A 58,135-nucleotide genomic window follows, 5' to 3' on the forward strand; every position below is an offset into this window, starting at 1 on the left:
GTCAGCTTCAGACTTCTGTCATTCCGTCCCGCTAAATAGGGAGAAATCCCTACAATGCGGGTCGATTGTGGTCTCGTTTGTATCTCAGTGGCTCTAGCCAGCTTCAGTCCAGGGCACATTTTGCTCTGGGCTGACAATTTCCATTCCATGTAATAATAACCAACACAGCTATTAAGTAACGGGATTGATGCCATTGTTCTCATCAATACCTGCCAGGATGGGTTTTATTGTCACCATCCTACAGGAGAAAAGACTGACGAGGGCTCAGAGAAGTCAAAGAAACTACCCACAAGTACACAGCAATATGTGACAAAGGCAGAATTCTCACTGGCCATGACTGGTCCTAAGCCCATGCTGTGTCCACCATTACTTTAACTGTATAAATTATTTTACCAGTGTGAAACACACAGGGGCTAACTATGCTAATTAGCCAACACAACTACTTTCCTGTTCTTCGTTTTTCAGTTTGGAACAAAAAGGTACCAAAAGAAAAGTAAGCTTTTAGTCCTCCCAAGAAGGATGTAAAACTAAGAAATCATAACTATAAATGGCAAGTTTTGTTTACTAGGCAGAATACACACTCTAGCAATGTTTTTAAGACCTTTTTTGATAAAATATTAGGACTTTTTTCCTTATTTGTGTATTTTGTTTTTAAGTGAAAAATCTCACTGCCAGCAATGATACTTGATCAAATAATTAGGTTCCTAAAACAATTATATACATGTATCTCTAATAAAATATACATTACAGAAAGTTGAAGTGTGTTTCTAAAAAAAAATCTATGTGCTACAGTCAGATTTTGTCCCACACATATTCCTAAACTTTAAGTTCAAGGTTACACAAAACACTTGAGAGCTTATTTTAATAGGATTAGGTATCTAAAATCTCAGAAATGCATACAACTCCTTTTGAACATTTGCCAGTTTCCTGAGGACCGAGCGTGGCCCAAGCACTGTGTTCCCTGGCTGCCTATGCCAGGTCTGGCAGGCTTCAAGACCAGAATAAGTTTGGGAAAAACACCTAGAAAACGAACACATACAAGACAGGGTTCTGGGGCTCCCCACCAGCTCAGACCAGTCCCCCTGGATCCTTCCTTCTCTCCAGTTTGTAGCAGACTGTCCCAGCCTTCTCTAGAGTCTTCTGTCTCTACAAGGGCAGCTGCGTGGTCAGTGCATGGGTGTGCCAGGCAGATGCATCCTATGGGTGCCTCCTTGTCTCCTTGTTGGCTCTGATCTTCTTGCCAGGACCTGGTCCAAAATGGCCCAGCTGGTGGGGATGGTGAGGTCTTGAATTCCCTTTCATCAGTCTTTCCACTTGCTCTGACGTGGCCACCCCCTGTGCCTTCAGAGAAAACGACTTCATTTTGTTCTATCATACCCAACGCAGAAGTGGCATCAAGGGAGCTAACTATGGAGAATTGTATCCTAGGAAGATACAACTCAGGTCACGTGAGGGGCAGTGTCCCCTGTGTCCCCTGTCTTATTACCTTCTTTTTTTTCCCAAGCAAGCTGACTCCCAGGTCCTGTGCCTTCAAACATTCTTTTGCTCTGTTTGGTAGAATCGTCCCAGTCTGACTATGTGATTGCCAATCACTTCGCCTCTCTAAGGCCAGTTGTCTTATTTACATAACATATCTTGCGTTACTCTGTGAAATATTACATGGGCAGTGCTGAACCTGGTGCTGAGATTTTGGCTGAACCATCTCCTATTATATCCTTTTTTAACTTTTAAGATGTCCACGTTTGTTCTTCCCGATGATCACCTATGCATGGCCATACCTGCCTTCACCTGAACATGAGTGCTAGCATCATCCATTTTGACCGAAGTCATCACATGAAAACCGCTATGATTTTAACCCTCAGAAGGTAATGTTAAAGAGTTGATAAATACAGATACACCTACTCATTCAGGTTGTTTCAAAAATGTAGAAAATACTTTCATAAAATAGCCTGTTTTTATTGACTTGATAGCATTTGACCATCTTTGTATTTGTGTGTGGAGGGGGGCACATGTGTATGTGTGTTTGTAAACAGGGGTAAACCTCAAGGGTCATTCTTCAGATGCTGTTTACCTTGATTTCCGAGACAGAATCTCTTCTAACCTGAAGCTCCCAGGTAGGCCAGGCTTCCCAGTGGATTCATTTTGGGGAATTTGCTTCCTGCTGATTGCTGCTATGGTTTCCATGGAAACATAAGCCAAAATAAATTCCTTAGTCTATAAGTTGGTTTTGGTCGTGTGTTTTATCAGCGCCATAGAAATGCAATGAACACATAGCGCGAGTTGATTCGTACTAATATCATAAAGGCCATCTTCAAATCTCAGTGGGCTCTGATTTGTACTAATATAAAGGCCATCTTCAAATCTCAGTGGGCTGCATGTGGTTCAGTGCTAGAGCACTTGTCTAGCTGATGTAGGGGGGCTGGGTCATAATTCCAGTACTACTGAAATAAGTGGACACACACACACACACACATAGCCATACCATTCTTCTAGGAATAAGATGCTTCCACACAATGAGGCATGTGATAACCTACAGATTCTCGCAGGAATTTTCTTTTTACTTTACAGCATACTTCTTTACTACTTTTAGAAAAACCAACCAGTGGGTTTTTTTTTTTCATCTTCTTTTCAGCTGTGGCTCTGGGAATTGTGATGCTCTGGCATCTGGGAAGAGATTTTGCTTATGAGTTTGGAAGAGCACTGTGCAGGATCAAACAGAGGGAAATCAGCACGAGATCAGCGAAGATCTCCAGTTAAAAGGTGTCTCTCATCACACGCAGTAGGAAAGGCTGCGTCTGCCGACGACCTACCTACTCTGTGACTCAGAAAGTCAGATGATCAGGCTGCATTTTTGTTAAATGGGCTCACCGTGTCCTCAAACTGTGACACGACACTTTTCACCCCATCTGTACTTTCCATGGACATCCCATTCCAGGTAAATGCCAGCAATGGTTTAAGTGTTTCACCACCAGCTGGCAAAGATTACTGTTACCCCATTGTTTAGTGGGAAGTAGATCTTCAACTTCTCTCAAAACTTTGCTGTCAATCTGGATTCGGTTACAGATAGCAGAAAATAAAACATTTTAGGCAGAAAATTATTTAAATCAAAGAATAAGATCCTTACAAGAGACACTAAAAGACATGCAGGCCTAGAGTCTAGCTTATACCCCAGAATAATTATAGAGAGATTCTATAATGTTGGCCCACAGTGGAAGTTGCTATTTTAACCACAGTTAGGCAAGTGTGGAATCTGAGAGCTGTCTTTAGGACGGTTGACCTTGCTCTGTGTGTTTAACTGTAGCCCAAGTCATGGCAGATGCATCCTAGAGCTCCAGAGTCAGTCTCAACAGACTTTGTTCTATGCTTTAGACGCACCACACTACCAAATATCTCCTGAGACCACTCCTACATTGGAAACCCCAGCTCCTCCAGTGTAGCAATAAAGTCAGCAGAAACTGGCGGGCAGCCTCTCTCTTACTTCATTTGCGAATTGTGTGTACTTGATATAATTACAGTGCCCAGTTCTTGATATGTTAGTGTCAGGCAAGCCCAAGAGGACTAGATCGTAGCATTCCCTGCTTGCCTGTGCTTCAAGAATGTTCGCATGGGTGCCACATCCGCCCTAAGGTTTCAAGACAAAATCCAAACAAGCTTGAAGCAAATGATCTCACTTATCCTTGGACTTGTACGAAATGTGGTTTTTGGAAACTGCCTGCTTACAAAATTTGGTCCTGATTTTAAATGATATAGATGTAACAAATATCTGTTTGACTAATGTTTTAAATTTTGATTCGTTCGCATAAGTATTTTTAATTTGTATTAGTTGAAAAAGAAAGCATTTTGGTTTGATACAATGATTCTCCAAAATAAGAAATACTAAAGTGTCTTAATATGTGCAAGAGGAAAATAGAGGAATGAGATTCTAGACATCTGTGACCTATTTACAAATGGGTCAACATCACTACAGATGTTGGATCAGATCTTTACAGTCTCCTGTGACAGCTGATCAATATTTAGATGCGGAAAGGCATAGTTTTAAACTACTTTTGCTGATGTTTTTGGTTGGAAAAGAAAACACAAGTATCCAATGGATTGTAATTAACAAGAGAGGAGAAACTAAATCTTTGGTGATTGGACTTAGAATCTAATGAATGTACAATATAAAGGTTTAGTTAAAAATTCTTTGCTGTAGGATAACCCCTCTCTATGTTGTGAGTATATGTTGCTCTCATTGGGTGTTAATAAAAGCTGCTTTGGCCTATAGCAAGGCAGAATATAGCTAGGTAGGAAAGCGAAATTCAAAACAAAGGAAAAGAAGGGCAGAGTCGACAGAGATGCAAGCCAGCAGCCTAAGAAACAAGATGTCAGCAGACCAGTAAAAACCACGGCCATGTGGCAATATATAGATTAATAGAAATGGGATAGTTTAAATGTAAGAGTTAGTTAGCAGTAAGCCTGAACTATAGGCCAAACAGTTCGTAATTAATATAAGCTTCTGGGTGATTATTTAGTAGCAGCTGCAGGATGGTGCAGAAGAGAAAAGCCTCCATTTGCAATTATTCTTCTTAATAATTTCTCCTCTTTGCATTTGGGCATGTGCACACTAACACTTTAGAGTTAAAACAAATCATCCAAAAACAACTATTTAATTTACTTATTTGGGTTTAAAAAAAATGGTTTAGTGATCAAGAGTGCCTACTACTTTACAGAGTACCAGCCCCCTCTGGCCTCTTCCAGAACCTGCACACAAACGGCACACACATACACAAACATATACACAGAGACACAGACACGCACACCTAGACACACACACAAATAAGAATAATATACCTACAATTAACTCTTGCACTTAGAACATCCCCATAACTGATTGGTTTATATCCATATTCTACATGTCGAAGTACAGTGATGTCTTAGAAAACACAGAGAGGAAAGTCAGTTGCAACTCAAATTTCATGAAAGAGGAGTTTTGAAGCCAACAACTTGGGACTGTGGGCTCAGAGCTGTGCCTGTCCATGCTGCTCAGTTGAGCTCTGGTCCTGTGACCCTCCCGTCTCTAACCTTAACCCCGTTCCTCAGAGCTTTGTGGTTGTTTTCAGAGAAGTGTATCTCTAGGGAGCACACTCCCTTTCACACTCCTTAGCATACTCTGAGTGTGATCCTGGCACATAACTCAGATCATAATTAAGTGTTGTCACTGAGATTAAAACAGGAAAAATGAAGCTAGAGAAAAATAGTTACAAGAAAGAGTACAAGCATCAAACGCGAAGGGAATTCAGCGTTCAATTTAAACCAAACACACCCTGTGTGTTTTGGATCTGCCAAGTGGATCTATCAATAAATCTCTTGCAGTATATGGAGCTGAACTATCACCAGTTTTCCAACAGACTGGTGTCTCCACCCAGATACTCATTCCAGAACTATAGTTATTGAGTCAAAGCCTTGGCCATTGTAAGGAAATTCCACAAGTAACAATTGCCGTTCTTGGAAAAAAAAAACTGTTCATACTAAGTTAAAGCCTAGGATTCTTTTTGTTGTTGACTTAAAAATACGTTTCTAATACACTTTTTAGGTCTATTGCTCCCTGGGACAGCATATTATTAAATATAAAGTGAAGAGGGAGCTAAAATAAGTAAGGCGAGTGAAAACACTATAGGTCAAGACACTATAGAACTATAATTTAAATGTGAGTGGGTGGCTGTCCCCATGTGAACTATTCTCAAATAGTGAAACCATTTGGAGCTTTGAAAGGTCTCCTGATAGTGGAAAATGCCTGAAGACACATAGTGTACCTTGAATACAAGCCACATGACTTAGTATTCTTTTTTGCATACTGTTCTTATTCTTCATCTCTTTATAATAGCTAACACAGTCCTTTCAAATGATCCCTCCACAATTTCTTCATGCCTCATCCTCTTGTGTCTAGACCTGCCTTCTAGCGGAAACCCACCCTTTGTGGGCTATGCTCGTGAAGCACATAACACTCTTGTAAAAGACCCAAGCTCAGTTCCCATCACCCACGTTTTTTGGTTCACGGAAGCCTGTAATTACAGGTCACTAGGGGTTGTCACACTCTTCTAAACTCTGCAGAAACCTCCACACATGGGCATACACGCACACAGACACTTGTAAAAAGAACCCCTTCCCAGCCACCGAGACTTTCCTTCTCGCATGCAGCGCTTTTCAAGTTCATTCTCATCCTCTGCTTTGATTTTTACAGAAATATTATCCCATCTGTCAAAGTCTATCTGGAAAATCCAACCAGAAAAATCTCTTTTTCTTGGAAGGAAACAGGTTAAAAAAAAAAGATTGTGGCCATTTGGAAAATTAATACTACTCTTTCTGTTACCCTTTGTTCTCCTAGATTGTTTTACATTTTTTCCTAGGAATATGCTGTATGTCTTTGTGCAACCTACAGGCACATCCACTACTCTTCCTCTCCCTCCTCCTCCCCTTTCTTCTCCTCCTCCTCCTCCTCCTCCTCCTCCTCCTCCTCCTCCTCCTCCTCCATCCATGCCAGGCAGGTTTCTCAGCAGCTACCTGGGCAGTACACTATGCTTATGTCTGTCTCATTTTCTCCTAGGACATCAGGAAGGTAAGACACCAGCATGAGAATCCCACTCACCCAGGATCCTTATTTCCATAGCAAGGAGGCAGAGAAAATTTGCAGAACTCTCTCTATTACATGGGGGAGGGAGTGACCACTAGACAACCTTTCTATAGCAACACAGACCAGGAAGTATGATATAATTCAAAGCACTAAAGTTTGAGAAACTTGGGAGCAGCTCACAAAATGTATCCACCCGTCCCAGGTATGGCAAATGAGGAGATTGAACTCTAGAAGATGGTAGTGGAGGTCAATACGGAATAGGGTTTAACATACGCTCCAGGAAAGGGAGAAGAAAATTCCACTATGAAGGGCTTCAATCGGCTTTGCCTCACACTTACTCCTCAAGGCCTATGCAGATATGAGGCTTGGAGTCTGTTCAACTGCCCCTGAAGAGCAGCTACTGGTCTTTTTGTCCATTTCAGTCTCGTTTACTACAGAACACTAGATATTCTTAAGGACAGGACTACAGTGGAAGCTTGCCTACTGTTTTCTTGGGTTTCAGACTTGCAGAATTCTTTTATTTTATTTTTTTTTGCTTTATAAATAATATCATTCAAAATTTCCACCCCCTCTCCTCCTCCCATTTCCTTCCCACTCCCCCACTCACGCCTCCCTCCCCCTCCAGTCCTAATAGAGGGCAGGGTACCCTGCCCTGTGGGAAATCCAAGATCCTCCCCTCTCCATCTAGGAAGGTGTGCATCCAAGCAGACTAGGATCCCAAAAAGCCAGTACATGCAATAGAATCAAATCCCAGAACCATTATCATTGGCTTCTCAGTCAGCCCCCATTGTCAGCCACATTCAGAGAGTCCGGTTTGATCACATGCTCGTTCAGTCCCAGTCCAGCTTGCTTTGGTGAGCTCCCCTTAGATCAGTCCCACCGTCTCAGTGGGTGGACGAACCCCTCGTGGTCCTGACTTCCTTGCTCATCTTCTCCCTTTCTGCTCTTCAACTGGACCAGAATTCTTTAGGGTCAATCCTTCCCTGACTCCCACGATTCTGAGCCTGAGTCACGGTCTGTTGCCCCCTAGAGGATGACTCATCTGGGTGGTTTTCTGTGGAAATCCTTAAGCAGGGCTTCACCTACTCACTGTTAAAAACTAGACAGCTGAACCCCAGGGAGCCCACGTCCAGCCACGTACTCACTCTGACGGACCAAGGAACGGCAACCATGGAAAGGAAAGTGTTTTGTGTCTTTCGTTCCACTAGACCTACAGAGAACATTTTTCTGTCTGCAAGTCATTGACTAACCACTCCCAGAACAGCGTTTCTTGGGCTCCCTCCTCATGAGGCACCTACCACAGATTGATCTCCCAGTGGCAAGGAGCCTGAACCAGAAAAATATCCAAAACTGGTTCGATTCCAAGTCTCTCAGTAAGAGCTATGCTCCGAAGGCATTAAACTTTTCAATGGGAAACAAAATACTGCCTTGCAGGAACACACAGTACACTGTCCTTTCTCTCGGGAGCTACACTCTAAGTTATGGTGGAAAAATTCAAAGAAATAGAAGCCTGGTGAATGGGTTAAAAATCAAGCCCATCACTCAGCATCATCAGTAAATGTTTTAGAGTTCTTGGACAGGCAGAACCTCACACCATACTGTGTAAATCAAGGCCTCCATGGAAGAAACTCTGTTCTCCAAATTGATGCTCTGCCTTAGTGTATTTCTATAATACTCAATATATATTGAGAATTGTCTCCTCAAAGTATTGCCTTTTGTGTTGGGTCATTTTCCCCTTGAAAACTATTATAGTAATAATCTTGAAGGTATGGTCTATTTAGTTCTAGACATTATTATACTTTTGACTCCCAAAATCTTAAAAACGCAGTCCCTGGCAGGGAACCCAACTATAACTTTCAGGCTCAGATGAGACAACTCAATAAACTCATATCAGAGATAATTTATTGACAGAAATGATGTGCTCTCCAGGAGTAATGTCAAAAACAGAGAGCACATACTTAGCACATAATTATTCTAACTATGGCTAGGACTGAACTTTGGTATCAGCCTCCAGCTAATATGAAATAAACTTGGAATGTTTAGAAGAGACTTCCATTTTCTTAAAGTAGGATGGCCTAGCTTCTCAGAAGCTATGCTAAAGTATCACATGGAAAACGTATTTTTTAATGAAGGACGACAGTGTAATATATACATGTTTATCAACAGTTTATTCTTTCTATTTTATGTGTATCGGTGTTTTGCCTGCATTTATGCCTGTGTACCATGTGCATGTACTACCTGTAAATGCCAAAAGAGGGTGCCAGTTCCAGGCGGAACTGGAGTTACAGACAGTTCTTAGCTACCATGTAGGTGCTGGGAACTTAACCTGGGTCTTCTGGACGAGCAACTAATATTCTTAACTACTAAGTGATGTCTCCAGCCCCTTAAAGTAGTATTTTATTTCATAATCCCTTAGTATCTCCAGGATATATTATTTATTTCTTGTAATAATCAACTTGGTAGTGTCAACTTTGATAATATCCACGACTAATCAAGAAATGAGTAAATTGTGCCAATATCTTTTTCACTTATTTACTTCTTTGATCATTGATATAGGGTAATAATAAAAACACATGAATTCCCCCCCCCCCTTTTTTTTGGATTTTCGAGACAGGGTTTCTCCGTAGCTTTTGGTTCCTGGAACTAGCTCTTGTAGACCAGGCTAGCCTCGAACTCACAGAGATCCGCCTGCCTCTGCCTCCCGAGTGCTAGGATTAGCCTGCCTCTGCCTCCCGAGTGCTAGGATTAAAGGCGGGCAACACCACCGCCTGGCTATGAATTCACTTTTTTTAAAAGTTGTTTTAGATTTATTTTGTGTGTATGAATGTTTTGCCTGCATGTATGTTTGTGCACTATATGCATGCCTGGGACTGGCAGATGTCAGAAGAGAGTGTTAGATCCCTTAGGACTAGAGTTTGGATGGTTGAGAGCCAGTATATGGGCCCTGGGAATTGACCCAGGTCTTCTGCAAGGGCAGAGCCATCTTTCCAGTCTCAGTAATTGACTTTCTGGGTTTTTATAGTTTCTACAGCTAGTGATTGGAGTTTCTTTAACTTTTTCTTTGGAATGCTTTAATGAGCACACATTGGAAAAATCCTTATTCGATCGAGGAAACAATTGTCAAAGTAAACAAAGTCTGAAGCAGTAACTTTCGGACTTCCTCTGTGGTTTGCTTGGAAAAACAATAAATGACCACTTAGCGTTTTACAAATGAAAATATCATCATGTAGACTACAGCTGGTGTTGTTCTTAACATGGCTCTGCTACTTTGCAGAATGGACCCCAGAACTTTTAAGAGCCATTTCTCAGTGCTCACGAATTCCTTCTGTTTGGAGGCCTTATATTTTAGTGTTAATTCACCTCCAATTATCTCCTTTCAGTTCACCAGTCAATGCTCGGTATCCCCAAACAATATTCTAATTCAGTCCATGCAGTAACCAGGGTCCTATAAATATGAAAAAATATACTTAGTTAAAGGGTTGTTTAATTCACAAATAAAATTGAAGTAGCATAGCTATGGATCTATTTACCATAAAAAAAAACCTGTCTATAATAAGTTGCATTTGCCTTCTTCTTTCAAATTAAGAAACATATAGATTGTGGTATATGTAAGTAAATGTCAGGGGACAACAAAAGCCAGATCATTGTGGCCAAACATTGGACAAGATTGCCCACTTACCTCTGCCAAGACCTTGTCATTTTAATGAGATTCATGTTCAAGTTGCTCCAGATCTCTCTGAAGTAGGCACTCACTCTGCCATTGTGGTTAAATCATGTGTATTTACTCCAGAGTGATTAATCCTTCTGTTTCCATGCTGAGACCGCTGAAGGGACTTTGCATTTGGCACACTAATGCCAAGGACATAATAAATGTTCATTAAAACTATGCTGGGCCAGAACAAATGCTTTATGATTACTCCTTATAAACACGTATTAAGAACAGATATTATACTTGGTGCACAGACTCTGTGCAAAGGCAGCCATAGTTCTCACAGATGGAAATAAATCGCTGGGTAAGTATATTATTGATAAAGTGTTAATTCTCATAGAGATCACACTTGTGTGGGGAAGATAAGACTTTAAACACATGATTGCAAATAGGAAGATGAGAGCAACAGTGAGTGAGCCTGACGATGTAGGTAAGAATAGAATCCATCAGATTAATGTGTGGATTTTACACCAACAGCAATAGAGTACCCCTAAGTTGTCTCTAAACAGAGAAAGACAGATTTTTACTCCATAGCTGGATTAGTCTCACCATGTAGCCCAGGCTAGAAACTGCAGAACTGAAGGGGTCATGGAGAGCAGCTGAAGCTTATTACTGTGAGAGGCCAATTTAGGCCACTGGTGAAGATACAGCATCCATTGGAGTGAAGACTCAGGATTTAAGGGATCAGAAAGAAGAAGCTGTAACAGGCAGATTCTATAAATAGAAGCCAGAAAAGGCTACTGGCAAAGGAACAGCCTTGCCTGCAGTAGAGATCCCAGCATACTGGAGACACTGGGGCCATGAGACATTCATCAAGGACAGAGTGGGTATGGAATAGAGCTGGCTGAGCCTCTAAGGCAAGCCGTATGTGCTGCTGATGGCAGAGCCAGAGAAATGCAACTGCTTAAGTTCTTTGGAACCCAGAAGATCATGAGTAAGTCCAAGATATTGAATACTGAGTTATTTACACTGTTAGAGTTTGGTTTTGCTTTGATCTGATTGTGAATGAGACCAAGTTGTTTGTTGGAGTAAGAAAGTACTTCAGTTGTTTTTGATTTTACAAGACCCTACAGTTAAAAGACATTGGACTTAAAATGAGACATTGGGCATTTTAAAGAGACTTAACTTTTAGAGTGTTTGAATTTTTAAAAGTATCGTCACATTTACAGTTATACTGTACTTCATGTTATGATATTAACAAGAAATCTTGGGAACAAACAGAAAAGGGAGGTCATGGTTTTAATATAGTAATATATTCGTGTGTCGAATTGACAAAAGGCCAATTATAATGCTTAGTTTTGTATCAACATGGTGCAAGGTAGAGTCATCTGGGAAGAGAGAATCCCAATTGAAAAAATGCCTCTATCAGACTGACCTGTAGGCTACTTTGTGGGTATTTTCTTAAGTAGTGATTGATGTGAGAGGGTCAGGCTACTGTGAGCAGTGCCACCTCTAGGAAGGAGAAGGAGTCATGGAGAGAAAGTCAGTAAACAGCATTCTTCCATGGCCTGCTTCAGTTTCGGCCTCTAGGTTCCTGCTTTAGTTCCTATATTTGCTACTCTCAGTGATGGACTATGATTGAAATATGAAAAGCAAATGAACTCCTTTCTCGTCAAGTTGATTTTGGTATATATATATATATATATATATATATATATATATATATATATATATTTAAGTCTATATGTTTTGTACATATAAAGTACTCAGGAATATCACTAGTAAGAAATATGTAAGCATTTTATATTGAGTACTCAAACATGACTGAGAGGAGTTTAAGAAGACCTTGAATAAATGGAATCTTTGCTCCTGAACTGACATATTTATATTGCTTAAATGCAAATTTTCAAAATTCTCCCATAGATTCAAGTCAGTCTCAGTCAGAATTCTAGTGGCTTTTTAAAATGAAAATTATCAGACTTGTGTGTGTGTGTGTGTGTGTTACTATATGATTTGAAAAATTACAACAAGCTGCAAAAAGTAGGACAGTGTGGCTTCGGTTTAAGAATAAGTGAACATATTTGGAAACAGAGTATAGGAACCAGAAATAAATCTTGTAAATGGAGTTTCTGTCCCACCCAGTTCTGCAGCCATTCAATTTCAAAGAAATACACAGAGGCTTATGTTAATTATAAACTATTTAAATGTTTGGACTATTAGCTCTGGCATATTATTAACTAGCTCTTACAACTTAAATTAACCTATAATTCTTGACGATGTTTAGTCACGTGGCTTGGTACCTTTTATTAGTGAGGCGCTCTCATCCTGCTTCCTCTGCATCTGGCTGGTGACTGCATCTCTCTGCCTTTTCTCTTCCCAGAATTCTCCTAGTCTGGCTGCCCTGCTTACACTTTCTGCTTGGTTACTGGCCATTCAGCATTTTATTAAACCAATATGAGTGACAAATTTTTACAGTGTACAAGAGCATTATCCCATAGCAAGATCTAAATAATAAGTCATTATCCTGTTGGTTTTATTGTCAGCTTGATATAACCCCAAATCATCTGGAGAATGGGGGACCTAAAATTAAGGAATTGTCTAGATCAGATTGGCTTATGGCATGTGGCAAAACTAGTTGTTTTTCTATTGTAATAAAATACCAGAACAAGGAAACTTGTGTAAGGAATACTTTATTTGGAGTTGAAGAGGACACAAGCCCATGATGGCAGCATGGATGAATGGAGACAGGATCAGGAAGCTGAGGGCTCACATCTTCAAACTACAGACATGGACTAGAGAAGGAGCTGGGAATGGTGAGAGGCTTTGAAACCTCAAAATGTGCCCCAAGTAGCATACTTCTTACAAGGCTATACCTCTTAAAACTACTTGTCTTAGCCATGATTCTAAGACAGAAGAAACACCATAACCAATGTAACTTACAAATGAAGCAGTCTTGCTCAGTTTCAGAGAATTAGTCCAAGACTACTATGGCAGAAAGCATGATAGCAGACAGGTATGTCTGGTACTGGAGCAGCAGCTGAGAGCTCTGATCTGCAGAAAAGATGAAGAAGTGATAGATAGATAGATAGATAGATAGATAGATAGATAGATAGATAGATAGATAGATAGATAGATATAGATAGATAGATAGATATACATAGAGACTGGTCTTAGTGTGGGCTTTTGAGTCCACCCCCAGTTATACATTTCCTCTGACAAGGCCACACCTCCTAATCCTTCCTAAACCATCCACACTAGAAACCAAGCATATGAGTTTATGGGGTTCATTCTCATTCAAAGCACAACACTACTCAAACAGAGCCAGCAAATTGTGACAAAGTAAACAGCAGAGCTTGTAGAGTGCATTCTCATTCAAACCACCCAAGTGGGAGATTGCCTTGATTGCTAATCCTAAGCTATGTGAGAAAGTTATCTAAGCATGAGCTGATGAGTAAGGGAGCCAGAGAGAGTGAGACAGCAAGCAGCATTCTTCCATAATTTCTGTACTAAGTTCCTGCTTTGGCTTCCTGCCCTGACTTCCCTCAAATATTGTGGACCTGCCATTATAAGCCAAATAAATCCCTTTTTTCTCCTTAAGTAGTTTTGGTCAGTGTTTTGTCACAGCAACAGAATGAAACTAGAGGAGATATACTGACTTTTGACAAAATGTGTCTAGAAAAAGAGCAATCTTCACAACAAATAACATTGGCCCAACTATGTTCATGTAGGGACGATAAGCTTTAACTCTTACCTCTTATTATACATAAAAATGTTTTATAAGGGTTATAAACCTAACTATGAAATTAAATTAGAAAACTCTCAGACAAAAACATGAACAACACTCTTTGTGACCTTGAACTGGAACAAAATTTCTTAGAATTTTATTTTTTAAAAAAATACTTGATGTGGGATTCCCCTATCTATGCTGTGAATACCATTGGTTGATAAAGAAACTGTCTTGGGTCTGTACTGGGAATAGAGGTAGGTGAGGAAAACTGAATGCTGGGAGGAAGAAGCCTGAGTCAGAGAGAAGCCATATAGCCCTGCGGGAGACAGATGGCCGGAACTTTATCAGGTAAGCCACAGCCATGTGGCAATATACAGATTAATAGAGATGGGTTAAGTTAAGATATAAGAGTTAGCCAATAAGAAGCTAGAACTAATGGGCCAAGCAGTGATTTGAATAATATAGTTTCTGTGTGTTTATTTCAGGTCTGACCTGCCAGGAACCAAGAAGAGGCTTCCTCCAACAAACACTAGTCACAAAAGAAAATAAAGTTGACAACTGAGCTTTATCAAAATTATAAGCATATATTTTTAAAAGATGTCATCTAAAAAAGGAAATGGTTAATCTCACATACACAATTAGTACTCACAATATATGTCTCACGAGACCTGTAGCCAGAACCCATTTTAAGAGCCTTTCCACAATCCAAGAAAATCCACATGCTATAATTTGCATAAAGGAAATTTTTATAGATAAATCACAAACATGTAGCATATGTAAAGCAGCACATCGAAAATACTCAAAATGATTAAGGAAATTGAGATTAAATGACAATAAGAGAGGCTGGAAAAAGGCCTCAGTGAGTAAAAGCACTTGCCTGATGAACTCACAAGGTCAGAGAGAACCAAACCCTGGAGGTCAGCTGTCTTCTGACCTCCACGTATACAGCATAACATATACATGTGCCCACAAATACACACTCACAAAATAAAAGCATCAATGTGGAAATGATACCAAGGAAGTACAAGGACTGCCACTGAACTCTTGGCATCAATGAAGAATAAAGAAGTACTTAAAACATTTGACACATCCTCACGAAGTTCAATATGTAAATGCTCTAAGGATGCAGAAATTCTGTTTCTTAATGTTCACCCTAAAAGATGCGCATGTCCATGCACAGAGTAATTTGTAGGTGAATCACCACAGCAGCGTCATCCGCAAGCCCAGCATAAAAAGACTGAAATGATGACACATTCGCCGCATGAACTGCTGTGTAGAAAACGGATGAGCTGCAGATGGAACAACAGTATGGATGACTCTTACAGACATCCTCCTGAGCAAAAGAGCAGCCGACACAAAAGGGATCTTTGTGTAATTTCCACTTAGGAAAACATCCAGAGTAGATAAAACTAATACTGGTTGAAAAAAATATCAGAGCTGTGGTTTAGTAGGTTGGACTGGAGTGAGTTCAGGGGGAGTTTATGGGAATATTCAATGTCTTGATTCCTGCACTGGATTTATTGACATACATATTGCTAAAATCCACCAAGTCATATACTTGAAGATTGTGCATCTTATTTTGTGTGAAGTACATATTAGCATAATGTTAACTAATAATTAACATTTCTTTATATCTTAATTTTCTTTCCAGGTAGCAAAACAGACTGCCTTCAACCGCCTTCAGAAGGGCTTCTTTTTGCCAAGAGATACAATTGGTCAAAGTGATGAGAAAAAGCGGCATAGGTGTACTTATCCCTATGGACATCTATTTATCCCCTAAGTTTCAGAGAGGGCACAGACAAGGAAGCAGAAAGATGTATGAGTCAGAGACTGGGGAAAAGGGCTGTGAAGCGATGTCTTCTGGATATGGCATGGCCATTACATTCCAGAACTCACTGCAGCTGTCATGAACTACACAAGATTGGGCCTGTTACTCTTTAATCACCCATGAGGAAGGGACTCACAAGGTCTCCTTACTGAGGGACCATGGTCAGATAATTGGTCCTAGGGGAGGGGGTGTTCTTTTCTTTAGTGGTGCAGCCAATGATAACTTGCCCATGTTCTAGGAGATAATCCCACTCATGCTCATAGAAGCAACCATAATTAAACTCAGTGGGACACATACTCATGAAAACACAGACACACACACGCCAAGTAGGAGGAACATTGAGCCTATTGGGAAAAAGAAGGGCTTCAGTGGGAGAAAGAGGAGGACTAAATGAGGGTATTGAGAAAGATTGAAAATTACCAAAAATCAAAATATACACATATAAAATTGTCAATAAAAACAAAATAAGGATAAAAATATTTGGATAAAACAAATAATTGCTTCTCTCTCCATGTTTATAGAAAACGTCTTTCATCATGATTGTTTGTGTACAAAGAATCTTTGTCTCCATTTAAATTCTACCATTCAAATACCAAGCGGTAATGCCAATTACCCTCTACTTGGCGCCTAATTGGAGCTAGATTCTCTGTCGTTCACTTACGAACATTTCGTGCTAGCAACAGCCCTTCAAGATTGGTTTTATTATCCTTATTTTTTTTTTGTGGAGAAATTTAAGACTAAGAATAGTTAAGTAATTTGTTCAAGGACTCGCTGTTACACATGCAGGGACTGCCTGTCTCCTTCACCCATGTTATTTCTTCTCTTAGTCACTTTTCAACTAATTTGCATATCAGGCTGATCCCAAAGCCATAGGCATGAGGGTGATAGTCATTGCCAGCCTTGTAATTTAACTGGCCTGGCCACAATCTCACTGCCACGTAGTCTTTAGTGAATCATTTAGCTTATTTCTTCCAACAATTAAACAAAAAGAAATAAAATGAAAGAAGTAATTGTTTCCCTTCTTTCTACATAGACTTGGATTCAAAAGTTAGTGGTGCCAATATTTGGTAAGCATGTTGCTTAATCTTACTAAAGCTTGGGGTTCTTTTTATTCATAAGACAAAAATTATAAATAACCATTGTCACAAGATTGCTATGAGAATAAAATGAGGCAATGCATTTAAAGCACATTGCATGGTGCCATTACTGTAATAAATAGCAACTAGAAATGATTATTATTAATGAAAGCACAGAAGTACAGTGGCATATGTAGAAAATTAAGTTGCTAAGTTCTCTTATTATTGCTTGTTTTATAATTGTTTTCTTCTTCTACTAAAAGACCACAGCTCAATTGTATGGGTCTGATGGTTTGAAAGAAAATGACCCCCAAAGGGAATGGACTATTGGGAGGAATGGCCTTGCTTAAATAGGTGTGGTCTTTTTGGAGGAAGTGTATCACTGTGGAGGCAAGCTCTGAGTTCTCATATATGTTCAAGTTATTGCCCAGTGCCCAGAGTACTTCCTGTTGCCTATGAATCAAGATATAAGGACTCTAACTTCCGGCACCATGTCTGCCTTCATGCTGCCTTGCTTTCTGCCATATGATAATGGACTAAACCTCTGAACTGTAAGCAAGTCCCCCTAATTAAATGTTTTCCTTTCGTAAGTGTTGCCATGGTCATGGTGTCTCTTCAAAGCAATAGAAACCCTAGCTAAGACAATGGGGATCAGAGATTTCTTAGACACAAATCATTTTGAGTCTGAATAGATTAAAACTTCATTCCATATTAATTTATAATGAATGTATTCAGTAGTTTCTAATATGCCATTATGTTATAGGCCCTTGTGATTCAATTAACTCCAAAATACACATAAAGCATTGAAAATGAAGATTAAATGATATGTCTTATTCCCATAACTGGCCTAGAATAGTGACTGAGGTCTACAATTTTGTTTTGATTCTTGTTTTCCCTGGACCTTCTAGAAGAGGTAACCACAATTCATGAAAACAACTGAAATGTAGAAGAAACACTAGGCAGAGGCCACAGAAACCAATGCTTACAACAATAGATACAGTGTTCATTGCTCTTCTTTGAAAGATCTTCATGGACTGACTGTTTGGCTCAGAATATGCAGGGTTCTGAGTTCAGCCTGAAACTAAGATCTTATGGCTTCTCTCGAGCACAATTAGGAAGCAGGTTTTCTCTTCCATAGCCACACCATATCTTCTTTCCACTCTGTCTCCACCCCAAACACACAGATCACTTTCAAATGTTCTTAGAGCATCATTGCATAGGACAAGATCCATGTATTATCCAATGCAGTGTGAGCAATTTGTTATCTCATGCTCCTCTTGGGCTTCCAAGGAGAGCTGTGCATAACAGATAAATTTAAAGCAGAGATATGCCTGTTGGGGGAAATCACAGATGACAGAGATGCCTGGAATAAACATAAATGTCTTCACAATGTCCCTTCTTGCATAGGAGAAGACCATGACTGGATAGTATGAGAATAAATAAATAAAACTTTTAGGGTGATGGGCAGTGGGTGTGGAGAACTGTAGGGAGAGTTGAGAGGCGAGTAAGCCAGGATTTGGACCTCACCGCACACCCTTTCCTATCACCAATAGAAACAACCCTGACACACCCCCATAGCACCTACAATTGCGCTTTTTATCACTGGACTGCCGACCAGCCCAATCAAACTACTTGGACTCCACTTATGAATGATTTTGCCAACTGGCTGACACTTTGTTTTTGTGGTCAATATAAACAAATTACTTTGACTGATTCATTGGTTTCAAAGGTCTATTATCCTCTCAGATCCTCTCTTCCCATTTTTCCGTGTTGCTAGACTAACATTCTCTATGTACGTAGGGAGATCCGTTAAAGACAGCAGAATAAAATACTTTTCTATTCCCCACACTTAAATTCCACTTTTCCCTTCCTTAGGTGGCCAAAGGGGCTAGGTAAGCAAGCCAGATATATTTAAAATTCATTATTTCTGGGCTATTTCTAGACAGTTTGTTTACTTATTTTCTTTTTTTAGTTTGGTCTTAACACACAGACAAATGTGTACCAACTGTCTACGTTTTATATTTGGGTGAATACCTGGAAGTGGCATGTGGCAGAAAGCAAGGCTGGAGAGCAAGGCCTGTAAAGTCGCCGTTAGCTTTCAAGTCCACTCGCTGGTCTCCTTCTGCTCCAGCTAGAAAAAGTTGGGGATCTGTATCTCCCTGTGCCACTTTTCCGATGATCTTTTCTGATAATCAATACCTTCACTACACACTCAGTTCACCCCTCTTCTGTAAGATGTCATAATTGCTTCTTTTCTTTAATGTGCTTTTGCACTTTGATTTTCCACTTCTTTTTGGTGATTTCCTTTGCTGTGTTAAAACTACAGGGTGTCAGCAAACTCGACACAAGCTGCGAACTTTACTGAAGAACAAGATTCACATGTGCTTTCTGTGCTACATACTTTTCCATTTTTATTTGTGTGTGGGGGGATGTGGGGTTGTGTGTGATTGTGTGCAGTTGTCCACAGAGGCCCGATGATACAGGCGCTTATGAGCAGCCTGATTGGTGCAGGAAAACCAGTCTGGGTTCTCTAGAAGAGTAGGAAGCACACTAAAGCTCCGAGCCATCTCTCTAGCCCCCAAACCAAAGAGTCAATGCTCACACACTGGTTCTCTGGTTATGGAGTTATTGTTCTGGTTCTGATAATTCAAAGGTCCCGCTTTGTATTTTTAACTTTCTCAATAATTCTATATCCTGTGAATATAAACTTCTCTAGCAAGTTCTGGAGACTTGGTGTTTTAATTTCTCGTTCTTTCTTTTTCGCAAACAGGACTTTTTATTTGTCACTATTGGAAGTCTGGAATTTAAAACAGTTTTTTGGTTCATATCCATCAGTTCGTTCAACTTTAGCCCCTGACACGTCATCAGTAGAGCTCCATGAGTATTCACAATTCAAACTTGGGTTTTTCCACATTTTAATTTTTCTAAGGAAAACATTGTGAAGAGGATAACTGGACTTGCAGGTCTTATCTACGTTTTCCCCAATGCTGTCTGCAATCAATATATTATCCAGTTCCTCCAAGACAATTGTCTGGCCTTCTCAGGTCATGATTTTCATCATCTTCCAGATCTGGAGAACCTGCTGGTGCTGTACACAGGACCTATCTGGTTGTTGTGTTTTTAGAGAAACTAACACAGGACAGAAGAAGCAAAGAACTATCAGTTATCTTGACAGCAACATAAACTTCAATCATGGTCTGGTCTGCCACTTTTTGACCATGGAACACATTTTGTCCTGGGTAAGATCCATGCCATGGAAGTTAATCAGATGTTTTTTTGTTTTGTTTTGTTTTGTTTTGTGTAGTAATATGGGCGGCGGGGCTGCGTCCCCAGCACCCCAGCCGCCCGCACAGCTAGCTTTACTCGAAATAATTACACGGACACTGTATTCTTTTAATGACTGCTTGATCCTTTACCTCTAGCCCTTACTGGCTAATTCTGATATCCCGATCAACCCATCTCTAATAATCTGTGAGCACCGGTCTTACCGGGAAGATTCTAGCCCACGTCTGACCTGGTGGCTTGCTTCATCGCGTGCCTCTTCCCAGGAGCAGGGAGCATGGCGTCTCTCTCTGAGGCGTCTGCTCCCGAGAGGAGAGCTGTCGAGTCTGAGCTCACTTCCTCTTCCTCCCGGCATTCTGTTCTGTTTACTCCACCTACCTATGTCCTAACCAATAAAATGGGCCAAGGCAGTTCCTTTATTAGCCAATGACCTTCCTCCATCATTTCCCCTTTTTCGGTTTAAACAAAAAAAAGAGGAAGGCTTTAACTTTAACATAGCAAAATTACATATAATGAAACAGTTATCAAGTAAAAGTTAAAATAATCTTTATCATAACTAAAGAAAACTATAACTATAACTAACTATTCTTAACTCCATCAAAGACTCCAGAAAGATACAATACTACCTAAACAAACAAGAAAAAAGCAACTTTTAAACTCTAAAAATGACAGAGACATCTCGCTGCCTGGACAGTCACCCAAAGTTCCTCTGTACCGTTGGGGCATCCATCTTCAGCCTTCAGGCCCATGGTATCCAGCAGACATTTCCATAAAGCAGGAAAATACAAAGTCAGTTCAGTCACTATCTGTTGTGTCCTGCAGAATGTCTCGCAGACTCTTTCATGAATCAGGAACCCCGAAAGATCATCTCACCTTAGGCAAGTTCAGTAGTCCTCTCTCTGTGGGTTCTCTGTGTCCAGTTTATGCAATAGTTCAGGCAAGAGCAGTTTCTTGCCCAAATGGCTATCAAACTCCATAACGAGCCTCTTCGATGCCCATCTTCCTCTTGAAGTAGATTGGTGCTGCCAGGAGCAGAGTGTCTCATTGTCATGAAAAGTCCTAAGTTATTAAAACATTTAAAATGCCATATTCTATAATCTTTGAAAAATATGAAGAATGCCTATCTAAAATATATCTATGCACATCTAGAAAATATTAACTAACATGACTACAAACTTGACTATTATTTATGATTATCCATCAACAACCTATATTTCCTAATTATACATTACATTTTAGTAATGAACTACACAATCACAATACCTTAATCAATATCAGAAATACATATACATATAACAAAATTGACCTTAAATCTCTATAAATAAAGCAAAATCTATACTAATGCAAATTATTCATACCTATATCATATCCCCCTTTAAATGTAAAAGAACATTTATAAACATCTTTTGGGAATATAGGCGCAGTTATTTCTCTCCAAACTGCTTCCTGCTGAATGGGGGCATCGTTAATTATGTCTTTCATGGTATAACCTGTGTGTTAGTTTCATCTCAGTTGGCAGTTGAGCAAAGAAGGAGAACCCAAAGAAAAATATATAGGCATCCTCCTGAATATTAACCTTCATCAGGCGATGAAAGGAGACAGAGACAGAGACCCACATTGGAGCACCGGACAGAGATCTCAAGGTCCAAATCAGGAGCAGAAGGAGAGAGAGCACGAGCAAGGAACTCAGGACCACGAGAGGTGCACCCACACACTGAGACAATGGGGATATTCTATTGGGAACTCACCAAGGCCAGCTGGCCTGGGTCTGAAAAAGCCTGGGATAAAACTGGACTCGCTGAACATTGTAGTAATAAGGGCGCGGCGGCGGGGCTGCGTCCCCAATACCCCAGCCGCCTGCCCGGCTAGCTTATGCCCTGAAATAATTACATGGACACTGTATTCTTTTAAACACTGCTTTGGCCCATTTCTACCTAGCCTCTTCTAGGCTAACTCTCGCACCTGGACTAGCCCATTTCTTATCATCTGTATAGCACCGGTCTTACCGGGAAGATTCTAGCCTAAGTCCATCCTGGGTCGGAGCTTCATCACATGCGTCTGCCTGGGAGCTGGGCATGGCGTCTCTCTGAGGTGTGTGTTCCCGAGAGGAGAGCTGTTGAGTCTGCCCTCACTTCCTCTTCCTCCCGGCATTCTGTTCTGTTTACTCCACCCACCTAAGGGTGGCCTATCCAATGGGCCTAGCAGTTTCTTTATTGCTTAGCCAATGAAATCAACAGATTGATATGTGACACTCCCACATCAGAACATAGCTGACAATGAGGACTACTGAGAACTCAAGAACAATGGCAATGGGTTTTTTGATCCTACTGCACGTACTGGCTTTGTGGGAGCCTAGGCAGTTTGGATGCTCACCTTACTAGACCTGGATGGAGGTGGGTGGTCCTTGGACTTCCCACAGGGCAGGGAACCCTGATTGCTCTTTGGGCTGACAAGGGAGAGTGACTTGATCAGGGGAGGGGGAGGGAAATGGGAGGCGGTGGCGGGGAAGAGACAGAAATCTTTAATAAATAAATAAAATAAAAAATAAAAGATGGGGGTGGAAGGGATGATTTCCTTGTTTTTTATATAAGCCACAGATCTGTCCACAAACATAAAAACAACAACAAAAAAACCTGGCTTCAAATTGGGATCAATTGTGCATCTTACCAAAGTTAAGGAGCTGGGGGCATCTTGACACAGCTAGTTACTATCATCATTATTATTTTTTTATTAACTTGGGCATTGAGTGCAAAGAAACTAGTTTGTCTAATTTTGAAAACAGTCATTTTGCCTCTAAGAAAGGAGCACACGCACGGGTGCACGGTATCACTCCAGGGTGGCAAACACTTTCCATTGTCCTCAATGTGGTGGCCACATGTTATCTTTTTCTCCCAGAGAGCTAAGTCTAAAGCAAGAGAGTTTGGAGGAAATGAAAGAGGAAGAAAATGAGCTTTTCTTTTTCTTTTATGGCATTTAGAGTCTGTGCCAATGAACCCATTGGCATATCCCACAACCCCTGAAATTGTGAGTATATGATCAAATGTGTGTGTTTAGTAAAGAGAATTAACAAGGCACATTGTGACTGTTCTGAGTAGTTATTTCTGTTTTCACAAAATGGTTGTAAATCTTTTGAAGCAAACTGGGAGAAAACGATGAGCCTCGTGCACTGTGAATGTTTAGTGATCCTGTGTACAAATCATCTATATATTACACTACTCTGCAAAGCACAAATGTGCTTATGAGATTCTGTAAAATAAATGTGCAATAGAGTTTGGCTAATGGAAAAGACTTAAAAGGTGAAAATTATCTCTATCCTATGTATACATAAAAGTACCCAATATTTTAAAGTCACTCAAGGAATTATTTTTGCAATATTAATGGCCATAATGTAACTAATGTAATTAATGGCCATAATTCATTTATAATGCAGTGAATGAATTGAAAATAGAATAAATGGATATTCAAGAAAATCAGAGATTTTGAAACTTGGAAAAATACTTTTAAGAGGATTTGGCTTGTTTAATCTGACAAAGAACTAAGAACCAGAAAAAAAAATAAAACACATATACAGAGAAGCATTTTCTTCTCCTCCCTTCTCCTCCTTTCCCTTTTCCCACTTCCTCCCTCCCAAAATACCAGAACTGGAAACAAAGGCAAGTTAACTGACATACTTTCTACTCTCCCAATAGGAGCTGCTTTGTTCTTGTGATCCAACTTGACCTCCACAGCAAAGGTCTTCCCTCAGAAACCTGTGGTCACGTAATAACCATCCCCAAGCTTTCTTCTGGAGATGAACTGTTCACTGGCAGAAGTAGAGACTTTTTCAGATGAAAGATAATTATAGTCAGTCTCTTCCACTTCTCCTTATAATTTCATCTGTCCATCCAAATTACAGATGCCTCTTTCTTTCTTCCTTCCTTTCTTCCTTTCTTTCTTTCTTTCTTTCTTTCTTTCTTTCTTTCTTTCTTTCTTTCTTTCTTTTTTAAACTCTATCTCCCTTACCAGGTCTAGAGAAATCCAGTAGTTATTAAATCTTTCAGCCAGCCAGCCAGAAAAATGACAACTAGCGCTATCTTAGAGATGGTTCAGAGAAGGATTCGCGGCTGACTGGCTGGAGTATTTTTGTTCCTAAAGTTTATTTTTATCATAATGCAATATATTTACCACATGTGGGCAAAATTCTGTGTCATATCCCTTGGTGACCAAGAAAGGTATGTGGTCATGTATGGGCTCCATCTAACTTGACTCAAAAAGTCAGACGCATTACCCTGGACTCTCTATCCTGTGGTTTAACTAGCTGAGAGAAGCAGCCCCACCTCCCCTGTCAGTCAGGATGCTCCAGTGGCAGATGACAGAAGCCGACTATGTCAATCCACAGTAGAACACACGAGAAAATCTGAAGAAAACGCTGGAGAGCCAGAAGTCACTTTTTCTAGCAGTGGGAGGAGGAACATTTTTGGCCATGTGACCAACTTGACATTCAGATTCTAGGAAGGCAGATTAATTAGGACAAACTCAGATCTCATGACCACTTCTTGAAGTGATGAAGTCTCCTGAATGCCTTCCCAGTCCAACCTCACTACAGGGGTGGGGAAATGGGGTGACTGTGGCGGGGGAGGTGGGGTCAGAGGTTCCTGCAGAGTTTCCCAAAGAACAGTAAGAAAGGGGAAATAGCTGTGGAGCAGACAAACTAGCAGATATCCACCAACCGCCTCGTGGGGTGATCAGTTATGGAAAGCCAGAGACTAAGAGGTGAGAGTGAAGTGTGTCTAGACAACAGCTCAATGATGGGACCAATAAAATGGATGCTAAACTCTGGTTTTGCCTAGCAGTTTAAACAGGGCCACTGAGTAGCAATTTTCCTTTGAATTGGGTCCAGAGCTTCCCGGACCCTGAGTGGGATGTGAATAGCTGGTCTATTAGGCATCTCTCCCCAGTCGCAGATTGTCCTCCCACTCCTTCTCCTGGCCACACCTACTGCCTTCTTTGTACCAAACTCTGAACTCCAAGGCTGTTGCTCTTGTAACACCTCTGTTTAGAGCGCAAAAGGAATCAAAAGCTGCTACTGGACACTTTATTGAATTTCAACATTTAATATTGGTAATTTGAGTTTAAAGTGTGACGTCAAACCTTATTAGACACAGAAGAGAACGAGCAAGAACAAGAAGTCAAATCAATGTCTGTCTACCTCAAGACGTCTTTGAGCACTCTCCGGTACACAGTAGGCATGAAAGAGCTTCATTGTCTCTTAAAGTGCTAATTGGTCTGGCTATCTGGAGAGAGAGAGAGAGAGAGAGAGAGAGAGAGAGAGAGAGAGAGAGAGAGATTTATTCACTGCTTCAACGTAGCAAACTTTGTTCTCTGTAAATTTTCACTTTGGTTATTAAAATACTCACTGTAGGAAACAGATTTGTAACCCATTTCTCATATTACCTACAGCCAGAAAAACAAAATTTGATATCCTGGGGTTTATTTGCTGAGGAGGGCGCTTCCCATAAAAGCGGGGTGAGTGTGCATTGGGAAATTCGTCTGGTTTAACTTCTTTATGGATAAACGTTAGTCACAACCTCCCCCATCCCAACATGCACACTTTGGCCCCAATGCTCTCCCCACCTCTTGACTTCCCGCCTCTCCAGGGCTGGTGACCTAATAGCATTTTTCTTCATGCATATTTTGGCTTGGACCCATGGCCTGGCTGCCTTCGCCTGTCTGAGTCTTTTGAAATTCCTGCATGTTCGGCCCAGATTAAGCCGAGTGTGTCTCAGAATGTGTGTTCCGTTTTGTTCTTTCCCCTTAACTCTCCCTGTGCAACGTGTCTGGGGAGGAGGGGAGTGGAGCGGGAAGGGGAGGAGGGGCAGAGTGGAGGAGCTGTCCGCCTTGCACGTTTCCAATCGCATTACGTGAACAAATAGCGGAGGGGCAGCGAGGCCAGAACGGCTTGTGTAACTGCAAACTTGTCAGAAAGTTTAAAATCTCTCCCCCTTCTTTTACTCCAGACACTGTGCGCTCTCCGGGACAATCGCGCGCCGCTCCCTGTCGCCTTCCAGGACTGGGAAAGGGGAGAGAGAGACGGTGCCACGTCCGACGGCCGCCTGGGCTGGGGGCAGGGTCTGCCGTCCGCCCTTGGCACGACTCACTGCGACCCATCCCCGCGCCTCTCCCTCCTCCCGGCCCGAAGAGGTCTCGTTCCTTCGCGGGATCTGAGCCCCGTCTGCATTCTCTCCCAGCCACGTCCTCCCCGAGAAGGGACTAGCCGGGAGAGCCATGCGTTTCGCCTGGACCGTGCTTCTGCTGGGGCCGCTGCAGCTCTGTCCCCTTCTACGATGCGCTCCGCAGGCCCCGCGCGAGCCACCCGCGGCCCCGGGCGCCTGGCGCCAGACAATCCAATGGGAGAACAACGGGCAGGTGTTTAGTCTGCTGAGCTTGGGGGCGCAGTATCAACCGCAGCGTCGCCGCGACCCCAGTGTCACTGCACCGGGACCCGACGGCAACGCCGCCCCGCAGCCACGCACGCCTATTCTGTTGCTGCGTGACAACCGCACGGCCTCTGCTCGCGCGCGGACACCAAGCCCATCTGGGGTCGCCGCCAGCCGTCCCCGGCCCGCCGCCCGCCACTGGTTCCAAGCTGGCTTCTCGCCGTCGGGGGTTCGCGATGGAGCCTCAAGGCGCACAGGGAACCGGACTGAGTCGCCACAGCCCCCGCAGCTCAGTAACCTGAGACCTCCCAGCCACGTAGACCGCATGGTGGGCGACGACCCCTACAATCCCTACAAGTACTCCGACGACAATCCCTATTATAACTACTATGACACATATGAGAGGCCCCGGCCTGGGAGCAGGTACCGACCCGGATATGGCACTGGTTACTTCCAGTATGGTAAGCACCCCCAGGTGAACCTAACACACCTGGGCACCCTGGCCGCAAGTCGGTGCTGTCTAGACGGCTGAGCATGGCGGGCTCTGGTCCCCGCAGACTCAACCCCCCCCCCCACTTCCCCCTCGCCTGACCTGCCAACTCTGGAATCTGATGGAAACAGCGTTCCTGGCTCCAGCAGCTTCCTCTTCCCTTTCCTTCCTAGCCTTGGCGCTCCCTGTTCTTCCACACACTCAGCCCCACCCGGCTGACTTGGTGGGCAAAGGGTGATAAAGAGGGGACCTGGACTCAGAGGTCATCTGCTTGTCTTATTTTTAGGTCTGCCGGATCTGGTGCCGGACCCCTACTACATCCAGGCATCCACATATGTCCAGAAGATGTCTATGTACAACCTGAGATGCGCTGCGGAAGAAAACTGCCTGGCCAGGTATGGATTTCCACAGCCCGGCTTTTTGATCCTGGGATCGCCAGGCACCTAGTTCTGCGGCTGTTCAGTGCAGACAAGGGCTGGGAAGTGGGACAAGGACTGGGAAGTGGGACGTGACCTCCTGGGCAGGCTGACTTGGAGAGAGAGTTAATTTGGAATGTTCTTATGGGTACCGCCTCATTGAGAGGCGCAAATCGGGTGTGCGTGTGGCGCGGGGGCGGGGAATCCTTATTCTGGAGACTGGGCCTCAGGTTCTTTACCAAGATTCCTATTAGGCATTGGGGCAAATTACTTCCAACAGCTTTCTACAATACAGGACTCAGCGATCAACAACATGGGGGAAGAGGGCTAGAAAGGAATCTCTGGTTATTATTCCCTAATGGTCTAGGGCTGTGTTTGCCACGGTGGCGCCCCCCATTGGTAAAGACCGCATTCCACATTTATTTCAGGCGGTGATTAACTGGGTTGTTTTGGTATAAGACTGTGAGCAAGAGTTTTGTTTTCCCGTCTGTCCCAAAATAAAATGGCTATTCTAGACTTGGAATTATCCGATTTTGCTGCTGGCAGCCAGCAGAGGGAGCAGAAGATGCTTGCATAGTTCTGGTGGTACTTTAGTAAAATGGGTCACTCATGGTATTCCGACCCAGACCATTAAAACGTAGTAGCGTCCCAGAAGTGCTATATGAACCTTTTTTTCCTCGTTGACGTTTTTATGATCGTAGGGATAAGGGAAGAACTTCCAGCTGAATTTCACTCCCGAGAACTCTGGAAGATAGTAGAGAACAGCCCCCTGTCTGATGATAGTGAAGTATAAAGCTGTCTGTCTCAAGCTAGCTGTCTTATTTTAGAGTGCTTCCCCACTTTATCTCTTAGAACTACCAATTTATGAATAGATATCTTGGATCTTTTTAGGCACGTGATCATTACTATAGCTATTTCATAGTTTTTAGAAGCAGAGTCCCTTGTCAATCATTTTTTTTAGTGTAAATACTAATTTTAAGCTCTGTAGGTTTTTCCTATCGTCCTTCATTTACTCATCCACCAGATAGGTTTTTATTCTTCCAGGACTGGACAGGAGCTCAGGACTCTCTTTGCCCTGAGAGGCTAGTTGGGGAAGGGGAGATGACACTCCCTTCTAACAGTGAGCTCTTCTTTGTAGTTTTGTTTTTCATAGCTATTCACTGGCTCTAATATTTCTTCTCTAAAATCGCAGTTCAGCATATAGGGCGGATGTCAGAGATTATGATCACAGGGTACTGCTACGATTTCCCCAAAGAGTGAAAAACCAAGGGACATCTGACTTCCTACCAAGCCGCCCTCGATACTCCTGGGAGTGGCACAGCTGTCACCAGTAAGTAGATGGCCTCTCAGACTCCGGGGCCCTTTACAGCTCTCAGATAACTATTCACCAGTAAGTAGATGGCCTCTCAGACTCCGGGGCCTTTTACAGCTCTCAGATAACTATTCACCAGTAAGTAGATGGCCTCTCAGACTCCGGGGCCTTTTACAGCTCTCAGATAACTATTCACCAGTAAGTAGAGAGCCTCTCAGACTCCGGGGCCCTTTACAGCTCTCAGATAACTATTCACCAGTAAGTAGATGGGCCTCTCAGACTCCGGGGCCCTTTCAGTAAGTAGATGGCCTCTCAGACTCCGGGCTTTTACAGCTCTCAGATAACTATTCACATGTCTTGCCTGAAGCCAGAGATTTGCTATTGTTTATACTTAGAACTTTTACTATACAGTTTGATTCACTGAACGATGTTACACCTTAAAAATAGGCCCTTCACCACTAAATCCCATTATCTTTTGAATTGGAAACTTAAGTCAGGTTCGTTAAAACTGTTGAAAGGACGCCATAATGGCTAACAGTAGAACTGACTCGTCTGTAAAAGTGTCTGCTATAGACAGGACCGTGTGCAGTTGGGTATCTTTAAGGGTTCAGAGGCCATTCTCAATGGAGCACACATGAGACAGACTCCAGGAATGATCCACTTCCATCTTTGGAAAAGCCCATATCAGCCCCAGATGGGTTTCCCTACTCTTTATAAATTAAAAGTTTTAATTTTAAATTACACATGGTTATGCCATCATTTGCCGAGGTAATGTGCCAACTAGTCAGGGCCAGGAAATCCTGATGTGTGGTCTCCTTCTCACAGAAATCCAAACTCTTTCTCATTGCTGCTCCTCTCCCATGTGAGATGAGGAAGAGCTCAGGAGCCTTCTACTTAATGAATAAGAGGAAAGCAGACTTAAGATGCACAGTTTCCATATTAAAATAGAAAGACTATTTAAATTTTATTTTGAAATGAAAGTTTGTACTATTTAAATAACAGTAGTAGAAAAACATGCTATTGTTTCCCCCCTTGCACTTCCGAAAAGACTTTAAAACTTTGGAACTCTAGTTTTTAGACAGTCCTAGCAAGTTCCCTTGAGTAAAGCTCTTGTTTAAAACCATCATATCACCACCATCAGAAGTGACACCTGGGGACATACATCTGAGACTCCACAGGTCACAAGAACAGATATTCAGTTGTCTCTATTTAAAGTTCAAAGATAAAGCCCTGTGTAAAGAAACACATATTCTGTCCTTACCGAGAAGCAAAGTTAAAAGCCTGCAGTTTTGATTCAGTTACGTCCTTCTTAGAAGAACAAAAGCATCTGTCATGAATATCCCTCCAAGAAGATGAACTTGGTAGCTAGGCATGGTGGCACATGCCGTTACTCCAAGCACTTAGGAGGCAGAGGCAGGTAGATCTCTGAATTCAAGCCAGCATGTTCTACAGAGTAAGTTCCAGGACAGCCATAGCTACACTGTGAAATCCCATCTAGAAAGAGGGAAGGAGGTTTGGACTGGAGAAATGACTTAGTGTTAAGAGCACTTGCTGCTCTTGCAGAGGACTCAGGTTCCATTCCCAGTACCCACATGGCGGTTCATAACTGCCCATATCTCATCTCCAGTTCCAAAGGATTCAATGTCCGCTTCTGACCTTGGGCACTAGGAATATGCATGGTGCACATATAACTTATAAGCAAAACATTCACATATGCAAAATAAATAAACCTTTAAGAAATTAAAAGACAAGAAGATAAACTTGCCCTGTTTGAATTTGTGAGCATAACACCATCGAATCTATGAGATAAGGAGGTCATTCACTGTCCTCATTATTTTCTCTACATGTCACTGACTGTTGTTTTATCATTGTGTGGGACATTAGACATTACCACAGCATGGATGAATTCAGCCACTACGACCTGCTTGATGCCAACACACAGAGGAGAGTGGCTGAAGGCCACAAAGCAAGCTTCTGTCTCGAGGACACATCCTGCGACTACGGCTACCACAGGCGCTTTGCGTGCACTGCACACACACAGGTAGGCTGGCGCTCAGACGTCAGGAATCCACAGATATCCAGGGATGATGAAGACAATGTCTTCAGCTATTTTCTTTCTCCCCCACCCTTCTCTTTTCAAGCCTTTGTTTCATTTTGAGGTTATCTTATCGACGTGGAAAGCAATTGGGAAAAGGCAAAGGACTGGGTGGTGCAAATTGCTTTTAAAGTGGTTCCAGCTGTGCGTGCAGCCCCTGCTGGTGATCACAGAAGGTCAATGTGGATCCTTGCTACACAATGGAAAGTAGTTTACTCTCTGAATACATATGAACGACTTAAAACATCTGCCTTCATTCCGCATTCTGTAATTGGCTATAAATAACTCTTGGCAATGTACAACTGTTCTCTTACCTGCAAAACCATTCTCTTTCCCACCTTCAGGCTTAACATGGAATAGTGCCTAAAGTTAGAACAAAAAGTCAAAGTCAGTTTCTTAAAAACACTCGAAACAGCATCACTTTCAATAATGCAAATGAGAACAGAAAGACACATTTCCTTCTCCACACATGTATATTTAAACCTCCAGTGTAATTAATGTCAGCTGTCCTCTGGATGAATTTGTTTTTAATAGTGCTGGGCTAAGCACTATTGTATGCTTGAGAATTGGAAAATGTTTGTCGGTTAAAAACTATGTCAGTACTTCCATCCAAAACCCTAATTTGTAAAAGGACATTATAATTTTACTCCAGCCCAGCTCTTGGCAAGTAACTCCTGAATGTACATTACTCAGGGCACAAAGACATCAGCAGTCGTCATCTTGGGGAGCGGATTCCAAGGTTGTGGCCGGAAGCTTTTTAGTGACCTACATGTGTGGACCATACTTCTTTCCTCTGAGCTTAGCTCATCAAAGTGGTTAGAAAGGGAAGCGGTTATATTTAACATAGGTTGGGAGGGGCAAGACATATGCTTTAAGTGAAAGTTGAAAGCCACCCATATATTAAGCATGTACCCGTCCAGAGATTGCCTTCTTATTCTGTGATCACCAGGAGAGGATCTGGGGCACTTATTTTCCCTATTCAGAAAATAACACATGTCGGTCATCGTATCCTAAGATGGAACACTTGGGGGGGGTGCATATTTCAGTACCATAAACTCCCCCATTCTCTGGCATAATCTCACTCTTTTTATGTGCATCCTTCTCTACACAAGTCTTAACAATTTTTTTATAGCAGGTTTTGCATTGTAAGTGATGTATTCAGTTTTTTTCCTCAATAGTCTCTTGAGCAGAATTCATTTAAAGAAAAAAAATACAACGTTCACAAAGTTCCCTAATATTGACTTTTATTAGTTTTGTTATACTAGTTTCATGTTCACTAAATGTTTATGTATATAACTAGGTATAACTTATGCCTATGTTATATATAAAAACCACATGTTCTAAAATTATAAATGTACATACTAAATTCATGCACAATTAAGATAGACACATCATACTCATTGACCAAAAGCAGCAAACAGTTATGTTTTGCTAGAACCAGATAATGAATTTAGATAGTCTAGAATGAAGTTATACTTTCAATTTAGTTTTATATTTGACTTTGAATACTGAAATGTCTACTTGCTCAGTGGCCGGGGTAACGTCAGGCATTTATTTGCAAGTTCAATTAAGTTCTGTGAGTTAGTGAATCATAGAGTAACATCGTCAGCAATTTATGCTTACACACACACACGTAGCTTTAAGATTGTGTGACCAAGACCAGTGTCAAATTCATGGACTTAAATTGTTTCCCTGCCTCAGCATTCTGAGAATGGGAATTAAAGGTGTATGCCAACAGTGATAGCTTCAGCATTTCTGAAACACTTGTATTCACTTGGAAATGGAGCATTACTTATTACTTACACCTGTCTTTGATGGGTATCTAATGCAGTGCATAATTTAGAGAGTCACGTGTGGAATAGTAGTAATGGTAGTGGCAGCAGTTCATAGTCACTTAGTGTGTAAGGTGCCAGAATCAGAGAAGGGTGTGGTGGAACCGAAAGTTCCTTCTCTTGTATTTCCTATCTTACACATAAAATGAGAACAGATCAAGGTGGGAACCCAGGCAATGATGGCTCTTACTCCTGTGGCTCGAGCAATCTCGAGTTGGCCTGTCTATGCTGTCCTGCACTACGATTAGCAAAATTGCTCACTCTTCCCAAATCCAGATGTAGCTAAGCCCACATCCCTAAAGCACGTTGAGAGGCTTTTGTTATCTTTGTTGGCCAAAATGACCTTAAGCACCAAAGCAAACTTGAGAGATGATTTTAAATGACACTGCTGAGCTCAAGTGACTGTAACATAGTTTTTAATCAACTCTAGATTAGCAGAATGAAAATACTGATAATCTTAAAGTTAAAAGTTCTCATAAGGAAATAGGAAAGTAAGAAGATATCTGTCTCCCCCAATAGGAGAAAATTTCTTCAGCTTCACAAGAGCAAGGACCATATGTTCTTGGGTTTTTCTCCTGGTAGCCTTATGACACAACAGATGTCTTGTTGGTGTGAATGTTTTAGCATGCGGGCTAGTGCAGTATGGACCAGTTTGGGAATATATCCATACTTCTGACTCAACAAAGATTTTACTGATTATTTGATAGTGGAAATGTAGTAACTGAGAAAAGGTACCCTAGACCCTGTTTATATAATCTTGAAACCAACTCAGTCAATCCCTAGCTGTTTGCCCTGGAATAAGCTATTTGATTTTAGTGTGCCTCGGTTTCCTTATCAATAAAATAAAATGGAGACAGTAATACACCTGTCTCATGCAGTTGTGAGAACTGGCTTCATGTAATATGTTTAAAACAGTTCTGGCACAAAATAATAATCAATGTTAGTTACTCAAGGATACAACTTGACTCTACCCTTGAGGTGTTTCTGTAATATGATTATAAGATACAGCAGAAATGGATGAATACTAACTATAAAACTAAATATGACAAAAGTCCATAGACAACTGCAACACACAAAGGTCATTGCAGGGGTGTTCTCTGATAGAACCTGGGGTGATAACTTGAACTGTGGTGGAGGCCTATATGGTTGCATAAGACTATTTTCCACTGATGACTGTGAAGTAAGACTCACTACTTCCTACTGCAGTCCCTATAAAGCCTCAGATATTATAAGACTGGGTAATATGTGGTTTTCAATGGAGATGAAAGAGAAGTTTGATTTTATGTCAAATTATTCTAATTTACCAATCATGCCATGTTTGTTTCAGCTTGGTCTAGCCATACACTAAAATATAATTTTTCCAATTTTGCTGATTTCAGGGATTGAGTCCAGGATGTTATGATACCTATGCAGCAGACATAGACTGCCAGTGGATTGATATCACAGACGTACAACCTGGAAACTATATTCTAAAGGTAGGGGCTTTGAACACATGTAATTGACCCTGACAATTCAATACATTCCCTTTTTCTGGTTTCAAATATTAAATAATCATGGTCTTGAAAGTAATCAAACACTCTTCAAAACAATTTTTAAGGAACCCAGGGTATGATGTTTTTAAAAAGAGCTCAGAGAAATTTACACAACTTCCTTTGTAATGTATACAGTGTTTAACTATATGCTTTATTTAAACTAACTACTTTTCTTGCTTGATTTAACTGAGTCCCTTGTTAGCAATTTCACTTTTGCATCTCTAGAAGTAGGAGGGAATAACAGTATACAGTGAATAAGAAGTCTTTCATCATGGTATTTTTTGTTTGTTTGTTTGTTTGTTTGAGACAGGGTTTCTCTGTGTAACAGTCCTTGCTGTCCTGGAACTTTCTCTGTAGACCAGGCTGACCTCGAACTCACTGAGATCCACCTGCCTCTGTCTCCTGAGTGCTGGAATTAAAGGCATGTGCCACCATCACCACCCAGCTCACAATTCTTTTTGTTATGCAGGTCAGTGTAAACCCCAGCTACCTGGTGCCCGAATCAGACTACAGTAACAATGTTGTACGCTGTGAAATTCGCTACACAGGACACCATGCCTATGCCTCAGGCTGCACAATTTCACCGTAAGTATTATTTGGCAAGCTAGGTAATTTCTTTTATAAGGAGCTTTGCTCTTTATATTAGCCAAAAGACTGGGAAAGGCTTACAAGTTTTGTCACCTGGATTTATACAGCATCGGTGTTTGCTTCTACTACTATAGCTTCCTTGTAAGTAAAGCAAAACAATAATTAATTGTTGGAACCATGTTATTACTTTTGACAATAGTAGAGAAAAGTGATGTTTTACTCAAACTATAACTTAAACAGTGTTCACGTGGAAAGATGCAGTATTTATCTGCCAAGTTCTGCTGTGGTCCAGACCAACAAATTGCTCATTAAACAGTGCGAGTGAGCTTGTAGGAGCCACACCTATGGGCTTTCCTCTCTTTCCTCAATGCTCCCTGATGGGGATGCAAAGAAATTCAAAGCATTTTCCAAGGTACACTTTCATGTACTGGTTGCAAAATGTGTGTGGGATGTGTGTGTGTGTTTGTGTGTGTGTGTATGTGTGTGTGTGTTCCCTCTATAAATCCCTTAGTCCCCAAAACAGTTTCAGAATCTTAGAAGGAATCTCAGCCCATAAATATTAAGCAGAAGTTCTTTAGTGAAGAAGAATGTAGAGTAAGTTTGCCCGGTTGCTACCTGTTTTGCCTAACTCCTTCAAAGCTTTGCTTGCTTCATGTTATGCTAGTTGTGCCTTCCAAACAGTGAGAAGACTATGGGAGTAACTGAACACACACCATCTTTGCACTGATATTGCAGAGATACTGGTAGCTTAAAGGCACCATGTTACCTCACGCAGGACCCTTTTCTTACTTACATAACGGAACAGAGTCACTCTGTACTTTGTAAGCATTATCATATTATTAGAAGTAAATGAGGTTCATGACAGTTAAGAGATAATACTGGAAAATTACACTCTTCTGAACATGTCCACAGCACAGAAAACTTACCTAGGTCATTGGTCCACCAAGCATGGACTTTTTCTCAGCATCAATGAAGGCTCCATAATCTAAAATAATTTATCATAAAAATTAATATGTAGTTGATTCATTTAAGTTTTATATTTCTTAATAACTCATTCTCCATTTGCTTACTTACTCTCACTGTGTACTGTTTATTTAAAGTTCTAACCTGGTATTAGGGAGCAATGGTTACTTTTTAGACTTATTATAGCATTTTCTGAGTAGTCCATGTAAATTTCTTTAATGTTGTATCCTTCCTTACCCCAAATGGCCAGGGTCTAATTGCTTGTTCACACTATATATCCATGGCCAGGTAGAGGCCTGGTGCCTACAGTGTCCCACTCAACCCTTCATTCATGAATTACTTCGTCTCGACAGAAATATAGAATTGGCTTCAGAACAACATTTGAATTTGGCCTTAAGGACTCAGAACTACCAAAGCAAAGCTGAGGAAGGGCGTGTCTGGAGGCGTCAGAGTCACAGACAACTTCCTCGTGGAAGAGATTGCAGGCAATATTTGCAAAGAGACCTTCCAGTTGGGTTTGTCAACTGTGATCCGTTCAAAAGGACAAGTGAAGAACGAGCTAGGAATTCTGAGCTTCTTTCTGGAGGCCATGAAAACTATCTGACATTTTTGAGCAGGAAGTAAATTGCACGTAAAGCCATGTGGGCAGTGTGATGGTGAAGTGTGTGACCTCATGCTGCCATTATTGCCGTCCTTCCCTAACTCTCGTGGCATGTCACTCTTAGCTCACTGGTTGCTTCTCATGCCAGTCAGACATTTGACACCATTCTGGTGGGATGTAAAATCCACCCAATAATCTGGTATGTTCCCTTCATGTAGCCCTTTCCCTCAGTCTTCCTACATGACTTGGGCCCTTTTTACTTTAGCCATGCTACGTGCCTGGGCTTTCTCCTCACAGAAATTGTGGTTTAGAAATCGACGGCTTATCATTTGAATGCAAGTGTGTTTTTCCTTTTACAAGGACCAGTGATCAGCATTTCAACATGACAATACCTGGCTCATGGTTTTGTTCCTCTCTCTACCCATTAATGCACTGTTCTGCACCCAGAAGCAGGCAGAGAAGGAAAAATGCAAGATGGTGCAGAAGCCATGACTATGCCTCCTGGCTCATGTATCACTCTTGCTCCCTGGAATGAGCTCACCTGCTTTGGTGCCGGTTCCACAATTCCCACTTGACTTTTCCTTCTTTCAGTTTTGCTGTTTGTTTTGCCTTTTAAACATCCAGACTGTGGACATCAGACATTTACTCCATACTATTGACAGATTGCATATTCCTTTCCTCCAGTCACTGTTAAATCATGTTCCAAACATAATTTTGCAAGATGATTATTGCCGAGGCCGAGGAAAATTGCTACGTCAAGTTCTGAAAAGGCCTACCAAAATCTTATGTGTTATGCTCATTCATGATGTTATCCTGCTAATGACTTGTTTTGTGTGCTCTCTTAATACAGGTATTAGAAAGCAAGCCCAACTCCCATTGGATAAAGCAGTGCCTGGTGTTTGGAAATATGAAAAACATAGGTTAGCTTTTGTAGGAAGGACTTACATATTTTAAAAGGCAAACAACAAGGAAATTTTGTTCGGATTCTCTCACAACAACTAGCATAACTGGATCTTGAACGTTCAAATCAGCATTATTTGGGGAATTTTAAATACTTATTCATGTTCTTTGTGAATTAACTGTGTTTCAATTTTTTTAGGTGCCTATGTGGCTCTTTCAAAGAACCCCAGATTTCATATTATAATGCAAAGGGAAAATGGCATTTTAATAAATGAGCCATAATTTGAAGTGATTATTTTCTAAAGTGCAGGAACCAGTGAAGCGAAAATGATGGGGTTATATTTGACTCAATGTAGATTGATTTAAAGATGATATTCCTACTGTGTAAGCAGGAATGGATACATTTGGTGCTGAAGAAAGGTCAAATACATAATGGTCGTCATGAGAAATTACTCTTTAGCAGAGAGATGGCAATATATGTGTATTCAGTTACATCCCTATATAAATTTATGTTTACATTTTCAGATTTACTAGATAATTTCCCTTCTGTTTAGTGCTTAATTTTACTCCAACTTGAGTCAGCTTCTGTTTTGGAATGAAGTAGATAATTCCAAATTCCTGGCTGGTATTTGCTAATATTCCCCTCTACACTTAATCTTTCTGTGGGCGGAAATGTCTAATGTGGCCATCTTCACATGACCATTGTGGGGATTAGCGACAGAGGGAAATCATTTCGATGACGTGGGATCAATATAGAGCTGATATACCCTGCAGCATATCTTACCGTTGGCAAAATTAAGTCACTGCTGACATAGAGATTACACAGTGAGTCTCTAACACCACAACCGCCTTTAAAATACTGTAAAAAAAATACTGGAAAACCTTTTTGGGATGTTTTTTAAACTCTAGTATTCTTCTAAAATGTTCAGTTATTAAGGGGAAGGCTAAAAAGTGAAATCGTTTCTAATAGATGACCTAGTGTGTGAAACACAGGACCATCATCCTAGGTTCTTTAGGCATTGGCCGTACATGTTTTTGTGTATTTACAAAAGACACTCCGAATTAGCGAAGCACATAGCATTGCATACTTGAGAGGCTGGCGGAAAGAAAGAAACAGGTACTCTCTGCGAAACACGGACTGTGTGTCACCATGAGACTGCTATGACCTTACTTCAAACTGTGAAACTGTGCAGCAGTTGAATTTGGAAACTCTTTCATTCAGAAGGTGCAGAAGAAAATCAAGTTAGACTTTTAAGTTCCTGGTGCTTAAGCTGAAGTTTTCCTTCATTAACCAGCATTAAAATTTCAAGTAAGGTAGCTCCTATGCCAGAATGTGTCAGGCAGACCTTTCTCAGCGAGCTGGAATCCTGTCTTATATGTCACAGAGTTGTAAGGGTAACCATTACTAATCACCATACTGTACTCACGGCTGCAGGAGCAGGTGAGAGGGGCCAGAGAGGGGCAGTTGCCAAGAGCAGATAACGCGGTACACATGATTCTTATCCGCCTGAGTACACACTTACCCATAAGTATATAAAGACAGAACTTGGATTGAGCTGGTATCTGATCAATGGGATTGCTTCTTTGATGTACCTCTTTGCCTTAGATTGCCTTTCAGTTTTAATACTGTAGAATGATCCTTTCAAATTATAATCATTCTGATAGAGATATTTTAATATGCGTGCTTTTAAAAACAAAACAAAAACTACTGTCAGTATCAATACTGAACCAGGCTGGCATGCAGAGATTTCAGATCTCGTCTCACCAAGGTTCTTAACTCTATAAGAAAGTAGGCTAATAATATGACTTTTAGATGTTTAGGACAATAATTTCAAGGAGAACTTTATCTCTTAGTCATCGTCAGGGGAGGGACAGGATAAGCCAAGCACTTACTTAATAGACATTGGAAAACAAAGACTGTCCCTAACCTTACTAAGTATGAAAATTAGGCTCAACTTATTTCATTTTTAACTGTTAAAAATATATCTATAGAATTTAAAATTTAAACACTGCTATTTGTCATGGCCATACTTTATTTTTCAAAACATAAGTTAAAAATTACTAATTGTATACATGTATGTATTTCTAGTAATTAAAATATGTTTAAACCCATGAAATGTCTGCCTTTTAAATGTAATTTGGAATTTTTGGTTGATTTTCTTTCAATTAAGAGGCTGTTTATTCCTACACAGTTCTGTCCTTTCCTCAATTTTAAAATGCATCAGAATGATTTGTAAAGACCAACACAACCCTTCATATATTTAACCCTTGGGTGTCTGTTCTCTAAATGACCACCAAGTTCATTGATAATTAGTTTGTTAAGAATAATGATAAAAACTACAAGCTAGTCTACTAAACTCTAAATTTACAAAGAGAAGAAATGAAAATGACAGAAGGAACACCAAGGACTGAAAAGAAACGTGTTTTTACATTAAAGAGAAATAAGAAACAACATAGTTAAGTCAACTCTTTGCCATCTAAGTAATATCATGATATTGAGATAACAGATCCCATCTCCAGTGGGACTGTGGCATATGTTGCCTAGTTCCAGAAAATCTTTATGTTCAGAATTTAGAGGATATGTAGTTCACTAAAAGTTTTCCACTTCTGATCATTAATCTTCACCAGATTGTATGAAAATACTAAAGTCTTAGTCAGGAAATATTTTAGAAATCATTTTACTTATAGTACATTAAGTATAATGACCCCCTTTATGCATGCTTCCTATTTGAATTTACATACACAATTTTAAAAAATCAACCATTTATATTTCATTCTCAGATTTCCAAAGGTGTAGGCCATTTTGAAAAGCTGAAATGGTGCTGAAGTATCTTAACTTGAATGTAAAATGCATTTAGTCTTAGACCATGGGATACAGACATTTAATGTATAACTGCTTGCGGCACAGTAGGTCACATGTCATTTGGTATTAGAATGTCGATAATGAAGGTTTAATTTCTCCCATTTTTTTTCCTGGAACTTTTGTTTGTAAAAACATTTGTAACTTGTCTGAGGAGCTTTTATTTTAAATGCCTAGATACAGGCTTTATACTGCATTATCACCCCCTTTTTATTATGTGCTGTAACTGCATGATTACATAAAAACGCCTAGAGAAATGATTTCAATTGTCTAAAGTGGTCATTTGCTGTTACCTACAAATAAATATCTGAATTTAATTTTTGGTTAAAACATTAAAGCCATGTATATGGTTGATATGTTTGTTTGAGTGCCTTTGCTATTTTTGAAACTACAATGTCATTACATCATTTTCCCTTTCCACCCTCCAATCCCTTACCTCGCCCTCTCTCAAATCCATGGCCTTTTTCTTTAATTATTTTTAGTGTTACACACACACACACACGCACGCACACACACACACACACACACACACACACACACACACACACACACACACACACGTGCACGCAGATTCCTAAATATATAAATACAATCCTCTCACTCCATATAATGTTACCTCTATGTATATAATCTCAGAGCTGACCACCTGATATAGATAACAAGTTGGGGCTTTTCCCAGTGGAAGGTCATTTCTCCTACTCTCAGCAGTCCCCAGCTGTGCATAGTTCTTTCTCTAGAATTTGGACCCTGCAAGCTTCCCTCTTTCCATGCTAGCATGTCCATTGGTGTCATCGTTGTTCTGGTCTTGTTTAGGTAGCCATGGTGATGAAACTTCACGGGTGTAGCATCTCTGAAATTTCTAGGAAATACAGTCTTACAGAAAACTCCCTGTTTCTCTGGCTCTTACAGTTTTACCATCCCCTCTTCCACAATGATCCCTGAGACTTAGCTGCAGGAGCTGTGTTGTGGTTTCATCAATTGCAAATGAACACCACAGGATCTCTTGTTCTCTGCATTTTGGTCAGTTGTGTTTTTTATTTTTATTTTTTGTAATGGTCTGCATCTAATGTAAAGAGAAGTTTCTTTGATGAGGGGTAAGACCTACACATAGTTGTGGATAAAGGGATAACTATTCAGAATGTAGCTAAGAATTGTGATGGTATCAGGGATGGTTTCTTTCTTGTGGTGGACTTAAGTTCAGTTAGGGAGCTAGTGGTTACTGCCAAGATATTCATGGCACTGTTGCATGATAGGGTTATTGTGCTATTCAGGTTGCTGAGGTTTATAGTAATCATATCTGGGCAACACTTACCTCCCTTGGAAGCTTGCATGGTGTCTTCTGGTTCCATAAAAGCTAGTTTGCAGAGGGGGGCCTTCAGGCCAAGTCCAAGTCTCAGAGAACTGAGGAAGCCACAGAAGGAAAGTTTGTAGCTTCTAAGAGGTTGGCTTATGAGGCTTAAGAGTAGACAATCTCTCTATATCACTAAGAACAAGTCCAAGCAGAAGGTAATCCTGCGTAAGCTTCAGTAGCTTGAGTATACCACAAAGCTAACTGATCTAAGTGGATACAGTAGCAACAGATTTTCCATACACACACACACACACACACAAATACAGAAAGATGCCATCAAGGACTTGAAGAGGCAGAGATGGGAGAAACGAAATGCTTGGCTTAGAAACTTCAGAACAGATAATACTTTTGTTATGGGGGTAATGGAGCTGCTGACTTAAGATTGAAACATTTTTCTGTGTTCATTTGCCATTCTGAAAATCCTAGAGCCCTATGGACCAACAGAATCTAGGTAACGCACATCTGTTTAAAATATGACTTCTTAATACTGTAAACACCCCATAGAGCAATTCCTGAGAAATAAAAAAACAATCACACAAAACATCACTCCTCACTGGCAACACACCTGGTCCCTCAAGAGCTGTGATGCTCATACACACTGAGATATACTGGAGTGTTCCGTGCTTGTGAGCACATTACCCGTTTTGCAGTTCATGGATAAAGGAGGAATTTTAACTTTTAAGTCTCATTGTTTCAGCAACATTTCTAAATCTGTCACTGCGATAAACATGGAGTCATGAGATGGCCCTGTAAAAAACAAAAATCTTCTGGAGAAATTCCACTATCCTATCCTGGATGTCAGTAAGGGTGTTTGTGAGGAGGATGTCAAAGTAACCCCAACTTAAGGATATGGGAGGTCAAAATAACCTCAGCGGGATTGTGGAAGGAGTTTATTGCACTCTTCACAGATGATTCCCAGAAGCTCCAGGCTTCAGTGAAAGGACAATTGCAGATGTAGAAATATTGAGAAGCAGAATTAGAAGAGGAGCTTGTAGATGTGGCTGTAATGCCGCAATTTTATTATGGGGCATTAACAGACGGGGAGGATGGATGATCAAGGATGGTAGGCTTGTTCTTGGGGTAATATTTACTGCTAGTTGAAGATGTCGTGAACATCGTTGAAATGGTCACAAAGAATAAACCAGCTGACAAAGTGCAGGAACTATATATAATTCCAGTTTTGTGAATGGTCCCAGAGCGGGTGAGATGCTATGAACCAGCATTGCCTGTTACAGAGAAATCACTCATGAACCAGAGTCAAGCAATATGGAAAATGTCACTGTTTTCTTATTTGAAGAAATTTCTACAATCACTTTCATCTTCAACAATCTCCACCATGATCAATTAGCAACTATCAGTAAGGACCTCCCAATAGGACAATTATTTCCAACCCACTAACGGTTAAAATAATTGTTAGAATTTTCTGCAATAAAGTATTTTAGAGTTATGTGTACTTTAGATATAATGCATATTTCATAGACTACGGTTTATATAAGATAGCTCTTACATGCATGGGGAAGCCAAGGGACGTGACTCACTTTATTGCGTGATGTTCTATTGTAGTGGTCTGGAACAAAGCACAATTCCGCTCAGGCATGCCCCCTAGCACATAATACAGTGCGAATGCTGTGTCAATAGCAGCTACCAGGCACTAGTTAGAGAATCACGACGAGAAAACTAAGTCATCCAGATTCAGTACAGACTCTTATTTTCCAAATATTTTCCACCTGAATTTGGTTGAGTGGGGGAATGTAGAACATGTAAGTAAGGGAATTCCAGTTTCACAAGATACCAAAATGAAAAAGAATTTCTTAACAAACCACGTCTGGCAAATGTTATCTCTCCAGTGGAGGTTTCAGCATGTATTTCTGTCTGGGAAATTCTGCAAAGCTCTGCAGTAAGACACCACCATCTCATTCCTTCCATCTTTTCTCACATTTGATTTTTTTTATGTTTTGTATTTTGTGGCATTTACCCCACCCGACTGTTTTTGTTTAGAAGATGGTGGGAAGTATTCATGTTAAATAATTGTAATTGCACATATAAAATCTTTTCTAAACGAATGTATGGTGGTGTCAGCATCTGAGCTGTGGGTATGGGTTTCTGAAGCTTATCAATTTGCAATTTGTTTTGTATCCTTAAATTGTATAGATAAAGTAGGGCCCCTTGAATGGGAAGGACTACAAAGCTTGCTTTCTTCTTAAGAAATATGAATTAGGCCAGGCGGTGGTGGCGCATGCCCTTAATCCCAGCACTCGGGAGGCAGAGGCAGGCAGATGTCTGGGAGTTCGAGGCCAGCCTGGTCTACAAGAGCTAGTTCCAGGACAGGCACCAAAACTACAGAGAAACCCTGTCTCGAAAAACCAAAAAAAAAGAAAAAGAAATATGAATTATACCTATTTATCAGATGATTTGACTACTTTGGTACCCCTTATTAAATGTTTTCCTCTTCAGATCTTAGCTGTGGATAGCATACATAGGGAACCAATCATTTTCTTCATGGTCCTTTCATTTTGTACATTCACTATTTTACACTGTGCCCAATTGTGCAATTTTTTTTCTTTCTTTAAAGAGGGCACCAGACCCCATTACAGATGGTTGTGAGCCACCATGTGGTTGCCGGGAATTGAACTCAGGACCTCTGGAAGAGCAGGCAATGCTCTTAACCTCTGAGCCATCTCTCCAGCCCCCAATTGTGCAATTTTAAGTGAACTTCAACTAAATGTTAGTAATCATTACAGGAGGCAGGGAAAAGGAAGGTTCGAGTGAATAATTGGGAAGGAAGGGTGTGTATTATATCCACAACTTTACTTTCTGTGGCTTCAGTTACTTGTGGTCATTCATGGTCCAAAAATATTAAATGGGAAATTCCATAGATAAACAATTCGTATGTTTTAAATTATGCACCATTCTAAGTAGCATGGTGAAATGTCATGCATTCCTGCTTCTTCCTGCCCAAGACACAAATCATGAGGTTTTTTTCCAGCACACTCACACTGTATGCTATTTGCTCCTTCATTGCTTGAAAAGAGTCTTGGTTGCAGTGTCTATGTTCAAGGAACACTTATTTTAATACTGGAAGGTGTTATGAAAGCTTCCCATGGAGAGAAGCCAACAAGTTCTACCCAACTGTAAGCCCATGAACCACAATGACTAGCATGGCAAGATATCCCTAAAGGTACAAGAGTGCCACTCATATCTTGGTGGTACCCAACAGCTATCCAATTGGACTTGAAGCTCACTCAATAGGAGGCATTTCATGCCTGGTACTAGAAACAGCCAACCACACAAGATGAGTGCGGTCATGGGTGGTAGAAGAGAATCTACAACTTTCAAGTTACTGAGCATACTCAGACATGAGAGTAGTTCTTATCTCTTATCAAAGAAATTTTTCTTTGCACAGGAGACCCTTATAGAAAACCACATCCAATCAAGATGGAGAGAATAAGTGATCGTGTGTTATCAAGCCCTTGCTGGAAGCTTCATTTATGATACTTCAATAATATGGCTGCTTACACATGATCTGGACAAATATAATATCATTAGACATGCTAACATGGAAAGGGGAGCAATCTCATGGAGTTCTGATCCTATTCAAAGAGCTATCTGCAACCAATGAATGCTGAGAATGGGAGAAATAGTCTTCCTCAGGAGTAAATTCCCTGATTGGTTATCCAATACCAATTAGTCAGCCATAAAATCATATTCATACAAGTAACACTAAATAAACTAAACACATTGCATTTGTGTATATATATAAACATATATATATATATATATATATATATATATATAACAATTTTTTAAAAAAGAAAAAATAGAGCCACATAATCTTGGTGCATGAAGGACTTGGTCTTCACCACCCAGTTTGTGAGCCAGAAAGAAAATCCAACCATTTGTGGCTTCAGCTCAAAAAGTCCAGGGAAGGCAGTTAGTAATTGGTCTGTTTCGTGGAAACTGCTGACACAATGTTTTTTGATTTTGTGACTGGCCTGTAAGGAGTCAAGTAATTGAGCTTTTGTAACCACCAAAGCAAATGAGGTGGGGTGCAGTAGCAGAGTGATGATTTTCCCCCCAAATTGCATCTCACATGACTGTAAGAGAAAGTTGGGGAGAAGGCAACGACCACCCAGAAGGGGGTAAATAAGAAGATTCTTGGATGACAGCAAACCACCTTTAGTGAAAAGATCAATATAACCCACAGTTTAGAACCCACCTCCAAATGTTCTCTAATCTGCTCAATTCGATGGGACTTTATTAAGAGAAAACTCATGTTCTCTGGTCTGTATCTATATACTTCTTCTCCTCTTCTCTCTTAAGTTCTCTTGCTGGCAGGTCTAGATAGTGGGATATTCCCATCTCATCCTTCATGATTCCCTGAAGCTTACTAGAGCATCTTGGGAAGGAAGCCCATCTCACACATTAGAGAGCATCTCAGTTCCTTCTCAGGCAACCACTCACACTAGAGCTCCAAAAATGAGGGTCAATCTAAAGAGAAAAGAAAGAATACAGAGGAAAAAGAGATTCTTTTACGTTTTTTTGTTCTTCTGATAGTTCACTATCCCCACTGACCCTCGCTATCACCTCTTTCTCATGGTTTCTCTAAAGGGATGTGTTCATCTATGCCTTACTGCTACTAATTACAATGGGCTCAACCTAGTCCTAGATCCTATGGAGGGGCTGTAGTCCAATTGTACCATAAGGAAGGAAAAGTATGCTTGGAGACAACCAAAGAAAGATGGCAAAGTTTTGATGAAACTACAGGGTAACAGTAAGCTTGAGAGAAGCAGGCAATCAGCTATATCTGCTGGACCCCCCCAACTCCCCCACTGACATTGCTCCCTGTGGTATTCTTACCACCTTTTAATTCTAGGTGCAGGGAAGCTTACTCATGGCTGATTTTGAGGTGAGGCAAGCAGTACACAAAGTTTGCCCATGCGCCCTGAGTGCTTCTGAAACTGAGGCTAAGAGCCTCTGCATTAAGCATGCCTTGCAGTCCACAGTTTGGTGGGGGGGAGGGATGGAGGCCATAAGGATAAAATGCATGGTACATATAGTGTGACTTCTTAGCCAGTTTATGAAGTTTGCTGTCCAAAGGAATACAAATGAGCTAAGGTGTATCAAGGGCCCAAGCTAGCCAGAGATGCCCTTTAGTCCACAGGGAGTTACTGTTACTCTTTTGGATTTTGAGAAGTCTTACCAGTAGCTGGACCCACACACCCTTATTCCCTCCAACTCCTTCATGATTTCCTCAGAGGAATACTTCTAAGGGAGGCATGGAAAAAGTACAAATTCTCTTTTTCTCTCTCCTCATACGGAGTTGCACAACACAGCTCCAGGAAATCCCGTGGGACCTTCTTTCTCAATGTTCTGGCAGCTACTGTCCAGTGAGAGTTCTTTAACCTCAAGCACTCCTGTCATTTGAACTCACTTTTAAAAAATATCCAAGGCTTAGATTTGTCCCATGAGAATATTCTGGATCTTCACTCAAAATCAATACTTTCACCTTTGCTCTACTGCAATCACTTTAGATGGCTATGGTCATCAGGTAACTCTGGCTGCACCAGGGTAGCCGTTCTGCTGAAGAGCCTCATGATCTTGTCACTGAATTTGGGATTGTGCTTTGGGATTGTGATGATATTTTGTTTGTGATCTAACAAATAAAACTTGCTTGAGGACCGGAGCACAGAGCTAGCCACAGAGGCTGGGCAGTGGTAGCACACACCTTTAATCTCAGCACTCGGGAGACCGAGGCAGAAGGATCTTTGCTCATTCAAGGCCACCCTACGCTAAATGAATTTGATCTGTTCTAAAAGAGAAACAGAGCTCACCCAAAGGTGATCCCAGTACTTGGGATTACATGCCTTTAATCCCAGCACTAGAGAGGTAAAGTCAGGAGTGATGTGGCTGGGCAGAGAGAGGAATGTAAGGTGGGAAGAGACAGGAGCTCAGTGTGACTGAAGCAGTCTGAGGCAGCAGTCAGTCTGAAGCAGTCTGAGAACATGATCGGCCTTCTAGTCTGAGCATTGGTAGAGGCAAGAACTCTAGTCGTTTGTTGGCTGCTCTTCTGCTCTTTTTCTCTCATCCTTCAGCTTTCACCCTCTTATAGCTGACTCTGAATTTTTATTATTAGTACCATTTAGACTCTACATGAGGTAATTCCAAAAATACCAAGTCATGTGCTCTTCTAATATAAGAAGCCTGCTTTTGTCAAATGAAATCATACATAAGATAACAAAGCCAGTATGTTGAATAGCTAGTTAAAGGGAAGTGTGGTACCACCATGGTGAATCAGATGTACACTAAATATTAACTATCTAACTGTCTTTACCATGGTCTATACAGAGATTTACTCACCATATTACTGTCTTCTTACAACTATGCAGAAGAAATTAATCAGGAAATTCCTAATTACTGAAAAGTTCCAAGAGGTTAAGTCATTACTCAGCTTCAAAGACAACACAGATAAATATGTTAACAGTTAATGTACATCTAATGGGTTAACTAGACACAAGATACAAAATACTTTAAACCTGTTGGGAACCATAACTAGTCTTTGCAGAAGATCATAAAAGATCATATATATATATGTACATGTATATATGTGTGTACATGTATATATATATAATATATCTATATAAATCTTGGAACAGGGCTCATTTGAAGAAATCTTAAATTATTTGCTGAATAAATAAGCATACTAGTTCATTTATATGAAGACTGAGCACGACACATAGCTATTTCAATAACATTACCTTTTAATGTAACCAAGGAAGTGAGAGTACCATGATAAAACATTTCAAGAAACTTAAATGCTCTTGTGCATTAATTAATTAAAGTTGAGTGACAGGGGTCTCTGTGACCACCAAAGCCAGCGAATATTGACCTGTGAGAGAAAGAATGCAATTCTGTTCAGCACAATTCAGCAGCCAGTGCTGGCTCAAACTCTAAGAGTCTGATATCGGGCTGTTTATTTTAGACATATTTAAACACAGAAAATTTTAGAAAAAATCTTTCTGGTGATAATTAGCTCAATCCACGTGCACATCAAAACTCTTAAGTACAATTGACATCTTCCATAAAGATAGGCTCTCTAAATTAACTCTGCAAACAGAGTCAAGATAACCAAGCTCATGATAAGGCTCTGGAGGAGGATGACTCTATAGATTGACTGAGACAAACAAGTTCAAGATAAGGATCTGGGAGAGCTGGGTGGCCTGGCTGCTTATGTAGTGCAAAGGTCACCAGGCTATTAGCCACATCCCTTCCCAGGCATCTGGGTGGAAAATAGAGTATACGTCTCTCCCTCTGAAGAGACAATCCAGTGTGCTTAACATTCCTGGTTCCCCTAATGCCAATCTGTGAGCACAAGAACCTGTGTGTCTTCTGCACTCGAGGAGTGCATATAATAATCAAATTTAAAAGCAAATATACATATGAAGTGTTGGCAGATAAATTTAACCATTAGAGTTGTGTATATAAGTGCTACTTTCTATTGTTACTATAACACAAATGATGAGGCTTCCTCTATAGATTCGACTTTAAATCTGATCTACTCAGAAAACGAGCCTTGATGATTTAAAGAGAGCCAAACCCTAAAGGTTCATACCTTGAGAATGCTGGATGATTCATTGAATGAGACTCTACTACAATGCAATAAATGTTCAGTAGTGCTTTACTCTGATTTATTGGAAAAATAGAAGTTGTGTTTTCCTCTTTAAAGCTTTCTTCCATATTCTAGGTTGACCCCAGCAATAGCTCGCACCACTTTCTGAGTATTTCAAACGTAAAAGAAACTAGAAGGAACAATGTGATAAGTCTCAATTAGCACCCGAGTCACCATTAGCAGTGATTGGGTCAGTCACGAAGTTCCTAAGATTCCTTACTTCTCAAATCTCTTGCTCACTCTATTATTTTAAAATAAATATAGGATACTGCACGATTTTATCAAATTCTTCAGTGCATTGTTTTTCATGGTTAGGAGGCTTTAAAAACACCACATTATCATCTCACCTAAAAAAAAATTAATACCTTGAGTTAGAGGCTAGCCTAGTCTACATAATGCGTTCTAGAACAACCAGGACTGTTGTACAGAGAAACCCTATCTCGAAAAAACAAAATAAAACAAAAACCCACTTAATACTATGACTTTCTTGTTACTTAATTAACACTTACCCAATACTATCAAATAGTATTATATATATTTATATACCTATACATACTAGGTATTTGATAGTATGTATATATATTTCCTTTCATTATCTTTTAAAACTATTACTTTAACATATAAAGTCATTTTGCTTGAATCAGAATTAAACAATGTTCATACATCAAAACTGTTTATTACATGTTTTATGTAGATTTTCCATTTATTATTTTCATGCTGATGGTACCTGGGGGAAATGGATAATTTTGTCCTATAGAATTCTCTGCCATGTATTTTGCTAATCACAACTTGTGGTGCTCTTGAACACAGCCTTTCATTCTTTATAGTTGCTATGAAAGAGCATATCTAGAGGTTTCACCAGTTGAAAAGTTTAAACTAAGAGCAGGAAGTCCTGGTTAGAGACACCCTTCTCTTCAGAACTGTACCATGCACAGATGCCCGATGTATCTGGGGTTAGGACTATTGGGCCCACTGAAGTAGTCTGATACTTCCATTATAAAATTCCACATCAGATTTTCACCTACTCATTTTGTTAGTTATTAATGACCACTGTTATATTCGTTGTCATAATTAGTGTTGTTTTAAAGTGCTAAAAGTGTTTCATAGCAGCATCTTTGCTTTTCTAATGTGAATGGAAGTATTCTTTGATTGGTGTAATTTATTAAGTTAACTAAATTTAAAATGTAACCCTGATGATAGACTATGTCCTCCTTTCAGTAACTTGAGAGCATTCTGGAAGCTCATGAAAGACCTTCAAGGTGCTGTGTTCCTTCCTAAGAAAAGCAAAAACATTGTTTTTGGAGCCGTTTTTGTCCTGTGTGAGTGTGTATTTTTCCCCCATGATAGTCAAGTGTAATTTTAACCTTCCACAAATGATCTGCTGATTTGAAATATCATGGGAAAAATTTGACCTAGAACATCTTAAGAAAGGTTGGTTACTGGAAAGACAGGCTAAGGACACTTGGCAAGAATGCAAGATGGCTCTTACATTCTTTCCTCTTCCTCAAGTCTTTTATTTTTAATTTGGTTCTGTTTCTTGTGAACTAATTTTCAGGCACCTTGAATACCATCCAAGGTCTTTCTTCTAGCTACACCGGCCCACTTCACAGGCTTTTACTCATGAGCTCCATCAGCCAAAGCACACAGGTGATTACTTCCCTTGGACCTGCTACCTCCCCGGGAGTAAATACCTGCCTCTTAGAGAAGCTCCCCACTGCTCTCCCCCTCTCTCTCTGCTTGTTTCTTTTATACACAACTCCATTACATAACTTTTCTTAAACTTACTTACTTATCTAATACCTTATCTATTTAGTTTTAAAAATAAATGTCCTTTGAGAAATATATAAATACATCCCCACATAGAATTTAAAATATTTATTTTACTAAATATTTTCAGCACTATATTTTGACCCTACTCTAACCTCTCAACTCTAAGAATACAGAGGCAGAGGCTGGAGAGATGGCTCAGGGTGTGCCTGCTCTTCCACAGAGTTCTACTCCTGGCACCCTTATCACAACTGCCAGTGACTTCAGTTCAAGGAGTTGTGATCTCTCTTATGGCTCCATAGGCACCCACACATGTGTCATATTGTCATATAGTACATATAATACATGTGACATATAGTACACATAAATCTAATCAAAATCAAAGTAAATTTAAAAAACACTAAATAAAAGAAGAAGATCAGAAAACAAGTCCTTATTCATATGTGGCCACACAAGTTCTTGAAATCATACATAAGGCCTTTTCTTTTTCCCTTATTACCTTCAAAAGGACAAATAGAATTAGTTCTTGGAGAAAGGCAAGAGAGAAACAATGGAGAACATGAGAAGAGAGAAAGAAGAAAAAACAAGAGAAAGAGGTAGGTAGGAAGAGGAAGGGAGGGAAAGAGGGAAGGAAAGGGAGAGAGAGAGAGAGAGAGAGAGAGCAGCAGAGCTGAAGTTTCTCCCATCTTCATCTGTGGGGAGCCTGTCAATCAACAGGCTGAGGTGAGTTAAAGGAACAAGGGCAGCTTCTATGATGACAAGGACATAAATCAAAACCTTAACTAAAGTAGAACAAAACCAGTACAAATCCCACAACCAGTAAGAAGTGGACTGTGGTAGATTATATATTAATTTGATTTCCTTCCGTTTAGCTTTCTATAACTACCGTATTTCTTCTATCTCTAACAGCACTGGCTTGAACTTTCTGAATGCTAAAGTAAAGTGAAAATGGTAACGATGGCTAGCCTAGGTTTATATAAATCTCCCCCCCCGTCAGCTTACTTTAAGTAATAGTGTTTCATCATAGCAATAGTAACCTTAACTAAGACACCAATGTACTGGTACTTGGATTGATCAATATCAAGACAAAAAGGAGAATAGTGCCAATTGACATTGGTTGGGATTGAAGAGGAAGAAAAACGATATTAATTTCATCATTATTAGCAAAGGCATTAAGGAAGCAAAGGCACTAGGGAAAACCTTGATAAACACGAGTTAAAGAAAAAACCAGGCCCTCCCCTGCTTCTGTCCAGGTTCTGGGAACTCAGCACACTCACACCTCTGCATTCTGTCTCCAGCCACACTGGTGCTGAGATGCAGTAACGAGGAGCTGCCGCAGAGGCCTTCTGTCGTGAAATGGCCAGAACGCTTACAGTCTCATCTCTCACTGAACGTCTGATGATCTTTCTTCTAAAGCAATTGAGTATTATTAGCATATGTAAAAATCACAATTATAAGTGGCAAAATTAATATTATGAGAGAATCACTTACAGATGCAAAAGCTCTTCACAGAAAGAAAGACAATGTGGTTGGTTCAATATTTCTCTACGGAAAGACAGAAAATCAGGAAAAAAGGAATTTTCCTAGTGATCGATAATAGTATTGTGGGCAAGCAGCACTAAAATAGAGGCGATTCTCTGAGAGGTCAAAATGAAAGGATTTAACACTGTTTGTCATTGCTTAAAGTCATAAAGCAATGATGCTGAAGCCTAATTTGCAACTAAAAAGTTTATAAATATGAACACATGCACGCAGAAGAAAATGTAGTGGAGAGATTCCTGAGGCAAATGCATTGATTGGTTGGCATGTAGAGTTATTCAGTTGAATTTGGATTTTAAAACAAAACATTTTAAAACTTAAAGACTGATATCCTAAAGCAATTATGATGTAGAGGCAAAGGAAGATAGAAAGACATTTAAAAAATAATTATAAAAAGGGCACAAAATGAAAGAACTACTAGCTTAGAAATCATGATGAACCACAACTTCCGAGGGGTTAAAAGGGTCTACAAAGACAAGAAGTAGTATCCCACTTAAGAAAACTGATGAATAATTAATCTAGGAAAAAATGTAAGGAATAAATATGAAAAACAATGTTTGAGTACACTGCTAAAGTGGCCAAGACCTTGAGACAAGATGGGCCATTGGCATAGAGGAAAATAGATTATTCATTTTACTAAATATTAATATTATTAATTATTAAGTTTGCTAAAGGGAAACAGCAAGAAAATGGTCCCTAATGACACACTGTTGTACCCATAGATCAGAGCATCGCTAAGCCCTCACCTGAGAAGTTATTTCTTACAGTAAATGAAAAATATCCAATGACTAATTACTGAAAAATGTCCAAAGATCAAGAGACCTTGGGTCACTTAGCCCTAAGTTGGATGTTTTCATCATATCCCTCTCTTCAAATCTCTTCTACTCGGACGAGAAGGCTGAGAAATGGTAAGAGCCAGAGATGATGGATAACTTACAGGAAACAGCATCTTCCAGACACAACATTGCAATGCACATATGAATACACTGAGATTGCTGACAGCATGCGCAAGACCTACACAGGCTCAAGTCAAATGGAATCCCAGCACTGAGAAGGGGAGGTGCACATGAAGCTGCGCCCCTAGCCAAGAAGCTATCTGAAATTCATATTTGCTGGGAAAGGGAAATCAGTTTTCTCCAATGAACTGTCACTGAGTATATCAATGGCACTGCAGAGCTGGCTGCAGGTCTAAGAGTAGTTGGCCTCTATAAAGTGAACTCTGTGTATTTTGTGTGTCTTTTATTTTATTTGGGTGTTTTTTTTTTGTTCTGTTGCTTATCTGTTGGTTTATTTTGATTTTTTTTTTGAGAGAGAAAGAACATGCAGTTGAGCAGGTAGGAAAATGGGGAGGGACTCAGGGAGTTGAGAAAGAGAAAAGATTATGATGAAAATATATTCTATGAAAAATATTTTTAAAGCCAACCAGTACAAAAAATTGTGTTTGAAAACAAATAAGTTAAAAATTGCATACATAACTTAAAATTTTCATTGCTTACATTTAGATAAGTAAATAAAATACACACAATTGATGAAGTGGCTATATCTTAAGAAAAAAATTGATTTTATATAAAAGTCTAAATTTTCATATTTAGATTTTTATATAAAATCTAATAGAGAAAAATATAAAAAGTGGTCTACATGTAAAGAAAATTAGATATTTCTTTCGTCTTTCTACAAAATCTTTTGTTTCGTGAGACAGGGTTTCTCTGCAGCTTTGGAGCCTGTCCTGGAACTAGCTCTTGTAGCCCAGGTTGGTCTTGAACTCACAAAGATCTGCCTGTCTCTGCCTCCCGAGTGCTGGGATTAAAGGCGTGTGCCACCACTGCCTGGCTTTCTACAAAATCTTAAAATTTATGTATTTATAATTATATATTTAACAAAACTTGGATCAGGCAATGGAAAGAAATTTTAACATTAGAAAGAATCTTGTAAGATCATTAATATTTTAGATGACATAATTCTTAATTTTAAAAAATAACAGTAATAGCTGAGTAAATAAAAAATCTGAGTGTTGTGTAAGGTGGGTGAGAAAACCATCCATCTACAGAAGTTCATAGCTTTTATGTACATCAACAACAACCAGTTCAAAACTAAAAAATAAATTCATTTACAACATAAAAAAAATCATTTTTTAAAAGAAATCCAAACAAACCAGGAGAATTAATACTGATTCATGGCAAGCAAAAGGTTAATTCTTTCATCATAAAAACTCCTATGGACTGACTAACAACAGAAAGGATCAAGAACACGAAGTAAATAACTAAAGCCACACAGCTTACAGAAACGCAAACAAATGGTCACCCTGACATTTTTCATCTTATCGATAGCAACCTACAAATGGGTTCTGAATGTGGGTCAGTCACCATGCTACCTTCGCTTCTTTTTGTTACTCTGCTGAGTGCTCCCTAGAGGACCAACTTTCCCCTGTAATCCTCCATGCCATCACTTCCTCTCTTACTTTTATTTCCCACTGTTATTATCTATAGATCTAGATCCAACCCACTTTCTCTCTCAGTAGATTATTTTAATAGCTTCTAATTCATAGTTACTGCTATTCGATCCCATCTGATAGGATGAAAACACACACGTGTGTGTCTAACTGAGTACCTATCACATACTGTACTGTGTTCAAAGGTGGGAGATAGCAAAAAGAAAACATGTTCCTGTTCTCACAAAGTTTCTGCTGTGGAGGAAGGTGTTGGAAATCTTATCAAATTACACAAGGGTGGTAACTGGCTCAGGAATAATCAATTAACCATTGAACAGAAGCCTGTAAGACTGAGGGAACCATAGCTGTCAAATGCAGAACGTAACTCCACCACTGAAGAAATTAAATTCTAGGCATACTGATCATGAGGTGTCAGTGCTTAGGATTTTAAAAGTTAACAGATTTGTGCTAGCTAGTTTTTTTGTCATTTTGACAGCAACTAGAGTCTTTTGGGAAAAGGAACCTCAAATGAGAAAATAACCCCACCAGACTGGCCTGAGGGCAAGCCTGTAGTGTGTTTTCCTGATTGGCGATTGATGTTGGGAGCCCAGTTCACCCCTGAACAGGTGGTCCAGGAAGCTATGAAAAAGTTAGGGGGTACAAGCCATCAAACAGCGTTCCTCAAAGGCCTCTGCTTCGTTTCCTGGTTCCAGGTTCTTGCTTTGAATTCCTTCCCTGACTTTTCTGGATGATGACCTGCAGGCTTTAAGATGAAAAACACCACACCCCAACTTATTTGTGGTCATGGTATTATATCAAAACAATAGAAACCCCAAGACCTTTCCTTTATTATAGATGGCACCTATGGCAAAATAAAGACACAAAAAAACCTCACTGTTACCTTCTTTACCTCACACTTTGGAGATGACCTAAGCTGGTTGCTTGCTAGCGTGTGTGAGGACTGTGAACTTCTGTCCATGACAGAGGGAGCTAAATTCACTCTGAAATATTCATACCATGTTTGGTTTAAAAATAAACACTAATAACCCGCATCCCTTCATTGACCCTCTAAGTTTTGGCTGTCTTCACTGAAAAACATCCTTTTAATTTTATTCTGAAAACAACATGGAGAACGACTTTCTTTCAAAACAAGTTTACTCATGAAGAGAAACACATGTTCCAAGGACAAAACAACATTCCAGTGTCCAGTTTAAGGCTACTTGATTTCTGCAGGATGACATCATACTTCAGCTACTGAACGTGTCTTCACATATATTATTTGTTCTTCAACTCCATAGTTTTTCAAAGGCTTAGTTTTTATGCAATTAATTAGAGAACATGCTTGAGGGCAGTTCCTCCCCCACGTTATTAATAATATGTAAGAATAACTAAGAGTTATATACTCGCATAATTTTTAAAATAAAACTTGAGAAGTAGATTTTAAAAATTTACTCATAAAAGGTATACAACTAGTAAGAAATGTGTAAAAATATTTATGGGTATGGTTGTTTAATTTCCATTGCAAACTTGAAAGGATTTAGAACCCCTATGAGAACACACATGGGTGTCCACGGGGTTATTTCTACAGTGGTGTAAATGAGGAGGGGAGACCCACCCTGGATATGGGCAACTCTGCCCATGGCTGCAACTGTTGATGAAATAAAGAGAAGAGCCAAGGGAGAGCTGTGGGCCACTCTCTTCCATCTGCAGACTGCCAAGCCATCAGCACCTCACACTCCTGTTTCCATGGTTCCCCCTCCATGACAGATTGTACATTCAGCCCATGTGCCACAATAAACACTTCACCCTTTAAAGTGCCCTTGGCAGACACCGCATAGCATTGATGAGTAATTAATAAGAGTTAAGTCCGGATACTGGCTTTCAGAGTAAAACATAAAACTGTGATGACCTCAGTGTAGTATTTCATGGGATAAAGAGATAAGGGTATGTGTGTGTGCATGCACACACACACACACACACACACACACACACACACACACACACACAGAGGGGCAGACAGACAGAGCGATTCAGACACAGAGACCAACTAGGATTATATTGCCACATATATGATGATACTTCAAATTAGTAATGAAAGAATGACCCAGTTACCCAACAATAACATTAAAATAACAATCACATTTGAAAAAACACAAAATGAACATGTGTTAGATCATAACTACAGTGACTTACCAGATATTCCCAATGACTTACCAAGCACTTCTTGCTTGCTTGCTTATGTGGCTGAAGTTCAACTGGCAGCTGGATATGGCTGGATACGGTCTTGAGTACCTTTTCCATTTCACCATTGAGAGACCTTGGCAAACAGAACTTCACTGCCTTTAAACACTGTCTCTCAAAGCTGCTCAAGACAGTAATATCTAATGGGTACAGGGAAGAGTTTCTCTAATGTTCTGTGAGACAGGCAAAAGTGACATAACCATTTTTACCCATATTCCATTGGAATTCCGCATTCTTTCCAGGAAGCTGGGAGGGAAATGCAATTCAAGCAGGTGCCAAAATGGGGCAAAAAGATTCAATGAACATTTAATCAATGGAATTTATTTTCTACCATATTATTACTTGTTATTAAATATTCTACCACACTTAGAATATAATGAATCCTTCCTTCCTCATGGGAGCCAATTCAAAATCCCACACTGTTACGGCATCGGCTCTGGGTGGGAGATCTGTGAGTCCTGAGTCTTCCTATCAGCTCTGGAGACGGTTCCTTGAGGTCCAGTGACCCTTGCACAAAGAACACACATATGAAAACCTCTCTACTGCCACTAGCCCCAACATACCACAGTGTCCGCAGAGAGATGTTTCAAAACACAAGAACTACTATTTAGCAAAGGTAATAAGGGAGAAGGAGGGCTGAGATCTGACGTAATCGTACCCCTTGAGTGGGCATTCTGAAGTCCTCTGCTCTGAAATGAGGATATTTCTTGGACTTTAATTTGCTTTTAGAAAGAACTACCTCTTTGCTGCTCTTTATAATCCTCTTGGGCTACTTTCCATCCTCTTGGAGGTTCTTCTATGTTTATTACCATAATAGAGCACACTCAAATCTATGATGAGGACTGTACCCTTCCTTGGGGACTATACAATCTTTGTCACATATGTCCTCTTAAAAAAAAACCTACAGTGGTACAGACACATTTTTTATAACAGGCAATTCAAAATCAGCTGAAGTTGACCCTTACA

The 58,135-nt window shown here is 40.3% G+C and overlaps 1 protein-coding gene across 2 annotated transcripts; it reads left to right on the top strand.

Annotated features, from left to right (window-relative positions):
- The first annotated feature begins 26,102 nt into the window (after positions 1 to 26,102).
- Lox (lysyl oxidase) lies at positions 26,103 to 40,531 on the top strand. Of its 2 annotated transcripts, XM_075968672.1 has the most exons (7): positions 26,103 to 27,049; positions 27,365 to 27,473; positions 28,687 to 28,824; positions 30,691 to 30,847; positions 34,113 to 34,208; positions 34,735 to 34,850; positions 37,268 to 40,531. In XM_075968672.1, exons 1-7 carry the CDS (start codon positions 26,437 to 26,439, stop codon positions 37,272 to 37,274), a joined length of 1,236 nt encoding a protein of 411 aa, XP_075824787.1. In that variant the 5' UTR covers positions 26,103 to 26,436; the 3' UTR covers positions 37,275 to 40,531. The 2 variants fall into 2 exon arrangements, with proteins under 2 accessions (XP_075824787.1, XP_075824788.1); XM_075968673.1 differs by lacking the exon at positions 37,268 to 40,531 and having other exon boundaries at positions 26,308 to 27,049; positions 34,735 to 34,854.
- Positions 40,532 to 58,135: the final 17,604 nt, after the last annotated feature.

This window comes from Microtus pennsylvanicus, chromosome 4 (genome assembly GCF_037038515.1).
Source record: "Microtus pennsylvanicus isolate mMicPen1 chromosome 4, mMicPen1.hap1, whole genome shotgun sequence".
Classification (NCBI taxonomy): Eukaryota; Metazoa; Chordata; class Mammalia; order Rodentia; family Cricetidae; genus Microtus; species Microtus pennsylvanicus.

Coding starts and splice junctions, on each gene's coding strand:
- Lox (XM_075968672.1), top strand. CDS start 26,437: ATGCGTTTCGCCTGGACCGTGCTTCTGCTGGGGCCGCTGCAGCTCTGT. Junction 27,050..27,364: donor CACTGGTTACTTCCAGTATG/GTAAGCACCCCC, acceptor TCTTATTTTTAG/GTCTGCCGGATCTGGTGCCG. Junction 34,209..34,734: donor CTGGAAACTATATTCTAAAG/GTAGGGGCTTTG, acceptor TTTGTTATGCAG/GTCAGTGTAAACCCCAGCTA.